At 38.9% G+C, this 71,664-nt stretch overlaps 3 protein-coding genes and 2 long non-coding RNA genes across 13 annotated transcripts; 3 read left to right on the forward strand and 2 right to left on the reverse strand.

The window, feature by feature from the left end:
- Positions 1–19,840: 19,840 nt before the first annotated feature.
- On the reverse strand, positions 19,841–21,276 carry LOC138880284 (uncharacterized). Its single transcript, XR_011402788.1, has 2 exons — positions 20,824–21,276; positions 19,841–20,069 (listed from the first exon to the last, which is right to left on the reverse strand). It is a non-coding gene; the product is annotated as an uncharacterized lncRNA (long non-coding RNA).
- A 4,793-nt stretch (positions 21,277–26,069) lies between these two features.
- LOC104232488 (uncharacterized) lies at positions 26,070–27,997 on the forward strand. Of its 2 annotated transcripts, none has more exons than XM_009785711.2 (3): positions 26,070–26,161; positions 26,257–27,423; positions 27,512–27,997. In XM_009785711.2, exons 2-3 carry the CDS (start codon positions 26,398–26,400, stop codon positions 27,725–27,727), a joined length of 1,242 nt encoding a protein of 413 aa, XP_009784013.1. In that variant the 5' UTR covers positions 26,070–26,161; positions 26,257–26,397; the 3' UTR covers positions 27,728–27,997. The 2 variants fall into 2 exon arrangements, with proteins under 2 accessions (XP_009784013.1, XP_009784014.1); XM_009785712.2 differs by having other exon boundaries at positions 27,507–27,639.
- A 285-nt stretch (positions 27,998–28,282) lies between these two features.
- Positions 28,283–29,187, reverse strand: LOC104232489 (uncharacterized). The gene is made up of 2 exons (XR_011402789.1): positions 28,655–29,187; positions 28,283–28,585 (listed from the first exon to the last, which is right to left on the reverse strand). It is a non-coding gene; the product is annotated as an uncharacterized lncRNA (long non-coding RNA).
- A 780-nt stretch (positions 29,188–29,967) lies between these two features.
- LOC104232491 (serine carboxypeptidase-like 16) lies at positions 29,968–32,475 on the forward strand. Of its 6 annotated transcripts, XM_070159973.1 has the most exons (8): positions 29,968–30,154; positions 30,646–30,732; positions 30,843–30,919; positions 31,145–31,267; positions 31,773–31,875; positions 32,110–32,189; positions 32,261–32,298; positions 32,378–32,423. In XM_070159973.1, exons 1-6 carry the CDS (start codon positions 30,016–30,018, stop codon positions 32,166–32,168), a joined length of 588 nt encoding a protein of 195 aa, XP_070016074.1. In that variant the 5' UTR covers positions 29,968–30,015; the 3' UTR covers positions 32,169–32,189; positions 32,261–32,298; positions 32,378–32,423. The 6 variants fall into 6 exon arrangements, with proteins under 6 accessions (XP_070016074.1, XP_070016075.1, XP_070016073.1 ...); XM_070159974.1 differs by adding an exon at positions 31,355–31,427 and having other exon boundaries at positions 31,773–32,298; positions 32,378–32,475; XM_070159972.1 differs by having other exon boundaries at positions 32,110–32,298; positions 32,378–32,475.
- A 99-nt stretch (positions 32,476–32,574) lies between these two features.
- LOC104232490 (serine carboxypeptidase-like 11) lies at positions 32,575–40,962 on the forward strand. Of its 3 annotated transcripts, XM_009785715.2 has the most exons (16): positions 32,575–32,661; positions 32,755–32,904; positions 33,163–33,234; positions 36,976–37,121; positions 37,678–37,754; positions 37,877–37,999; positions 38,296–38,398; positions 38,897–38,934; positions 39,024–39,122; positions 39,213–39,299; positions 39,404–39,559; positions 39,766–39,837; positions 39,937–40,067; positions 40,182–40,295; positions 40,394–40,439; positions 40,573–40,962. In XM_009785715.2, the coding sequence occupies exons 2-16, from the start codon at positions 32,879–32,881 to the stop codon at positions 40,654–40,656; spliced, it is 1,374 nt and encodes a 457-aa protein (XP_009784017.1). In that variant the 5' UTR covers positions 32,575–32,661; positions 32,755–32,878; the 3' UTR covers positions 40,657–40,962. The 3 variants fall into 3 exon arrangements, 2 of the variants coding, with proteins under 2 accessions (XP_009784017.1, XP_009784016.1); XM_009785714.2 differs by lacking the exons at positions 32,575–32,661; positions 32,755–32,904; positions 33,163–33,234 and adding an exon at positions 36,203–36,562; XR_712342.2 differs by lacking the exons at positions 32,575–32,661; positions 32,755–32,904; positions 33,163–33,234 and adding an exon at positions 36,204–36,562 and having other exon boundaries at positions 39,937–39,982; positions 40,573–40,734.
- Positions 40,963–71,664: the final 30,702 nt, after the last annotated feature.

The following is a 71,664-nucleotide window of genomic DNA, read 5'->3' on the forward strand; positions in this document are numbered from 1 at the left end:
CTCATTGCTTTGCGACTCGCACGATATCATTCTTTTATGCGTTAATATAATTTTATTTATTATAAGAATTGTCTCTCTAAGCTTAATTCCATATATCTATCTCAACTGAGAATAAGTTATGCCAGCATGCCGTCTTGCTTTTGTTGTATCCTTTCCTTCTTGCTATTTTTAGTTTTTTTTTATTGCTATGCGCATAATAATTAATAATGGTTGTATTTGGGTTATGAGGGCTAGGGTTTTATTGGGGTTTTTTATTTATTATTATGGGTATTTTTCTTTGTATAGTTATGTGGTGCTTTTTGAGCGGGGCAATAAAGGGCTAATTTGTTGGGATTATGGGTGAAAATTTCATGTTCCACGCTTGATTCAATTATAATATCTTTGCTATATTTTTTTGTTGTACGGTTTAATTATAGGTTTTCATCAACTACTGCCGCATGCACGAAACATCAATCCTTCTTGAGGTAATTTAATTTTCTTGTTCACATAAATTCTCTTTTAAAGATTAATTTCACGTATGCATCTTAATGGAGAAAAAAAAAAGCGAGTTGTGTAGTATTCTTATTCTTTTAAAGATAACTAATTTTTATATATGAAAAAATTAATGTGTCCCTGCACTAAATACTGATAAGAAAATATCGAACAATACTCAAGATTTGGGAAAGATACCAATAGTGGTAGTCAAATTTATGTTTCTTTTATTTATTCTTTTGCTTTTTCACTTAATATTTTTTTTAGCATCACCATCATATTTAGTAAACAAAAGATACTTGGTGAAATAAAAATAAATTAAGTTGGAGAGAGTTTAAAGATGAAACACCTATAATAATTACAATTTTGTACAATTTATTTGTAAAACCTGTCACACCCCTTTTCTACCCCTCAAAATAATAATAATATGTGTATGGGCCAAAGAGTTTTTTCAATTAAAGTGACAAAATTTGAATAGGGATTATTTTATTGTTCAGAGTCGCCACTTAGAATTGATTTTTTCGGTGTTCCAAGTCACCATTTATTTGGATCCCTAGTCAAAGGAAGGTTTGACTCTATTTTAATCGGTCCGCGAAAACAAAGTTCGGGTAAGGAATTCTGTTGACCGGGGAGAAGGTATAAGGCATTCCCCGAGTCCCGTGGTTCTAGCACGGTCGCTTTATTCATTTAAACTTGGCTTGAATTAATTTTGGACAAACTGTGATTTATATTATTTTCATGTTTTACCTATCCTCTTTTATCTCTTGATTATTAGAAAAAATTAAAGAATATTTTTTAATAATAAGATGTCATAACCACACTACGCAAGTGAATGCGTGATCGGCGAAATTTATTATTTAGTCATAACGGCGCTACGCAAGCGAATCCGCAGTCATGACAGACGATTGTTAGCACGTTATTTACTTTTGAAAAATTGTTGCAATTGTGTTGGAAGAAACATTAACCCTCTTTTTCAGAAAATTTATTAAATGTCACTGCCACGCTACGCAAGCGAATCCGTGATTATGACAAAAGATTTATAAATTAATTAAAACTATTGAATATGACATGAAATTGATGAATTAACTTATTAAAAGTTAAGCGTCACGCTACACAAGTGAGTCCGTGAAGTTAAAGCGCACCTACTATTTGCCTAACGTTTAAATTAATTAAAGGGAAACTAGTTAATTAAAATAGTAGAAAAATTTGATATTACTATTATTTTTTCGAGCTTTATAGTTGGGAAAAATTATGCAAATAAATGTAGGACCAACTTTATCTATTTCAAAAGAAATGAGCCAACTTCTTGTTAAAAAAAATGGGCCAACTTGTATGGAGTTTTTGGGCTGCTGGAATTTATTATTAAAATGGGCCAAGAAATGAATTTCAATTGGCCCAATGCTATATAGAAGAAAAGGGGTAATTTTGTTGTTTAAAGGTAAATGGGCCAACTTTTATCTTTGATTCAATAAGGCCCAAAGTTGATACAATCTTAGCTCTTTACTTAGTTTGAGTTCATGACCATTAACTACATAGTCACAATTGTATAAACGCCCACTTTACAAAAATAGGCATTTTTGCAAATCCGGCAAAATGGCCAGATTCACAAAGATATTATCACAGCATTCCTAGAAGCATATGTTGGCAGTGAAATTTTAGCAACTAAAACGAACTCATGCTATGTGTTATACACCTAAAGTCATTCATGGCATACTTAGCATTGTTACTCGGATATAATAGCTTGAAAACATGCTTAAAAAAATCCATAAACGACTTACATATCTCATTCAAAAACTTACAACTCAATATTCAAGTATTATGAAGGACTATATTCACATTATCACGTGCTTGATACATAACAATAACATACAAGCTCTTTTGTTGTCAAACTATTCATCACATCAAACACATTTAAATGGTGCAGCATGTTCAAGTTGTTCTCATTGCTGAAAATACGTACATTACGAGTCTTAAAGGATTACCTGGTAGCAAAAGAATAAACAGTAGTTCAGCAACTAAAGCAGCATAAAAATAGCAGCAAAACAGCAGCAAAACTAGCAGCAAATCCGTGTTAAAACAACCCGAAAACTTAGAGAGGGAACCCATAAATGAACTCTAAAGAGGACTTATACTTTTTTAAAAGTTTGCACTCTAAGATTCACTCCCAAAACTCACCATTTCAGCTTACTTTTCATGTGTTCAACTGCTGAATTTTTTTTTTATTTTTGTGACAAAGCAATTAAAAAAAAATAACCCATGGAAGTGTGATGGAGTCCCCTCTATATATCAAAACAACCAGCTATTTCAAAAAATTAAAAATAATCTGTTTGACATATTTTTCTACAAAATTTGTGCTTAAATTCAAAAAACAAGACTTTCTAGTTCAAATCTTGTCAAGGATTTCAAACAAAATCTGCTCTCCACTATTCAAAGATAGACTTTATTCAAATAATGTCCAAAGGTCTACATTTTCTTACCAAACAATTTGACTTTTGAGTGTTGTACTCAAAGAGTCTTGAAGCAGTAAACAAACAACCAAACAAGTACCATATACTCTTAAGTATTTTTCATTACCTCACTTTTATCAATACAAAACTATTTTACTACTTCAACAAGTGCAAAAACAGAAAATTTAACATTTCAAACTTCAAAAACTAATGCTAAAATAATTAATAATAGACAAAAATAAAATCTGAAAAATAAAAATAAAAATAAAAAAATCAGCCATGAAAAAGAATAGTATTTTACCATTTTACACATCAAAAGGCCGAAAAATGGTGGTATGCCAAAGAGGGTGTTCCGGGAGGTCGCTGGAATTAGGCCGGATTTTGGTCGCCGGATTTTTGGGGTAGAATTGACATAAATAGCTAGGTCTTGAGGAGCTCTATCCATTGATGTAGGTATTTTGGGGTGGTAGTGGTTGGAGCTTCAAGAATTTGGGCAAAAAAGTGACGGGAAAGTTTCCTAGATCTAAGATTCAAGGAGTTTGAGGGATTTTTTTAGGATTCGGTTTGGAGATATGGAAAGAGAAAGTTGTGGAGATTACGTGGTGTGAATTTGGAGGTGTTTGGAGGTGGTCCGCCGGCGGCGGCGATTTCCGGCAGGCGGCGGTGGGCGGAGTTGGGGCGGCGTAGAGAGAGTAAAGAGAGAGAGAAGAGAGAAGAAGGAGAGGGAAAGAAGAGAGAGGAAATAAGGGGGAAATGGGGAAAATTTTTGGGGATTTTAGGCTTTAAATACCTAGGATGAAGATCAAACTAGGACCGTTGGATTAAATCAAGATGGGTGGATGAGATTGAATCTTGTCACTTAACCAAAACGACGTATTTTCAAGAAAAACTACATCGTTTTAAGCTCTTCTTGGAAGCCCCCTTTTGGACCGGGTTTGGGCTCTTTGGGCTCAAATTTTGGGCCAATTTTGGCACAATTTTAATTAAATTACACTAGCCCAAACCCCACCCCATTTACCAAACCATTACTCAACTCTTAAAACCTATACATACACAAATAAGAACAAACACACACACACACACATATTATATATATAAGGCGAAAATTAGGCATTTATAGCTGTCCCTCTTTGCTCGAGAACATGAAGAGTTTTCGTGCAAAGACAAATAAATGCCATGGATAATTTTTTGCTCACATTCACTCTATTGGAAGCATTTTGAAAAAGGTGGTGACCGAACCTTGCTTCTGAGGTTGCCTACATATCCTTGGTTATAAAGGAATCATGTCAGTGTAGTTCTGGGAAAATTTGGTAGGTGGGACTACCAGACACTGGAGTTAAGACTGTTGTTGCTGCTGCAGTTGCTGTTACTCTTACCGTTACTGCTTCTTACATTAAAAGAAAAAGAGAAGAGCACTACATTTGTCTGCAAACTAAGAGCACAAAAATTCCTATCCACCTGTCTTCTAGAGTCAAATCTTGATTCTTGACCTTCTCGCTTGTGTTGACCTTAGATTGGATCTTAATTCTTTTGAAGAAAAGATTATGACTCAATCTCGATGGCTTTCTTTCTGGATCAGAATTTGAGAAGATGAATCTTGAGAAGCTGGGCTGCTGACACATTATCAAAGCTAAACTCCGACTATCTTTTGATCGAAGGATTTCTTTCTTCTGATGAGAAACTGAAACTGCAAGCTTTAATCGTCACTTGTGCTATACGGCAGAGCCTGCAAAGCTACCAAAGACAAACAAAAACGAACAAAATTTTTCTGCCCCAGTCTGGCACTAAGAAAATTCTGTGAGTTATTAGAGAAATCTGTAAATTATCTAATTTATTGAAAAGGCATATAGAAACAGTAGTATAAACTAGCTTAAAGAGATAAAATTTGGTAACGAAGGATAGTTTAACCAGGGATCGGTACCTTGTGCAACTGAAAGGAAATGTAATCATAGGTTGGTACCCTCTCTTACTGGAAGGAAATAGAATCGGGTGTTAGCACCATGTATTATCGATAAAGTGTTGAATCCCTATAAGCGAAACGGTTCGATCTGAGTTAAACTGTATTTAAACAACCTGAGCGAAGATTACTTCTACCCGGAACTACGAACTAGATCCCCTTAGGCAAAACGGTTCTACCTGGGTTAAGCTACGTAAAACACCCTGAGCGAAGAGTACTTCTTCCTGGAAACTATGAGCTGAATCCCCATAGGAGAAATGGTTCTATCTGGGTTAAGCTACGTAACACACCCTGAGTGAAGAGTACTTTTACCCGAAAACTATGAGTTGGATCCCCCTAGGCGAAACGGTTCTACCTGAGTTAAGCTTCAGAAAACACCCTGAGCGAAGAGTACTTCTACCCGAAAACTATGAGCTGAATCCCATAGGAGAAATGGTTCTACCTAGGTTAAGCTACGTAAAACACCCTGAGTGAAGAGTACTTCTACCCGGAAACTATGAGCTGGATCCCCCTAGGCGAAACGATTCTACCTGAGTTAAGCTTCAGAAAACACCCTGAGTGAAGAGTACTTCTACCCGGAAACTATGAGCTGAATCCCCATAGGAGAAATGGTTCTACCTGGGTTAAGCTACGTAAAACACCCTGAGTGAAGAGTACTTCTACCCGGAAACTATGAGGTGGATCCCCCTAGGCGAAACGGTTCTACCTGAGTTAAGCTTCAGAAAACACCCTGAGTGAAGAGTACTTCTACCCGGAAACTATGAGCTGGATCCCCTTAGGCGAAATGGTTCTACCTGAGTTAAGCTTCAGAAATAGGAGGTGTGAACAATAGTGATGCATGCTGAAAATAAAAGAAAAATGGAGATTTTAAGGATCTTACGTTTGGTGACATTCGTTCACTTAGGACCGACATTTTGCACTCCTTTGTTCCTGCTTTAAACAAAGAAAAACTTGTGAGTTTTTAAAGTGGTGGTTGGTTTGTGGCCTTGATGCCCTGAGTAGCTTGATTCACGACCACTATTGTCGAAGAACCGATTCTGTCAGCGTGGTACCGAGATGTTATGCCACTCTGTATCATTTTCTAGAGGCCTTGGCTTCACAATATTGCCCCCAACTATTTCATACCCAGATGTGCATGGTACCGCTACCCTTGTCTCTAAGGCAATGCATTTTTCTCTAAAATCAAACTCAGTTGTCTTACCCCAGTATTAGTTTGTGTCCGTAGTGCTCATCAACTTTTCTCATAAAGCAGGTCTTGCTTAGGCGACCTTTTTAGATCTTTTTTAGACACTTTGTTTGTCTTATCGAATGAGATCAGAGATGGATTCGTGCCTTCGTCAATGCCATATATGCCCCAAATTGTGCTCGACATTATGGGGAAGCTGTAGCCAGTTTTGTAGCCCTTTCTTTACTTCGATTTTGATGCAGGATTAGACCGAAGGGGACTCAAAGAAAAATTATGGGTAAAAATAGAATAATAATTGGAAGCGAAAAAGAACTGTGCTTAAACAAAAGGTGTCCCTTTCGAGAAAAGGAATAAGGAGACTTATCTGGAGGTATGTGACGACTTTAATGAATCATGACATGCATTTTCAACTGGATGCCTGATCTGTCTGAGCTGTCTAATTCTCAAAATCCGCCGCAAATGTTCATCTTGAATTTGTCTTGGTTGTGCTCATGCCGGAGAATCAAAGACCCTTATTCGGCTAGTAGCGCCCATTGCAGGTTTTCGCTAACTAACCTCTCTCATTTATCTACTAATTGTCACCTTATGGTGCCCATCTGGGTTTTCACCAATAAGACTCTCTCATTTCTCTGCTCACTATCGCCTTACAGTGCCCGTACGGGTTTTCACTGATAAGACTCTCTCATTTCTTTTTTTTGACTAAGATACTGTGTGAGGGAGGTTATCCAATGCCTTTGGCATGGGGACTTCAATCATTCTTAAAAAACATCGAACAGAAGTTCTTGAAAGATAAAAAGGCAAAATGAACCTTGAACTGAATTACAACTTTTGGAATCATTTTTACAGAAAAAAACGTGAAATAAAACAAACTTTTGCCCCAGTTTTGGAGTATTGGGAATATGGATTTTCTGTTCTGATGGGACCGAACCCAGGGTAAGGCTGCCTACGTATCCTTTCGGAATCAGGTCGGACGTAGTTCAATGACTCAGAGATTTGTTGTTGTTGATTTTTTTTTACAAGTACACAATTTCCAAGAAGTGAGAAACAAGGAAGACAAATACGGCTCAAAAGGATTAACAAAAAGGGTGACACCTATTTGGAATAGCGAGCAAATGATAGCCTTCGCCACTTCAATCTGAGAAAATCAATGCGTGAAAATTCTACAATGGGTATATATCAGACATAATATCTTTTGACTGCATCTGCGTTAATAGTCATGTCTGGTACCCGTCCTTCTTCATCTACCAAGTGCAAGGCCCCTTTTGGTAACACTTTCTTGATGATGTAGGGTCCTTGCCAAATTGGGGCGAACTTTCCTTTAGCTTCTACCTGGTGCGGAAGGATGCGTTTCAAAATCAGTTGGCCTACCTCAAACTGCCTTGGGCGCACTTTCTTATTGTAAGCGCGTGCCATTCTTTGTTGGTATAACTGGCCGAAACACATTGTTGCTAGCCGTTTTTCATCGATCAACATCAGTTGTTCTAATCGGGTCTGGACCCACTCAGTGTCTTCAATCTCTGATTCCACAATAATTCGGAGAGAGGGAATTTCGACTTCAGCGGGTATTACAGCTTTAGTTCCGTATACAAGCAGATACGGAGTTGCGCCAACAGATATGCGAACAGTCGTACGGTATCCCAAAAGAGCAAAAGGCAACTTTTTATGTCATTGCCTGGAACCTTGGATCATCTTCCTAAGAATCTTTTTGATGTTCTTATTTACCGTTTCGACTGCTCCATTGGCTTTTGGTCGGTAAGGGGTAGAATGGCGATGCATGATTTTAAATTGTTCGCATACCTCCTTCATCAAATGACTATTTAGATTGGCTGCATTGTCAGTGATAATGGTCTTTGGGATACCAAAGCGACAAATGATGTTGGAGTGAACAAAGTCTACCACTGCTTTCTTGGTGACTGCTTTGAAAGTGATGGCTTCCACCCACTTGGTGAAGTAATCAATTGCAACCAAAATGAATCTATGCCCATTTGAAGCCTTTGGCTCGACCGACCCAATAACATCCATTCCCCAAGCAACGAAAGGCCAAGGAGAGGACATGGGATGCAACTCCAAAAGAGGCGAGTGAATCAGGTCACCATGAATCTGGCACTGGTGACATTTGCGAACAAATCTGAAGCAATCTCGCTCCATGGTAAGCCAGTAATACCCTGCCCGTAGAATCTTCTTCGCCAAAACATATCCATTCATGTGAGGTCCGCATACCCCTGAATGCACTTCACTCATGATCAGCTCTGCTCCTGTAGCATCTATGCATCTCAACAAGTTTAAATCTGGGGTCCTCTTGTACAGAATTTCCCCATTCAGGAAGAAACCACTAGCGAGTCGCCTTATAGTTCTTTTTTGATCTCCTTTGGTATGCTCTAGATATTCTCTTATTTTCAGGAATCGTTTTATGTCATGATACCATGGTTCACCATCTAGTTCTGTCTCGATTGTATTATAGTAACCGTGTTGATTCCGAACTTGGATTTCTAGTGGATCAATATGAGTGTTGCCTGGATAAGGGAGCATCAAGGCTAGAGTAGCCAAAGCATCGGCTAGCTAGTTGTGAAACCGGGGAATGTACCTGAACTCGATAGATTTGAATCTTTTGCTCAAGTCTCGCACACATTGTCTGTATGGAATAAGTTTGATGTCTCGAGTCTCCCATTTGCCTTGGGCTTGCCTGATAAGCAAGTCAGAATCTCCCATAACTAATAGTTCACGCACATCCAGATCGATGGTCATTTTCAAACCCATGATACAAGCTTCATATTCTGTCGTATTATTAGTACAGAATAACCGAAGTCGGTCCATCGCAGGGTAATGGTGTCCAATAGGTGAGATAAGGATTGCCCCGATCCCAACTCCTTTGATATTGACAGCCCCATCAAAATACATTTTCCATACAGGGTGATCGTTTGGAACCACTTCCTCTATCGAATTGACCTCTTCGTTTGGGAAGTATGTGCTAAGTGGCATGTACTCATTATCAACTAGATTCTCTGCCAAATGATCTGCCAAAGCCTGTGCTTTCATCGCGGTGCGAGTGACATAGACGATGTCAAACTCTGTGAGCAGGATTTGCCATTTTGCGAGCCTGCCAGTGGGCATTGGCTTTTGGAAGATGTACTTCAAGGGATCCATTCTGGATATGAGGTAAGTAGTGTAGGCCAAAAGATAATGTCTCAACTTTTGAGCGACCCAAGTCAAGGCACAACATGTCCTTTCTAAAAGGGTATACTTAATCTCATAATCGGTGAACTTCTTGCTCAAATAATATATTGCATGTTCCTTTCTTCCTGTTGCGTCATGTTGCCCCAGAACGCATCCAAAGGAATTATCCTTCACTGATAGATATAAAAACAAAGGCCTACCAAGTTCAGGTGGGACTAGTACAGGGGGTTTTGATAGATAATCTTTGATCCTGTCAAAAGCCTTTTGGCAATCATCTGTCCATCTGACAGCAGCATCCTTTTTCAACAACTTAAAGATGGGCTCGCACGTGGTTGTGAGCTGAGCAATGAACCTACTGATGTAGTTCAACCTCCCGAGCAAACTCATGACCTCTTTTTTGTTCTTCGGGGGTGGCATATCTCGAATGGACTTTATCTTAGATGGATCCAATTCGATGCCTCTCTGGCTGACTATAAAACCGAGGAGTTTCCCAGATGGGACCCCAAATGCACACTTGGCTGGATTAAGCTTAAGGTCATACCTACGAAGCCGTTCGAAGAACTTTTTCAAATCACACACGTGATCGGCTTATGTCTTTGATTTTATGATGACATCATCAACATATACTTCAATCTCTTTGTGCATCATGTCGTGAAAAATGGTGGTCATGGCCCTCATGTAAGTTGCCCCTGCATTCTTTAAATCGAATGGCATGACCCTGTAACAATAAGTACCCCATGGCGTGGTGAAAGCGGTCTTTTCTGCATCATCCCCATCCATTAGAATTTGGTGGTACCCAGCATAGCAATCCACAAATGATTGGATCTCATGCTTTGCGCAATTATCTACAAGAATGTGGATGTTTGGCAAAGGAAAATTATCCTTTGGACTTGCTTTGTTCAGGTCCCTATAGTCGACACAAACTCTAGTTTTTCCATCCTTTTTTAGCATGGGCACAACATTTGCCACCCAGGTGGTGTATCGGACAGCTCTGACCACATTGGCGCTTAGTTGCTTCATTATTTCTTCTTTGATTTTGTCGCTCATGTCTGTTTTAAATTTTCGTTGCTTTTGTTGGACTGGTGGAAAACTAGGATATGTAGGAAGCTTATGAACCACTAGATCAGCACTTAAACCCGGCATATCATCGTAAGACCAAGCAAACACATCTCTGTATTCAAATAAAAGTTGAATCAAGATATCTCTGGTTTTTTGTTCAGTGTGAATGCTTATCTTCGTTTCTCTAACTTCTTCAGGACTTCCGATATTAATCGTCTCAGTTTCATTGAGGTTTGTCTTAGGCTTGTTTTCAAATTGTTCCAACTCTCTTTTTATTTCCTCAACAATCTCATCTTCCTCATATTCAACCTCTTGATGCGTTATTTCGATATTAGACAGCTTTCAAGATCTGGGCATGAATTCCGTATGCATGTCATGTTATTAAAGCCGGCACTAACAAAACTAAAATGAAAATAAAATGACAGGAATTAGGAAAAGGAAAAGATAGGAAACTCAATAGGAAACTGAACTGCATTTTATTGAATTCGAAAGGATAGAAGGGTTAACATCAAAACAAAACAATCATCCTGAGATATTTGGATTACAACCCTGAAAGTAACCCAAAATACAAAAAAGAAGCTGCAAAAGCAGACTATCAAGACTCCTTCCTTGTGGGGAGAGGAGTTTCTTCCCAGTTGGTGAGCATGGTGTCTGGGTCAATTAGTTGCACATCGGCACAACTAGTGCCTTCACCAGCCTGGATCATATTCACTTCAGAAAACATCTCGCTGAGGCCATGGCAAATTTCATCAATGTTTGCATGCGCCGAGGAATTTTGACCCTCTCAGAGTCATGGCTTGACAAAAGTGTAGAAAATATGAGGGATAGGTTGTTGCCAGACCCATCCACTCTTTTTGCGGTGTTTGGATTTTTTTTGTCTGCTTGTGTTGGGCTGAAACCTAAGCCAAAAGTAACTCGGTTGCCTAACGGAGCAATAAGCTCTGAAATTCCTTGCAATGATGCCCCCAAACCTTTTCCTGGCTCATCATAACCGTAGCCACCATTATAGATATGGCGGAAAGACGAGGATGCAGAATGGGCTTTTCTTCCTCGACATGGTCCACATCAACCACTTCAAAAGCCTGATAGACAATGGACTCAGACCCTTCCTTGGCCTCAATACAGGGGATTAATGGGTCTTTATAAATGGAAGACTCGTCTTCTCCGTGAACAATAATTTCTTGCCCGTCATGTTCGAATTTGAGCATCTGGTGCAAGGTGGATAGCATAGCTCGGGTTGTATGGATCCATGGCCTTCCAAGAAGAAAGTTATAAGAAGTGACCATGTCCACTACTTGGAAAACAATCTCAAAGTCCACCGGCCCAATCGTCATGGTGAGGTTGATTTCCCCCATGGTATCTCTCACTGAGCCGTCGAAAGCCCGGATGCGAACATTGATGGGTCGGATTCTGTCTGTATTGATCTTCATGCTTTGCAAAGTAGAGAGAGGGCATACATCTACACTTGAGCCTCCATCAACCATGACTCTCTTTATATAATGCCCCTCACATTTGACCATCAAGTTCAAAGCCCTATTGTGCCCGGCTCCTTCCTCGGGAAGTTCATCATCGGTAAATGAGATTTTGTTTACCTCAAAAAATCTATTGGTCATCTTCTCTAACTGATTCACTGTGGTCTCCTCTGAGATATGTGCCTCGTTCAGGACCTTGATTAGTCCACGGGCATGCTCTTTGGAATGTATGAGCAGAGATAGTAGAGAGATTTGGGAAGGAGTCTTTCTTAGCTGGTCAATGATTGAGTAATCCTAAGCTTTCATTTTCTTCAAAAACTCTTCTGCCTCTACTTCAGTGACTGGCTTCTTTATTGGCAATTGGCCTCCTCTGATTTGCTTGGCCTTCATCAACTCTTCTGGAGAATAACACCTCCCCGATCGAGTCAAACCTCCAGTTTCCCCCACTTCCTCTATGATTTCCTTGCCTTTGTAGGTCATCACAGTTTTGTTGTAGTTCCAAGGAACAGTTTTTGTGTTTGTCACATGGGGTTGCACGGCAGGTTTGATTATGATCGGCTTTGTTATGCCATTTGTACCGCCCCGATTCTGCCTTGTGACGGGGTGGCCTCCAAGGACATACAACCTTGGGCTTGGAACATTGGAGCGAACCTCTAACCTAGAGACCTTGGGCACAAATAAAGTTACCTTTTCTGAGTTCGGGGCGCCTTTCACAATCAACGGCACATCTCGGCTTGGTCTTACTTCCAGACTTGTTCCTTCTTAAATTTCTCCCACTGTCATTTCTGTTTGGTCGACCGGCTTGTATTCCTGATCTTGGTCAATCATTCATACGAAATGAACATTGTTGTGTTCCGGCAACGGGTTGTTTGTCACATTAGAAGGGTCTTCGCCATTCGTTACTACAATTAATTTTTCAGAAATAAGTCTTTCTATGGCTCCTTTCAGAGTCCAATAGTCATCGGTACTATGCCCCGGGGCACCTGAATGATATTCACATCTAGCATTTGCTTGAAATCCATGTGAATTCGGATGCATGTGGTGGGGAGCGATGGGTCCAATCACGCCCATTTGCTTCAGCTTCTGGAATAGACTAGAGTATGATTTAGCCAATGGAGTAAATTTTTCTGCCGGCCTCTGCTCTCGACCATAATCTTGCCTGGGATGAGCATTGTAGGGTGCCCGAAAATTTTATTGCTAAGGTCGGGGGCCCCTTGGAGCTGGTGCCCGTACCTGCTGATTGGGAGGCCGAGCATATGATTGAGCATTGAACACTGTATATTGTGGTGGGCCCATAGAGTATTGAGGAATTGGTGGGGATAGTAATGTTGAGGGTAGCTTGATCGCCCTTGCTGAACTTGCACATAAGGGTGCGATGCCCCTCTTTGAACTTCCCTAGATCCCGAGGTCATCATAGAACCTTCATCTCTCTTTTTCCTATTTGCAAAACTTCCCGACCTATTTTGGATCGCTTGGGTGGTGGCTTTGAGAGCAGCCTGACTTACAATTCTGCCAGTCTTTAGGCCATTTTCGACCATTTCCCCTATCTTGATTGCTTCAGCAAAAGGCCTACCCATTGCAGACATCATGTTTTGGAAATAATCAGGCTCTTGAGCCTCCAAAAAGACAGTGATCAACTCATGATTATCCATGGGCGGCTTAACTCTGGCCGTTTTCTCCCTCCACTTGATGGCGTACTCCCTAAAGCTTTCCGTCGGCTTTTTCCTCATATTGGATAGGGAATTGCGATTTGGTGCAATATCAATGTTGTATTGGAATTGCTTGATGAAGGCCTGGGCCATGTCATCCCAAACATGCCAGTGACAGATATCTTGGTTAATGAACCATTCGGAAGCTACACCCACAAGGCTTTCCCCAAAGTAAGCCATCAGCAGCTCTTCCTTTCCTCATGCACCCCTCAGCTGGTTGCAGTACCTTTTCAAGTGGGTGATAGGGTCGCCGTGTCCATCATATTTCTCAAATTTTGGGGTTTTGAACCCTCGTGGCAAATGGATATGAGGGAACATGCATAGATCACTGAATGAAACACTTTTGTGACCACCTAGTCCCTGTATGTTCTTTATATTCTGTTCAAGACTTTTCATTTTCCTGGCCATCTCATTTGGCTCAATCGTCGTGGCAGGCATTTCATTTTCCACTGGTAATTCGTATCGAGGAGTTTGATTGTATAGAGCGAGACCCCAAAAGCCATATTCGGAGAATAGTATTGTCCATCATAAGCATGAGATGGTGGCTCATTATTTGGCCTCGTCACAGAAGGTGGTGGCGGGATTGTATATACTGGAGCGCCAGACACGACGAGAGGGGTGTTCCTGACCGGTGCGACTGGAGGTCGCATATTAGAGGTACTGGGGGTAGCATGGAGGTTGTAGTTCGGCACATACCCTGGTGGTAGAATGGGGTCGCTCGTTGCATGGAGTGGTGGTTGAGTAGCCTGGGGTATGGTGTAAGTTCCCTCTGAGGGACCCTGGGGTGGAGGTCGACCGGAAAGCTAAGCTTGATATACATCTGACAGTTGTTGTCTCAATTTTCTTATCTCCTCAGACTCTTGCTCAACTGACTGACCCTGCGGATTGTCGCTGACCAACTCGATTTCATCAATGTTATCCATTACTACTGGTCCATTAGATCTTGTGAAGTAATGATGTGCTGCCAGATTTACCACAAACCAACCACCTTAAACTTACTGGTTTAAGAGACAACAAACGTGTTAGGGTTAGGCATTTTATAGATATGAATTACACATAATATGTCATGCTCCTAACATCGCCACCATTTCTAAAATGCTTTTGAAAGGCTTCAATGTTTCATTCCGGCCTATCAGCTTGTTGCTTATTGACACTGTTATTTCCTTCTTCTTCTTTTTTCTTTTTTTTTATTATTTTTTTTTTCACTCGCCTTATTTGATCCCTTACTTTAGAGCCATTTTAAAATGAATACTTGATTGAGCCTTTTGTGGGTTGCCTACGTATCATGTCGCCGCATGAATCAGATCATTACGTAGTTCAGATATGCAAGACACTTGATTTTTTTTTTTACAAAACAAACATCAAAAACTTTTTAATTGATTTTCGATATAATATTTTGATACAAGACTCAAAAATCAAGAGTTACATAAAGATAAACGAGACCAAACCTGACTCAAATAGTCTTTTAGAATAAAAGTCAAAACAACACCAAAAGACTCTTATAGACTTAGAAACAACAAAAGCAAAATGAAAAGGACTGATAACTAAAAGAAGACTTTGATCTCTGTAGTAGAATCCACCAGCATTACTGTAATCAAGGCTCTTGTTCCTGCGGCTGACCCCCAACATTGTGGTATATCCTCTCCAAGTCTGCAGATATATGACGAGCAACGTTCAATGATACTTCTGCAAACCGCTCGGGCGTCATGCCCTGGCAACTCCTACATGCTCTTGAGGTATATGTGGCTACCTCGAGGATCTTTCCCTTAATGTATTCCTGAGCCACGTGCAACTCTTGATTATGCCGACCATGGGTCTCAGCTAGATCCAGCGCATCACGCTCGCGGTCCAAGGCCATATCTTTCTGGCGCCGAACTTCTAGCGACTCCGCTTCTAATTGATTGATCACCTTTTGGTAGTGGTGTCTTTCTATTTCAAACTCCGCGATCTGGCTCTCTTTGCTTGACTCAACTCTCCCTATCTGATCCCTCAGACCTTGGATTAATGGAGCGAAACCTCTACGTTCATGATCACGGACTACCCTGAACTGGGCTTCTTTCTCTTCTTGCTGCTGAGCGGTTGTGACTATGTTCTTCTTTCGAATTTGGGCTTTGAGTGCTTGCTTCTCTCATGCCCACTGAGCCTTTTCTCGCTCAAAATCAGCTTGTTGTACGTCAATGACTGTGTCCAGAATGCCCTTATCTTCTTGTAAAGTGTCAATACGAGATTGGAACTCTTGCTCCACTTCCCTTCTGGTTTCTTTAACTCTGACCTCGATCTCTCTCTCCCAATCAACTACGTGTCGTATGGATCTCTTTGTCCTTTGCTCGGGGATAGCCTGGATGTGAAACCACTCAAGGTATGCGAGGCTTACCTCCCCATGTTCACGATCAGCTACCATCTCGTTTAAATCAGAAAATCGACTACCAATCTTCTGTGCATATGACTCCCTTGGAGGTTCCTCTCCCTTGAATTCCCACATGAACGGGCGCATATCCTCAATCGGGGGCCTCTTTTGCTCTTTCCCTAACTGGCGCATGACGCGTAAAGGCGCGTAGGGTTGGAAACCCGTAAAACCCATGAGTATGAAGAATGGGCGATACGTCGACATATGCATGACCCTAGCAGAAGGGAACCAGTAATAGTTCCAAGTGATTCTATCAGCACTCAATGAACCAAGTAATGTCCGCCAAGCCCTCACCCCCTCTGGAAGATTACAACTCGCAGCTTTGTCTGGTGACATCCAATGTAATTCAGCCAATCATCATTGAAATTTACTACTATTGGATGATGATAAAGGTGCTCTATGAACCACATCTGCAGCAGAATGTTGCATCCCTCAAAGTAATCTTCACCTTCTTGACAACGGGTCAAAGCCCGAAAAATATCTCCCAAAATCATGGGAAGAATGGTATGATCCTCGCTACTTTGCAAATACGAGACTACTGCAACCAATCGAATTCTGATGCGCCCACCACGCTCCGGAAAGACCATGATCCCTAGAAATTATATCATGAACGCGAAGATTCTCAACTCCCTCCAAGCGTCGTAACTCAACTGGTTGACGAATTCTGTGCCCGAGAAGTTCTCAAACCCTTTCTCGTCCCCAAATCTGTCATAAAAATATTCCGACGGAACCCAACCTTCGTTTAAGCAAACCATTGGAATTCGACGAAGGTATAACTTCTTTAAAAAGTTGTTCACACAAACTTTTCTCGGAGCAGCAGGCCTTTTCCCACGAAGGTCTCTCCCCAATCCAGTGAACCCACCTAATTCTTCCAATGTGGGTGTCATTTCACAATCTTTGAACCTGAAGACATTGTTCGCGGGGTCCCAAAAACCTACTTGAGCCTCAATTAAATCTCTGTTAGGCTTAATTCCCATGAGGTTGGTGAGGAACTTGAGGTGCTTAAATACTCGATTCTGTTCCCATGTAGCAAAACTAGCCCACCAATTACAGAGACTACTCGGGGTCTTATCTCTAATCAAGAACATAGGAGGTGTCTCGTCCCTTACCTTTTTCTGACTGCTTCTTTGTGGAGAACTCATGGTGATCCTAAGAATAAGATAAAAAAGGGTTAGGACTTACCTAAACTATATGCAAATTATGATCATTCATTATTTTATTTTATTTTCTGGTCAATTTAGGACTCGATCTATTTTTTTTAATTACAATATATATTTTGAAATTACCGGACACAAAAGTTGAGATGATAAAAGCGAAAAAAATGGCTATTATTACAAAAACGGCACTTTAATACTTTCATAGAAGGCATAAAGGATGTCTCGGCAAAAACAGCCAAACATAGGAACAAAACAATAAAAATAGACAAAATAATAAATAAATAAAAACTATTTTTACGAAAATGACCCTTTGCAATATGAGTATAACCAGATAAAAATAGCTACTTTTTGCAAAAACAATCTTTCTGGAAAGGTTTAAAGTTGCTTCGACAAAAATGGCCAGACATAAGGGTAAAATGGTAAAAGGTAAATAAATATGGATAAAGTAACTATTTTTACAAAAATGACCCTTCAGCACTTCCCAGGAATATTTTAAGGCTGTCTTGGCAAAACAGCTGGAACATGAGGGCCAAACAGTAAAAGGTGACCAAAATAGGCCTTTTTTTTTTGAAAATTTTATGCTCCCTTTTTTTTTAAAACATGTGGGCTGAACCCGATGGAGGTTGCCTACGTATCTCACAAACGGTGAGAATCAAACCCGCGTAGTTCAGTAAAACAGGGTACTCTCCCCTTTTGTTTTTTTTTTAATAAAAATTAATCTTTACAACTCACACCAGACTACTATATATATATATATATATATATAAAAGGTTTATTTGCACTAAACTAGGAGAATTATTCTCTTTTTTTTTCATTTTTAATAATTACACTAATTTTTTTTTTAAAAACGGTCGACAATGCAAGTAAGCCTTCCAAATGATGTATCAAGTAGCACATACGTGAACATGATGGTCTCAAAGAGGATACATGTCTTATACGGACCCGGCCCCTGTGCCGAGTTTCGCTAAGTCAAATGCACGTGATGCAAATAAAGCGAACCTACTAGGGATATCCGGCATGAGGCTTGTTCTTCTAGGTTTAGATCCTATTGGAGAAGGTAGACTGGCTTACTCGAGCGGACAACTCGAGCCGAGGAGGGTCAGTGTACCGGTAGCATTGCTTTTCGGCTTAACTGGTGGTGCTCCCCGCCTAAAACAGGTGTGACTAAAATCCTTCACCGGGTGACAAACACCTCGGCTATCTCAAAGAAAACGGGCTATTTCAAACAAATGCCCAATTTTAATTCAAGAAGACTCGGAGGGGGTACGTGAGAAGACAGTTTATATGTACCATTCAAAAATATCAAAGCGGTAAAAGGCAAACAAGTGGCACACTATACCCAAATAAATCACAGTATATACAAAATTAATACAAGCCAAATAAAAGTCAACATGTACAAGCTCGAATTCTGGCTCTCCCCAGCAGAGTCGCCAGAGCTGTCACAACCCTTTTCTACCCCTCAAAATAATAATAATATGTGTATGGGCCAAAGTGTTTTTCCAATTAAAGTGACAAAATTTGAATAGGGATTATTTTATTGTTCAGAGTCGCCACTTAGAATTGATTTTTTCGATGTTCCAAGTCACCATTTATTTGGATCCCTAGTCAAAGGAAGGTTTGACTCTATTTTAATCGGTCTGCGAAAACAAAGTTCGGGTAAGGAATTCTGTTGACCGGAAAAAAGGTATAAGTCATTCCCCGAGTCCCGTGGTTCTAGCACGGTCGCTTTATTGATTTAAACTTGGCTTGAATTAATTTTGGACAAACTGTGATTTATATTATTTTCATGTTTTACCTATCCTCTTTTATCTCTTGATTATTAGAAAAAATTAAAGAATATTTTTGAATAATAAGATGTCATAACCACACTACGCAAGTGAATGCGTGATCGACGAAATTTATTATTTAGTCATAACGGCGCTACGCAAGCGAATTCGCAGTCATGACAGACGATTGTTAGCACGTTATTTACTTTTGAAAAATTGCTGCTATTGTGTTGGAGGAAACATTAACCCTCTTTTTTCAGAAAATTTATTAAATGTCACTACCACGCTACACAAGCGAATCCGTGATTATGACAAAAGATTTATAAATTAATTAAAACTATTGAATATGACATGAAATTGATGAATTAACTTATTAAAAGTTAAGCGTCACGCTACACAAGTGAGTCCGTGAAGTTAAAGCGCACCTACTATTTGCCTAACGTTTAAATTAATTAAAGGGAAACTAGTTAATTAAAATAGTAGAAAAATCTGATATTATTATTATTTTTTCGAGCTTTACAGTTGGGAAAAATTATGCAAATAAATGTTGGACCAACTTTATCTATTTCAAAATAAATGAGCCAACTTCTTGTTAAAAAAAATGGGCCAGCTTGTATGGAGCTTTTGGGCTGCTGAATTTATTATTAAAATGGGCCAAGAAATGAATTTCAATTAGTCCAATGCTATATAGAAGAAAAGGGATAATTTTGTTGTTTAAAGGTAAATGGGCCAACTTTTATCTTTGATTCAATAAGGCCCAAAGTTGATACAATCTTAGCTCTTTACTTAGTTTGAGTTCATGACCATTAACTACATAGTCACAATTGTATAAACGCCCACTTTACAAAAATAGCCATTTTTGCAAATCCGGCAAAATGGCCAGATTCACAAAGATATTATCACAGCATTCCTAGAAGCATATGTTGGCAGTGAAATTTCAGCAACTAAAACGAACTCATGCTATGTGTTATACACCTAAAGTCATTCATGGCATACTTAGCATTGTTACTCGGATATAATAGCTTGAAAACATGCTTAAAAAAAATCCATAAACGACTTACATATCCCATTCAAAAACTTACAACTCAATATTCAAGATTATGAAGGACTATATTCACATTATCACATGCTTGATACATAACAATAACATACAATCTCTTTTGTTGTCAAACTATTCATCACATCAAACACATTTAAATGGTGCAACATGTTCAAGTTGTTCCCATTGCTGAAAATATGTACATTACGAGTCTTAAAGGATTACCTGGTAGCAAAAGAATAAACAGTAGTTCAGCAACTAAAGCAGCATAAAAATAGCAGCAAAACCAGCAGCAAATCTGTGTTAAAACAACCCGAAAACTTAGAGAGGGAACCTAGAAACGAACTCTAAAGAGGACTTATACTTTTTTAAAAGTTTGCACTCTAAGATTCACTCCCAAAACTCACCATTTCAGCTTACTTTTCATGTGTTCAACTGCTGAATTTTTTTTTTGTTTTTGTGACAAAGCAATTAAAAAAAATAACCCCTGGAAGTGTGATGGAGTCCCCACTATATATCAAAATAACCAGCTATTTCAAAAAATTAAAAATCAATCTTTTTGACAGATTTTTCTACAAAATTTGCTCTTAAATTCAAAAAGCAAGACTTTCTAGTTCAAATCTTGTCAAGGATTTCAAACAAAATCTGCTCTCCACTATTCAAAGATAGACTTTATTCAAATAATGTCCAAAGGTCTACATTTTCTTACCAAACAATTTGACTTTTGAGTGTTGTACTCAAAGAGTCTTGAAGCAGTAAACAAACAACCAAACAAGTACCATATACTCTTAAGTATTTTTCATTACCTCACTTTTATCAATACAAAACTATTTTACTACTTCAACAAGTGCAAAAACAGAAAATTTAACATTTCAAACTTCAAAAACTAATGCTAAAATAATTAATAATAGACAAAAATAAAATCTAAAAATTAAAAATAAAAATAAAAAATCAGCCATGAAAAAGAATAGTATTTTACCATTTTACACATCAAAAAGCCGAAAAAATGGTGGTATGCCAAAGAGGGTGTTCCGGGAGGTCGCCAGAATTAGGCCAGATTTTGGTCGCCGGATTTTTGGGGTAGAATTAACATCAATAGCTAGGTCTTGAGGAGCTCTATCCATTGATGTAGGTATTTTGGGGTGGTAGTGGTTGGAGCTTCAAGAATTTGGGCCAAAAAGTGACGGAAAAGTTTCCTAGATCTAAGATTCAAGGAGTTTGAGGGATTTTTTTAGGATTTAGTTTGGAGATATGGAAAGAGGAAGTTGTGGAGATTACGTGGTGTGAATTTGGAGGTGTTTGGAGGTGTTCCGCCGCCGGCGGCGATTTTCAGCAGGCGGCGGTGGGCGGAGTTGGGGCGGCGTAGAGAGAGTGAAGAGAGAGAAGAGAGAAGAAGGAGAGGGAAAGAAGAGAGAGGAAATAAGGGGGAAATGGGGAAAAATTTGGGGGATTTTAGGCTTTAAATACCTAGGATGAAGATCAAACTAGGACCGTTGGATTAAATCAAAATGGGTGGATGAGATTGAATCTTGTCACTTAACCAAAACGACGTAGTTTCAAGACAAAACTATGTCGTTTTAAGCTCTTTTTGGCAGCCCCCTTTTGGACCGGGTTTGGGCTCAAATTTTGGGCCAATTTTGGCACAATTTTAATTAAATTACACTAGCCCAAACCCCACCCCATTTATCAAACCATTATTCAACTCTTAAAACCTATACATACACAAATAAGAACAAACACACACACATAAATATTATATATATATATATATATATAAGCCGAAAATTAGGCATTTACAACACGTCTTCCCTCATATCCCACATTGGTACTTATCGACCATGTGCTTGAACAACTTAAGTGTTTAATCATATGTTATCTACCCAAAAACTTATGAGCATTAGTTTTAGACATTTGGTCCTTTGTCAATGGACAATTGATGATACTAGGGAAACGAGGAAAGTAGAAGTATTATTTACTTGGTTAATTTGTCGACTTTTTGTCTATCTTGAGATGGCTCTGCTACATTGGATAGTAATATTGTCTTTTCTTTTTTTTTCTTTTTTCTTTTTTTCTTTTTATTAAATGACAACTTACCGAATAGATTGTGATTTTATCCAGCTGAAGCAAAGGATTTTGTGGAGCTTTTATAAAGGGATTATGAGACCTATCAATATTTGGAGCGAATGCTTTCAGCTAAACATTAGTTAAACCAGTTATCTGTCATACTTTCAGACCTACAAATAGAGTTTTGTTTAAGGAGAAAAATATCACCTCATATTTATTTCTGTATGCATTGATTATTTTTGTCCTTTTCACCACATATATGGAAGAAATGTGTTTATAGTATGTTGAGATGCTTCCATACTCAAGAGATCCATAAGAGTACGCATATTGCCGTAATGTCCAATAGAAGCTTTCAAATTATCAAGAGGGACATAAATGTCATACAAATATACAGTAATGTTTAATAAAATTTTCAACCTTAACAAACTATTCAGTCATTTTGAATTCAAGCGCTAAGTCATAAAGAAATAGGATTAATGTTCATCATTTTCAAGAATTTATATTTTTATATATGGTTATTTATATTTGTGATTCCACATACAGTTTTAAAGCATGTATAAAATGTTGTGTTTTTTCTAACACATGATATACCATAATATCATATATAAAAATTAGGCATGAATGTTAAAACGCCATAGTGATTGACAAAAATAACCTCAAATCTTGACCGGCTAATATTGTTGACATATTCAAAGAACCAAAAGCTTCTTCTCCTCTCTATAATTAACAATCACAACAGGCAAGTTTTTATGGTTTATTATGCCCGATTATTTTATTATCTCAGGGAAGTTTTCCTTAACTAATTTGTTCATACAAGTGACGAAGAATTAAAAATCATAATGAAATACTCATGGTATGAATTAGCTAAAAAAAAAAAACGTCTTTGATATCTTCATAAGCTGCATGAAATCAACTCTTTTTTAAAACAAGAATTAGTCACATTTATTGTTGTAGACTTCTAATATCTACTGATCTCTTACAATGTTTTTTTATTTTTTGATCTTTCTTTTCCTAAGTCCTAAGAACTCACGTGTCTCGCACGTACATAGAGACTAATTTTCAAAAGTATACAAATATGTACGTTAGAAAATTTTAATCCTATTGTAAGTTCTCCTTCTTTCTTTAACAATATTTCATCCTTTAATTGTGATAAAACTTTATTAGTGAGTGATTTGAATATTATATATATTATATTTTTTATTCTAAGAAACTAATTAGTGAACTTCGTACAATCGTACATATTTACTAACAAGCAGTTTATGGAGTTAAAAGTTTATTACTTTTCATACGTGCTTAATGTTTGCTAAGATATTTCGTGCATCGCACGAACATAGATAGCACGAATAATTTATGCTAAATGTTGAACGACTAAAATATCACTGAAACATTGATCGACTTTTATGCCCTTAAATAGTTATAATTTAAGGATCTAATGGTAAATTACCTAATGATAGAATTCTTTTTCGATTTAAACTATACATATACCCGACCCTACAACATTGATCCTACTTGAATTAGAAAAGTATTGTTCCTAATTACAATTCTTTTATAGCAATGCACGTAATAAAAGAAAGATACGTACTAAAAGAAGATTTTAGTACTACGTTATAGAAAACATTTTAAACATTTTAAACAAAGTTGAAATTCTTACTATTCTTTAAAGCCTTAATTTGTATTTGGTACATATAAAGCTACAACTAAATTAAGTTAGTATCTTTTACCTAAATATTAGGAGTTACTACATATTTCAAAAAAATTGAGTTAATTTTTAAGATATTAAATAATAAGAAAATAATTAATTGATAATTTTTTAAAATATAAAATCTAATTTTAAAGTGTTAAAATAATAGGGAAAATTTTAGATGAATATTTTTATTTTACATGATAATAAAGTGGTGAGATTGTGCTCTTTAATTTATTTATTTTTACTTCAGTATGAGTAATTAATTTCTATACAAATTTCTCAAAAAAAAAAATGGATTGATGTTAGTCTAGATTAGGTTTCCTAAAAGAAGTTCGTCCAAGTCTCCTATATATCGAAGTTTAGCAAATTTTTTCTTTGATTGGTTTATTTTCATTAGATGCTCATGTGCCATAACTTGGTAAAATATGTATATTTCTCCTAAAAATTATGTAAAATATGTATACTATATATAATACACATATATACAGAAAAAGATTATCTGCTATTATTTTTTGTAACAGTTAAAAATATATATTTCTCTAAATTCTTGACTAATCATGGAGTTGATTTATCAAAACACGTGTATGGTTAATATTTTATTGCTTTGAATGTGATAAAGTAGTAATAATTTTACTCGGGTTATATCCAACATAATTTAAATTTAACATAATTTTTTAAATAACTGAGACAATCCTCACAAATATGTCAAAGTACAATAGTGTTCAAAGATAGGACAAATATATGTTTTACTTTTGAGATGGAGAAGCCAAAGTTATAGAAGGAAACATACACCAAAAACTTCTTCTAGAAAGAAGTATTAGGTATGATACTACCACACAGAATATTTATACACTATAAATAGAATATCATTTAACTTAACTAAATTGATCATATTTGTAGGTTAAGGCAATATAATTTTGAATTCAAGTATTATATTAATGTAATAATATTAATTTTTAGCATTTAAATGATTGTTGTATTTTTATCACGTTAATTACTTTAAAATAATTATATCTTGTAAATAATTTCTTACTAAAGTTATTTACCCGTTTTTTCACATAAAGGTTCTGACTAAATTTTACGTGCAACGCACATGCATAGATATATATATATATATATATATATATATATATATATATATATATATATATATATATATATATATATAACACAAAGTAATGCAAATATAAATCGATATTGGTCGCAAAAAATCTTGAAAACGCTGCTGCTTGAACCAAAAATATTCAAAAATGAGATAAAAAGAAGTGAGAAATTCTTCAAGAAAGGAGAAAAGCTGAGCTTTCTTTTTGGATAGGTCCACTTATGCTTGATATCTATGTTTGCGCACACGGCTTGATCCAAAAAAAATTGGCTTAATACATAGTTTACCACCGAACCTTTGGCCCAAATCCCCCTTACACACTTTCTGTGGACGATAATAACTTTACACAAGAAACTTTTCTAAAGTATATCTAGTACCCACCTCCTTTGATCAGATCTTGTTAATAAGACATCTGTATATGTCACGCATTTGACTTTACTTAATTTTAACCCATTACCTTATAATAACTAACCCGACCCTACCCGATCCTAATTGACCCTACCCGACCCACAAGGTAAAAAGCGTTAAAACCAAACTTACCCAAGTCAGTACTCAAAATCCGATGCATCTAGAAGGAGCTATTGTAAAGGCGATTCCGGCGACCATCTCAAGCTACGCTTTCATCGTGAATTTCCGGTGGATTTATGCAGTTAATAGGTTAGTAATTTTCTTCTCCTTGCATTACCCGTTTATTTTAGTAGTGGGTGGGTTGAACCTAGGATTTTTTTGAAATTTCTTCTATTTTGCTTAGGGTTATCGGACTTTTTAAAAGGGGAATCTTTTGTCATTGTCGATATCACTGTGAAGTTGTCGTCTTGTTGCCTTTACGGATAGTTTTTTTTATAAAAAAAAAATTGTCTTGTGTTTGCAAACCGTGTGTAAAGTTAGGGTTTAACTGATTATTGTAATAGCATTGCTTTGAACAATGTGATATGCTCTTGTCTTTGTCTCCACTTTTATAGTTCATCTGTAGTTCTTTATTTTCAATTGTTGCATGTGAAAAGTCCATTTATTTGTCCCTTATTTGTTTGCAGATAATGTCTTTTAAATCATTACCCTCAGGTGGTACCATGATGGGGTATTAGTTCCTGGTAACTTTGCTTGTTATGTGGGTGGTAGTCAAACATTGATTTTAGATGTAGATGTGGATTTATTGTCTCTTATTGAACTGATGAACTACACTAGGATCTATGACTTTCAAAATGTGGCTGAGTTGTATATTTGTCCAATGGATAGGACAGATAAATTGGTAAATATTCTCACAGACAAGGATATTTTAGACATTTGTAATGAATTGGAAGATGGGGATAACTTAGATATTTATGTGACTCATGCTGCCCCTTTATGTGTTGTTGACATAAATGAGGCTAGTACAGGGGTTGGTGGGTCTAATAGTGGAGCTTTTAATAGCACAACTGTCTTAGAAGAAGAGGAAGGGATCTTACTATCGTGTCTGATATGTAAAAGGTGAATATATTCTTCTGTTTTTGTTTTTTGTCAATATTTATTTTTTCTAATTTCTGTTTCTGTTGGAAACTAATTCAATTCTTTTTATGTTTAAGGGATTGCTTAAAGTTGTATCAGAAATGTTGCCTGAAAGTGAACATAGGTGGTGTGCCAGACATATATTAGCAAACTGATCCAAAGATTGGAGAGGATTAGAGAGGAGAAACAACTTCTGGAGGTGTGCTAGAGCATCATGTATGGCAGAACTAAATTTTCACCTGGACAGTTTGAATATGCTTGGGAATGGGATATGTGAGAACCTCCTGAGGTATAACAAGGAAACCTGGTGCAGAGCATACTTCAACTGTGACAGGAAATGTGATATAATTGACAACAATATGTGCGAGACATTTAATGCTTGGATACTTGTTGCTCGGCACAAGACAATTATCACAATGTTGGAGGAAATTAGAGTGAAGATGATGGAGAGAATAGGAAAGTTGAGGGAGTTTGCAGATACATGGATATGTGATATATCCCCAATTGCTATGAAGGTGTATCAGGATAACATGGCCCAATCTATGAAGTGTACAATCAAGTGGAATGGTGAATATGGCTATGAGGTTGAGGATACCTCATTAAGAGTGGTGTTGAAGCATTGTGTGAATATGCAAGCTCAAGCTTGTACATGCAGGTCATGGATGCTGAAGGGTATCCCTTGTGCTCATGCCATTACTGCTATGCATTTCAAGAACCTTGACCCAATTAACTACATATCTCACTGGTACCACAAATCCACCTATCTGAAGGCATATTCAACATTCATCCAGCTTGTGCCAGACATGCAGATGTGGCCAACATCTACCAATCCAACAATTGAACCCCCACCAATTAAAAAGATGCATGGCAGACCAAAGAAGAAGAGAAAAAGAGAAGAAACTGAACATCCTACTTCTGGAAAGCTTTCAAGAAGGAGTATGGAGATGACATGTTCAAACTGTGGTGGATATGGACACAACAAAAGGAGTTGCCCTAAGAAAGCAAGGCCTGCAGATTCTACTCCAGCAAATGCTTCATATATACAAAGATGTGGAGGAAGAGGAAGAGGCAGAGCAAGAGGAACAAGAACTGTTGGCAGAGCTTCAACTCCAACTACTTCTGCCCCTACTGCTGCTGGTAGAGGAAGAGGAACTGCTGCTAGTAGAGGAAGAGGAACTGGTAGTGGTCGGGGAAGTTCTGGGTTTGGACTATTTCAATCAAGCAGTGTGTTCACAAGTTTTTCTGTAAGTAGTTCAAAGTTAATTTTATATCTTGTTTGCTTTAACAACTTTACTGAATATTTTCTGTTTTTGGCAATCTGGTGGAGGTAAGCCAAGAGTGGTCTCTCATGGTGGTGAAAAGAGGTCTTCGACAGATATTCTAGAGTGTGCATACAAGCCAAGAAGTGGTGTAAAATGGAATGGTAGACCAGCCATTACTAGAAGACAACTTGAAAGAACTACTGCAACTCGTTCCAGAACTGTCGCATCTCAATCCAATTTAAGTCAAGCAAGTTCATCATCCCAGCCATCCAAGAACAACCACTGAATTCTGTTATTGTCACTGTTAATTTATTTTGGAACTGTTGTAATTTCCCTTTGGAACTGTAATTTATTTTGGAACTGTTGTTAGGTTAATTTGGAACTGCTATTAGGTTTGCTGTTAGTGTTATTATTTTGTGAAGGCAACCTGCTATTATTTTGGTATGCTGTAAAACTGGGCAGCGTATATTTTTGTTAAGGCAAGTTGCTGCTATTAGGTGACTGTAATGAACACTTTTACTCTATGATGAAATATAGTTTTAGTGTTGTTTGATAATTTCTGGGCAGATGTGTCTTTAGTATTGTATGAATGCTGTTATTTTGGTATGTTGTTAAGCATTTGTGCTGTCATTTTTGTATGTTGTTATTTCTGGAAAATTTTAGCATTTGAGCTGTATATCAACCACTATTTGACTGTATTTCAGTGTTTTATCAGTCACAATTTGAGGTGTGTTTTAACTGCACTATCAACTCACACAACAACAAAGTCAAACGAAACAACATTAACAATTGCCAAAAAAATCATTCAACTCACACAGCAACAAACTCAAACAAAACAACCTTAACAATTGCCAAAAGATTTCATTCATTTCTAACAAAAGGATACAAAATCTACCAAAAAACTTCATTCATTTTCTTACATTATATAACAATCTTTAGAACTACCTAACACAATCAACTTCAACACAATTGCAATTAAAATCAGCACACACAATCTCCTCCAATTTCTTTGGTTTCTATTTTCCTTCAACAATGCATCAAATGCCCTCTTCTTCTTCAGCAGCCCCAAAATCACTATTTCCAAGTGCTCTGGAGTTGGGGGGTCAAACCACATAAAGAAATTACATGCCGATCGACTGTCCCTCTGAAAGATTAAAGAGAAAAAATTATTACGGAATATAAAATCGATTAGAAAAGTACAATTGATATTTACCTCATAAAATGGACATCCGTAAAATCGACGACCCGAATTATCAACACTCCATGACTGTATCACCACAGCTTCTTCACCACAATAGCAAAATTTTCTCAGATTATACATTTTCTCAAACCTTAAAATTAAGCCCCCGAAATTTAACCCTTATGTCAAAAAAGAGAAGGAAGAAATAGAAGAAGATTGTAATATTGGCTTCGAGCTTCAAGAAAATGAATAAATTTTGGCTTCAAGAAGATAAAATTTTCTTCAACTTAGAGCTTTCAAGGAGGAAGAAGAAGATGAAAATCGGGTCCTAGTATAGATAGAAATGGGTTAAGACCCTTTAAATCTTTTAAAAAGGGTCGTTGGAATGTGTTTTTGACCGTTTATTAAAGCAGAAATTGTCTTGAAATACTGTCCACGCGCTTGGTCCAGTTTGTAGTACACACGCTTAGACCTGGTTAAAGAAGGTGTGTACTAGGCACACTTTAGAAAGATTACGTGTGTAAGGTTATTATGGTCCACATAAAATGTGTAAGCGAGATTTGGGCCATAGGTCAGTGGCAACTTATGTAATTTTCCAAAAAAAATCAATGAAATAAATAGAAGTGAGAAATTTTTCAAGAAATGAGAGAAGCAGAGCTATATTTGCGGGCACATTGACAAATATATATACCTAGAAAAGAAGGCCGAACTGATGGGGATGTGGGATTTGGTATCCTCGTTGTGACAGAAACAGAACAAACGTTAGAGTAATCGAATTAGACACAACGTAACTGGCGTGTTCGGTCATCTTTTAGTACAATACTTTTTTTTGAGCGGATGTGAGTGTTAGAATAAAGGAATTCAAAGAGAAAGTCTGACACATTATATTTAGGTAACACAAGTTAAAAGTGGAAAAATAAGAGAGAATTTGAGTTATAAATGAATTAATCAAATTCGATTTAACTTTAAAATTTGGTCAAATTAACTCATCATGACAAACACATTGGAAGGTAATGAAGTGGAGGACTGCCAACAAGGGTTTGCAGTGAAGTGATAAATTCTCTTTTATCATTAATACCGTATAAAAAATTATATTCAAGTTTTAGATAAATTGTAGATTTTGATCGAATTTGTATATATTTTGTAAAAAGCTTTAGTTACTTTCTTTAAATAAAAAAATTTAGATAAACCGAGTAAAGAATTTTAAATTTTCGTATATATATATTTACCCAAGTTTACTTAAAAGACTTTTAAGTAACTACGTTTACTAGGTAGTCCCCGATTAAGTTTAACAGTTACCTATATATATGGGCAGACAATTCAACAGATAAATCCATTAGCATCACTAACCTCTGATCAGGCCTTACCTATAGTATTCTATTTGTTGAAACGCCATGTGTTGTTTTCGACTGCCCCTATTATTTCATCTTCTTCTCTGTTTCTACAATATGTACAATGTCTTCATCAAAATAGCTCAACTGTTGAGTTTCTTCCTGGTTTTGACGACCCTCTTCCTTTTTATCTTGAGACTGGGTAAGTTAAATTTCTTCTCTTTAATTTCTCTATAATATCTATCTTTTCTGTGCATGTCCATCTTCATTTCGCTTTTTCTCAAACTTGTCAAGTTTTTTAACCCCCCCCCCCCCCACCCCCAAAAAAAAAGAAAAAAAAACAATGCAAGACCTTAGTATTTCTCTTAACTTTTTATCGTAGTTAGTAGAGGTCAGCCTGTCTGATGTTTTCCTCGCGCAAAGGACTATGCAAATATCATAGACAAATTATCCTTTCTTTGACCACTTCTTTTCTAACTATTTTTGGTATAGTGCCTAAATTTTTTTCCCCAAATTATGAAGAAAACCATATTGTCTCCGAGTTACTTTCTTTAGTATTGTCAGAACATACTGATCGACTATATAGTAGCTAGGCAAACAAATTTGTTGAGGTGAAGTGCTTTGAAAATGTTAGATACATTGGAGTAGGGAAATCAGAGGAAGTGTAACTATTCTATTACTTGGTTAAATCAGAATCGGACCCCAGAAAAGATCCCCTCTTGCTATGGCTATCGGGAGGGCCTGGTTGCTCATCCTTCTATGGCCTGGCGTATGAAGTAGGTAATATTAAAGTGAGTTAGGTTATAATATATTGACAGCGTAAAGATTTTTTGGTTTGTGTGAAACTCAAATTAGGAGAAACTTTTTACCTTATGAATTCTCTTTTGTAGGCCCTTTGGCTTTTGGCCAAAAAGCATTCAACGGAAGCCTACCAATTCTCATTTCAACTCCATATTCATGGACAAAGGTGACACAAAATAGCTTCTTTTTTCTTCACCAAAATGCATATATTGATAAAATTGTATAAACGTTGTTCTCACCCTAAATAGGGTGAGGACTTTTTATTTATAAATATGTACATCTGTATAAGCATATTGTACAACTCCCTAATGCACATACATAATTACAAGCATCCTCTTCTAACATATATATATATTCTCATGCAAGACTTCATGTAATCTTTGAATGATAGTTTGCGAGCATACTTTTCTTGGAGCAACCTGTAAATACTGGGTTCTCATATGCAACTACTTCAGCAGCATCTGAGTGTACTGATCTACAAGCCTGCGACCACGTCTATGAATTTCTGCTAAAGGTATTTGATAATTTCTCCAAGTTCATGAACTGATACGTATGAATTATAGTAAAGAGAGTTGACTCTGGATTTTCATGTGTTCCTCAGTTTACTCCTCACTTCGCATTGTTCGTGGAGGGAAGATCCAGCATTTAAACTTGATGGCAAAGCCATATCCAATGTAAAGGCTATAGGTTCATCTAAAGCCATAGTTTTCGCTTATACCCTGTATTCTTGCCCAAAAAATTTCTTAACTATGTAGAAATAATAAATTGTGAACCCATTAAATTAGATGGAATGCGGTAAGATTGCGAATCTGAACCCATAAAGTTCAAATCCTGGATCCACCTCTACTTGATGGCCTTAACATTTATGATTCCTAGCGCAGATATGGACATAATTATTAGGCTATGCATAGTTCTCCTAACTGATTAATAGTGTAAATTGAAAGGATAATGAGAAAATGAAGACAACAACCAAATATAACAGAGATGTATTGCGAACTAAGTTGTGATTTATTTTGCAGTGGTTCATTAATCATCCAGATTTCATTTTAAACCCTTTGTATGTTTCTGGGGACTCATATTCAGGCATCACAGTTCCAGTTATTGCTCAACTAATATCAGATGGTAAGTGCCATTTACTATTATCATATAATCGAGGCTTAGATCATTCTTATCACCCTATTATTCTTTAGTGTATGCTTTGTTATTATTGTCTTTTTCTTTTTATCCATCCGGTAAACGAAGCATGCTGGCCTAATTAATCCGAACTCGTGCTTTGGTAGGTCATTAAAAGGTTCTTCATTCTTATGATTCGATACCAAGTTTATACTTCGTTACTATTGATTATTACTTCCACAGATATTATAATATATGGAGAACTACATTCCTTTGTTGTACCTCCAAGTCTGAATGTGTAGCATCATTTGGTTGAACAAAAGGTGCTTAAAATATTCCTAGCCCAAAGGTATTTTCTGTTGACATTTAAAGAGTGATATGAGAATTAATGCAGGAATTGAAGCAGGCAAAGAGCCATTGATCAACTTTAAGGTTTTCTATTCCTTTCATTTCATGTAGCATATATCTCTTGCATGGAAAATTATTGTTTTTGATGGTAATATACTTTCAGGGCTATTCAATTGGCAATCCTCTAACATTTCCTGAAGAAAGCAATTACCAAATTCCTTTCTGTCACTCATGGTATGGGGCTAATATCTAATGAACTTTATGAGGTTGGCTCATCTCTTGCTTCAATTCATTTATAAACTCTGTATCATACCAACACAGTTTGGCACAAAAATGGTAATTTGGATCTTATTGTATCAGTCACTGAAGGAGACTTGCAAAGGCGATTACAGAAACATAGATCCTAGCAATAAACCATGTTCAAAACACTTCAAAATGTTCAAGAAGGTAAGATTATATTCCTTTTTTGTATATACTCTTATTGTAATATGATCTAGAGCTTATGTTAAACCTTAATATTCTTGTAATGCAACTTTGTAGCTTGTGAGTGGTATAAGTGATCAGCAAATACTAGAGCCTTTTTGCGAAACAGAATCACCAAACCCACGCCAATTGTCTGGTGAAAGAAGATCTCTTGAAGAGGATTTCATCTTTCTAAAACACGATGATTTCATTTGTCAAGAAAGTCGTGTAAGTCCCTCAAGTGTTACTTCTAGTGTTAATATTTGCACTCACTGACTATGCTAAGTTTGTAGCGAAGGAGTAATAAGCACAATGGTATTCAGTTTTCATTTACTTAAAATTTTGGAGCCACCTCTACGTCACAATTCATAGAAAGATCAAGTAAATAATTTCTAAGTGAAAAAGGAATATATGTCCTGTTCTCTTTCATGGAATTTCTCAGATAAATGCAGGGTAATTATATATACATATGTTTTCTAATTGTAGGTTGCCACACGCAAACTCTCTAATCATTGGGCAAATTACCCTAGTGTTCAAGAGGCTCTCCATGTTAGAAAGGTATTTCAAATTTTGTTATTTGTACATAGTAGAGGTTGCTTATCATTAAGCTGCAAGATATTAAAAGATTTTTTTCTTCTTATTTTTCTTGATAATGTTACCTCTGTAGACTTCAAAAGCTCCTAAAATATAGTAGGATGTTAGGAATATATTAAAGTGGACGTCTATTGAATATTCCGAGATATTCCTATTCCATGAACCATTTGAGGTTCATGTATTTCGTTAATTCATCTCTTAATATTTGTAATCTTTAGGTGTATTCTTGTAATCTTTCATGTATCTTATATCCTATAAATAGGGTATATCTTATGTGTTGGGAATAAATCCCCCACAGAAAATAATATTTACGGTAATAATAGCGAAATAATAACATAGTACCGAGATACGATAACCAACAAGAATAAAAGGAACAACAACGACACAACAATTTTAACGTGAAAAAACACTTTTGAGTAAGGAAAAAAACCACAGGCCTGAGAGGAGCAAAGTAATCCACTATAATGAGAAAGTTTACACTCCGTAGCCCCGAGTAAATACTCCAGTAACCACTATCCAGTCAAACCTCTCTATAACAACCTCGTTTGTTCCGAATATTTTTGGATGTTATAGTGAAGTGTTGTCATAGAGAACATATATTATAACATAACTTGAAAATTGTTTTCGGAAAAACTTGGCTTTTATAGTGAGGTGTTGTTATATATGGATGTTTTTATAGAGAGATTTGACTGTAATAATAAGTCGACACCTGCAGCTTGATTTATTCTCCCAAAAAATTTCAAAATTAAATAAAAAGTATTCCCTCTGGTCCATAATAAGTGTCATTTTGACCTTTTTATTTCGGTCTCAAATAAGTGTCTTTTTATATAATCAAGAAGGAATTAATTTTAATTTTTCAAAAATTACCCTTATATATTTATATATCACAATGTGTCAAAGTAACAATATGCAAAATTTAATTAAGGGCAATTAAGTTAAAATGCCTTTTTTTAGGAGTTAATATTTTCTTAAGGGATGTGGCAAAAGCAAAAAGTTCCTAAATCGGACGGAGCAGTGAGAAATTTTTCAAGGGAGGAAAAAAAATACTTTTTGACTCGGTCCACTAACATCTATTAGGGGTGTACAAAGGAAACCGACAAACCGCACCAAACTGATAATCCGAGTAAAACAAAGAAAAAAAACTCGACTATGATTTGGTTTGATTTGATTTGGTGTTAGAAAAAAAAATCCGCCCGTAATTGGTATGGTTTGATTTTAACTAAAAAAAAATCAAACCGAAAACCAACCCGACATTACATGTATACAAGTTTTAAAAATATTTTATACATAAAAATAATTATTGTAATATAATTTATAAATATAATTTTAACTTGTTAATAGTTCTTTCTTTTAATGAATTTTTTCAAGCTTGGACTTAGAACTTTTGAATGGTCAAATATGTTTTATAGCCCATAAAAGCTAGTAACTCAAATAAAGCTCAAAACAAAATCAAATCAATACTAATGCTAACAAAAAGAAAATCAATTCAATACTAGAAATCACAATAGTATTAGATATTTATTTTTTTAGTTTCGCATTGATTTCGATAAAAAATGCATATTTCACATTTAATATTATTTAGTCGTGAATTAATACTTAGTACTTATTAGTCGTACTTATTTTAACATGACTTAGTATTGTTAGATTATGTGTATTTTTATTATGGCTTATTAATTAGTAATATTTATCTTATGCGATTTGTTGAGTATTTTAGTATAATTATGACTCATCTCACATTATTTTGTTATTATTTTATTGGGTAACATTTTATATAGTTTTATTCTACTAGGACCTAAGAAACATAAGAGCACAAATTATAAATTTTATGCTATGAAGATTTTGTCGAATAAAATCTAAAAAACCCGAAAAACCCGAGAAAATTGGAAAAATCGTGATTGAAAAACCCGATTTATGTTGGTTTGATTTGGTTTATAAATATAAAAATCCGAGACAATTGATTTGATTTGATAATTGAAAAATTCGAACCAACCCAATCTACGTATATTCCTAACAACTATAATTGCGTGCATATTGACAAAACATATTAACTGGGAAAAACAAGGTAGAAGTGGTGTGTGTGTGGGGGGGGGGGAGGAATTGGTTGGTTCTTGTCAAGGAAACTGACAAACATTAGAGTAATCGATTTGCATACAAATGGATTGGCGTGTTTGGTTATCTTTCATAGACGGTGACCACAGATCTCTCTATAAATTTCTCCAGGTTACACTTCTACACAAAATAACTTGTTTGAAATTAAGGTGGAATTATTATTGTATTTCAATTTAAAAAAATTATAAAGTCCGACAAGGTATTTGTCACAAATTCTGGCGGAAGGGTAAATAATATTAATGAATATGTTACTATTGGTAAAAATTTATTAGTAATTTCCACTTAATTAATAGATGCATGATATATGTCTTATACATGGACGTCAAATGCTTAACCATGATTATATGCATTCTCATCTCACTAAATTAATTAACCATAAAGTATTAACATGATTTGATATAAACACATGGTACAAGTAAAAATTTACCGTTAGTGTTTGAAATTACCTTCAATTGATTCTCAATCCTACCTTCTAATATCAATCTCAATAACTCTCAATGGTTAGATTCTAACTCAAACCTATTAGTTTCATTCTTCAAAAGTTTTTTCCAAGCTCAACCAAACCCAACAGTAGTGTTATTTAGTTTTCTTCGATCTAACCAATTCAACCCATTAGGAATAAATAATACTTCATCCGTTTAAAAAAAACAATGAACCTATTATTATTTGGGGAGTCAGACAAGATTTTTCTTGATCATATATTTTACAAATAGTTTTTAAAATTTTAAATTGTTAATTATTGTGACTTATAGTACTTTTTACCTAATTTTTAAATATATAAATTTTATTTTAAATGATTTAAAAAGTATCTAAATTCACATAAAAATTGACTCTCACGCTCCGAAAAGGTTCAAACAAATTTGAAGGAAGGGAGCATAAGTTTAATTAATGAGATGATACCGACTCATTTTTAACCACTAAATATCTGGAACTGTTTCTATTAAGCAGAAATAATGTAATATATAAGGACGGACAATCCATTAGTATCACTAAGCTCCCTCACGCCTTAAACTATATCCATTTGTTGAAAAGTCATGTCTCGTTTTCGCCTGCCACTATTGTTTCATCTTCTTCTTCTTCTTACTCTGTTTCTACAATATGTACAAAGTCTTCCTCAGAATGGCTCAATTGTTGAGTTTCTTCCTGGTTTTGATGGCCCTCTTCCTTTTTATCTTGAGACCGGGTACGTTAATTATTTTATCGCCCTTTAAATTTTAATTTGTATTTTATCAAAGGATCAATTAGTATAAAGAGAATCTAGATTTTTTCTCAGGTAATTTACTTCTTTTAGTATGTTCAGAACATACTACCCACATATATAGTACTCCCTTCGTTTCAATTTCAATTTAGATGAGTAATTTTATTCGGCACGAAGTTTAATTAAAAAGATAAGTTTTTTGGGGCTATGATATTTACCTGGTTATTAAAGCTTCTAATTGAGGACAAAATGGGTAAAATGAAGAGGAATTATATTCAATTATAAAAATATGTCATTCTTTTTTAAACTAACTAATAAGTAAAGTGTGTCATCTAAATTGAAACAAAAATTAGTAAAACAAGCTTGTTGAAGTGTTGTATTTTGAATATAATTGTTAGATACATTGGAGTTGGCAAATCGGAGGAAGTGCAACTATTCTATTACTTTGTCAAATCAGAATCCGACCCTAGAAAAGATCCACTCTTGCTATGGCTAACGGGAGGGCCTGGTTGCTCATCCTTCACGGGCGTGGCGTATGAAGTAGGTAAATATATTTATTTATGTTGTACTGACAATATAACATTTTTATTAAATGTTATTTAAACCTATGATAGTGAGTTAGTGACTTCCCATTAACTCACCTTAGATATGTGTAATCATAGTCTAGAGTTAAGAGATTTGGAGTCATGTGAACCCATGCTTTTCTTTCTAAACCATATATAACAATGTTATATCTCTTTAAACTCAGTTAAATAAATGTGCGTGCACCCAAACTCAAAGACTCCTATGGACAAGTAAGTATTGGGTGACCTCTACAAGTAAAATTGGCAGTTCAAATCTCACTCTCTTGTTTTCAACACGGATCATAGATATATATATATATGTGAAAATCATGAAACATTTAAAAAAATATAATTTTGAACCTATATTTTCAAAAGTAGAATAGGTTCATGGTAAGAGCCTAAAGTTAAACCCGGTAAATGTAAATCTAGATCCTCCTCTTTACAATAGAGCATTCATCCTCTTGATGTGTACTAACACTGCTATAGGTGTGGAAAAGCTTGGTATTACGTGTAACTCATGGTTGGACTCTTTTTTAGGCCCATTGGCTTTTGGTCAGAAGGCATACAATGGAAGCCTACCAATTCTTGTTTCAACTCCATATTCCTGGACAAAGGTGACACTGAAGAGCATCTTATTTTTCTAATGCACACTTCATTTCATGTAATCTTTGTTCTCTTTTCCCCTCTTATTGTTAACATTAGATCATCAAGTAAATATGTTCCTTAAACTTGGTAGTTTGCTAGCATACTTTTCTTGGAGCAACCTGTAAATACTGGGTTCTCATATGCAACAACTTCAGCGGCGTCCAAGTGTACTGATCTACAAGCCTGCGACCACGTCTATGAATTTCTGTGCAAGGTATTTGGTAATCGTTCCAATTTCATTTTGTTAGATACATATGAATTGGTAAACTGAGTTAACTCTGGGTTTTCATGTATTCCTCAATATACTCATCATTTTGCATTGTTCATCGGTAGAGGATCTAGGATTTAAACTTGTTAGGGTCAATATATATGTATTTGAACTCCCTCCCCCCTCCTAAATCCTAATATATATGTATCTTGGTGGATGGATGAAATGAACCGTGAAGAAACGAAGACAGTAATAATTATAACAAAAATGTATTGCGAACTAAGTTGTGATTTATTTTGCAGTGGTTCAATAATCATCAAGAATTCATTTCAAACCCTTTCTATGTTTCTGGTGACTCATATTCAGGCATTACAGTTCCAGTTATTGTTCAACTAATATCAGATGGTAAGTGCCATTTAGTATTTTCATATAATGTGAGGTTGAGCCGAGGGTCTTTCGGAAACAACCTCTCTACCGTCATAAGATAGAGGTAAGGTCTGCTTACACTTTACCCCACTTGTGGGATTTCACTGGGTTTGTTGTTGTTGTTGTTTGAATCATTCTCATCACCCCATTACTCTTTAGTGTTTGGTTTGTTATTATTTTTTCTTTTTTCTGTTTAACCATCTGTTATTCGAAGTCAGCTGGCGATTCATGCCAGATTGGTCCACTCGGGGGAGTACAGTGATTATTGAAAGGTTCTCCATTCCTAGGGCTCTAAGCCAAGTTTATTGCTTCCACAGATATTAATTAGATAAGATATATAGAACACTACATTACTTTGTTGTCTCTTCAAATCTGATTGTGTAGTATCACACTATCCCTTGCTGAAGAGATGATGCTCAAAATATTTCTAGCCAAAGTGTTCTCTGTTGACACTTAAAGAGTGATATGAAATTGCAGGAATTGAAGCAGGCAAAAAGCCATTGATCAACCTTAAGGTTTTCTATTCCTTTCCTTTTATTTAACATATATCTCATACATGAATAATTATAGTTTTTACTTTTTAATGGTCATTAATATCATTCAGGGCTATTCACTTGGCAATCCGCTAACATTTCCTGAAGAAAGCAATTACCAAATTCCTTACTGTCATGGCATGGGGCTAATATCTGATGAACTTTATGAGGTTGGTTCATTCGTTTATTTCATATTTAAACTCAGTATCATATCAACACAGCTTGGCACAAAATTGATAATTTGGATCTTGTTGTATCAGTCACTGAAGGAGACTTGCAAAGGCGATTACCAAAACATAGATCCTACCAATAAACTATGTTCAGAAAACTTTAAAATGTTCAAGAAGGTAGGGTTATATTCCTTCTTACATATTCTTGTTATAATGTATTGAATTGGTTCCAAGTTTATAATTAGGTAATACCATAATATTCATGTAATGCAACTTTGTAGCTTGTAAGCAGAATAAATGATCAGCAAATACTAGAGCCTTTTTGCGGAACAGACTCAGAATCACCAAAACCACACCAATTGTCTGGTGAAAGGAGATCTCTTGAAGACAATTTGATCTCTCTAAGACATGGTGACTTCATTTGTCGAGAAAGTCGTGTAAGTGCCTCAACTGTTACTAAATAAAGTTTGAGTATTGCGGCAGCTGATTACCTTTACATCAAATAATCTATATATCATTTACTAATTTTAAGATATATACCTATTTATGTTAAAAGAGGCATATATGCCCGGTTCTTTTCATGATTCTCAGGATAAATAGATAAATGCAGGTACTTAGATATACATATGCTTTCTTATTGTAGGTTGCGACACGCAAGCTCTCCAATCATTGGGCAAATGACCCTAGAGTTCAAGAGGCCCTCCATGTTAGAAAGGTATTTCAATTGTTTAACTTGTACATAGTAAAGGTTGCTTATAATTAAGGTGCATAATATTAAAAGATTTTTCTTTCTTTTTTGTTTTTCTTTGATTAGGGAACTATAAGAAGACCATGGGCAAGATGTAGGCAAAGTATTATGGGTACAACTTATACAATTACTTTCATGAATAGTATACCTTACCATGTAAACCTTAGTTCTAAAGGTTATCGATCACTTATATACAGGTTTGATACATTCACATTAAAACAATGTTTCTAGTTCTTTATTTTGTGCTTTAAGCACATAAAATTTAGCTGAAGTTACTATATACATAACAAAGTTTTCTTTTTTTGGATTAGTGGTGATCATGACATGGTTATTCCTTTCCAATCGACGCAAGCATGGATAAAGTATCTAAATTATTCTATCATTGATGATTGGCGTCCTTGGACAATTGATGGTCAAGTTGCAGGGTATGATTCTCCGTTTTAACTTCTCTGGATCTCTGTTCAAGTTGGATGAGACGATATAGTTGTTATGAAATTCTAAATTATATAGCTTTGCTTTGCAGTTACACAAGATCTTTCTCTAATCATATAACATATGCAACAGTAAAGGCAAGAATTTTGTACTCTATATTTTTTATAGATATCTTCAATCTCAAACTCAATAGTAAAATTGTCTGCGCTCGCATTCTCACAGTTCTCAGATGTTTTTGTTCTTCCTTCTTATTTTATTTTTGTTCATTAGGGAGGAGGGCACACAGCTCCTGAGTACAAACGTGAAGATAGCTTTCATATGTTTAAAAGATGGATAGCTCAGCTACCTTTGTGAACTTTTTAATTAACTTCCCGTTTACTTCTTTGAATTACTATGAAATATTATACATCTCTAGACTTCAGAACTTCTGAATCAGAAGAGCATAAAATCTGGGAAAAGTTGTTCAATTGTCTCATCACACACTCTATTGATAGGGAGAACACATTGTCAATTGTTCAGCTTCGTACTCATGTAAAATAGAATAATATCTCAAGTGGTAGTACAGATACACTGAAAAATGATATAGTATACTTGTATTGGTTACTTGATGTACTTAAATGAATGCTTGAGGTCATGATCCAACATAAACATTTAAATGGCGATCAAGAGTGATCAAGCAGAGCGAATGTTTTACCTGTATATAAGACCTTTAGTTGAATTCGCGCGAAAGAATTCCAGAAACTGGATATTCAATTCCAGCAATGTGGTAATGATACTCTGAAGCTACAGTTAAATGGAAAACGATTTCATCTTCTTGGGATCCAATTGAAGCCAAGAACCTCTATTATGAGGGGCGGATTTAGGCCCTTTGTACGGTGCACGTGAACTCGTAATTTTTTCGACAAATGAGGTATTTTATGTATATATTTCGAAAAATTAATCTGATATTTACAGACTATAAAACCAAATAGTATAGGGAACCAGGTTCTCTATTTGTTTCCGCAGTAAATCGGCAGTAAATAAACATGCAATATTTACGTGGAAAACTCCTTGCTCAAGGGATTAAAAACCACGACCCTCAACTCCACTAAACCGAGCAAACTTCATATTATAACTTATTGCAATCTAGGAATTAAACTCTTAATCCATCACCCCCTACAATAACTCTATTGAAAGCCCTTTGCAATAACTTTATTACAAAGCAACAAACATTGACTAACTCTAGTCAAGAAACTAAACCAAACAGTGGTTTAAATCTATCCTACAAAGACACTTCTTGAAAGTATTGTAGGACTACAAATGAAGAACAAAATAACAAAGACTCAACAAACTTAAGGGCTTAAGATATCTTCAATCTTTGGATCTGGTCTTTGAGGTTACAACAGCTTTGTCTTGAGAGAGGTGGTGGCTAGCACTTGAGAGAATATGATTTTTGGATTTGCAAGTGTTGGGGAAAATGAAATCCATTGCCTCATGTTGATAGTATGTATGTGTGAGGTCATCAAAGATGATGCAATAAAGTGTCTTTAATTTGGCCTTAGAAAGCTACAGTTGTGCTGCTATAGCAGCCAGACGGGACAGTGTAGTAGCTTTTACAACTGTAGAGTTGACTGTACGATGACCAGGGAAATGATCCCTATTTGTTCCCTCTGTTGTTCCCTTATCTGATTTCATTGAGAATTGAACCAGATATTTGACTAGTTACTTTGAACATAAGGGAACTAATTGTATCCGGTTTCTTACCTGGTTCTCTCATGAAGTTTGTCAAATCATCAAAACAAAAGACGCGTAACTTATCAATTTTACTCTTTTTGATGATGACAAACTTAGAATTAATATTCTCCCTGAGAACCAGATCTCCACATTGTTCCCCCTATGAATCGGCTATATTCCCCCTGAGAACATGTTTTCTCCCTTTCAATTTTCAAGTAATATATCTGCTGCCAGTCGATACAGTACAGTAGCTTTTGCAGCTGTAGAGTTGGTTGTACGACGACCAAGGGAACTGATCACATTTGGTCCCTGTCTGGTTCCTCGAGAACGTTTGGCAAATCATCAAAACACGAAATAGCATAACTTATCAATTTTCCTCTTTTTGATGATGACAAACCCAAAATTGATATTCCCCCTAAGAACCAGATTCCTTAGAAGTTCCCCCTACGAATCAGACCTATAAGCAACATGTTAAGAGCAATGTTCCCCCTACGAAGCAGACCTATCTTTCATGCACAACACAGCATATTAATTCAATTCTGTTCTTCCCCCATGTTGACACCTATGTAACTTCTCCCTTTTGGCATCATTGAAAAGAATAACAGAAGAGGCACAACCAAAAAGAAGTTCAGCAACATTAACGCATGCCAATGGGGTAACACAGCATAAATAGTAACAGGAACAACAAGTGAATATCTTTGCACAAAATAGAGTGATTGCCCATAGTATAGTAATTATAACAAAAACACATGAGTTTCAATCAATACAGAATATGACAATTTAAACAACTAAAGTACCAATATAATCAAGCATAGGGATTAAAAGAAGATAGGAATTCGAGGGAATTTGGAAGGAGTGAAAGACATGGATCACTGGGCAAGAAGAAAAGTAAGGGGCTAAGGCCTTGATGAGCTTGTCCTTTCGTTCATTTACAATCCTTTGATCAATAATCATCTGCTCTCTCAGGTCCTCCACATGTTTCCTCAATCTTTCATTCTCACCCTTCAACTCAGCATTCTATTCTGCCAAGGGTCCATGGGACCTGGTTCTCTACCTATCTGAGCAGGTTGAACCATCAATCAGATTACCAAGAATCTTCCCAAGATTCTCCTCATCAAGAACAAACTCAGTCACATGCACATATAGCATCAGAGTATCACATATAACATAGAAGTTTTTACTTCTATTCATCAATGTTAGGACTTAGAGGAATAAAGAGGTGATACTATTTTTGGAACTCAACAATGTCAAGAAGTTCCTCCATTTTTCAGCAATATCGTAGTCAAACACTCTACCTAATAGCACTTTTTGAGACTTCAAATTCTCCTTCTTTTCCAACTCTGATAACTCAGCCTTTTGCTTCTGTAAGGAACCATGTTCCTCACTCACACTCCCTTTTCTTTTCCTGAGCGGTCAGGTCTTCCTCTTCTCTTTCTCAATCTGTTCACCCTTATCATTTGTTGCATCTTTCTCATCTGACTTTATTTTCTCCATTTTGCTCTTCTTTGAATTCTTTCTCACAAGTGGAGGGGAGGTTATCCGCTATGGGAGCTTGGATGAGTAGTGGAGACGCGAGCACTATGTGGTCGACGACGGCGAACTATGTGAGGGAGGCGGCGAGAGAGGTGCTAGGTGTATCGAAGGGCTTTTCTGGTAGGCACCAAGGAGACTGGTGGTAGAATGACATATTCCAAGGTAAAGTGGAGACGAAGAAGGTAGCATACGCGAAGTTAGCAGGGAGCACAAGCGCGAAGGAGAGGAGTGCGAATAGAGAGAGGTACAAAGTGGCTAGGAAGGAGGCAAAGCTGGCGGTTACGGAGGCGAAGAATGCAGCGTTTAGCCACCTATACGAGGAATTAGGGGAGAAAGGCGAGGAAAGGAAGTTGTTTCGGCTGGCTAAAGCGAGGGAGATGAAGGCTCGGGATCTGGACCAAGTAAGGTGCATCAAAGACGAGGGTGGTAGAGGATTGATGGGAGAGTCCCAGATTAAGCAGAGATGGCAGACGTACTTTTATGGTCTCCTGAATGAGGAGAGGGACTGGGAAATAGCGCTAGGGGACTTGGGGCATTTGGAAAGTCTACGAGAGTTTAGATATTGCAGGCGCTTTAAGGTGGAGGAGGTCATGGGGCCGTTGCGTAAGATGAGTAGGGGTAGAGCAACCGGTCCAGATGAAATTTCGGTTGAGTTTTGGAAGTGTGTGGGTAGAGCATGATTAGAATGGCTGACTTGGTTGTTCAATGTAATTTTTAGGATGAAGAAGATGTCGGAGGAATGGAGGTCGAGTACAGTGGTACCGTTGTACAAGAACAAAGGAGATATCCAGTGTTGTAACAATTATAGGGGTATCAAGTTACTTAGCCATACCATGAAAGTCTGGGAGAGGGTGGTGGAGGTGAGGGTGAGGAAGACGGCGTATATATCCGACAATCAGTTTGGGTTCATGCCGGGCCGCTCCACTACGGAAGCTATCCACCTTATTAAGAGGTTGGTGGAACGGTACAGGGATAAGAAGAAGGATTTGCACATATTGTTTATTGACTTGGAGAAAGCGTATTATAAGGTTCCGAGGGAGGTGCTCTGGAGATGTATTGAGGCGAAGGGTGTGCCGGTAGCCTACATACGAGCGATCAAGGACATGTACAATGGAGCAAGGACTAAGGTTAGGATGGTAGGAGGCGACTCAGAGCATTTCCCGGTTGTTATGGGATTACACCAAGGCTCATCGCTTAGCCCGTTCTTATTTGCCTTGGTGATGGATGCTTTGACATACCATATTCAAGGGAAGGTGCCATGGTGCATGTTATTTGCCGATGACATAGTTCTAATTGACGAGATGAGGGTCGGTGTTAACGAGAGATTGGAGGTTTGAAGAGAGATTCTCGAGTCTAAGGGTTTCAAATTGAGCAGGTCTAAAACAGAGTACCTGGAATGTAAGTTTAGCGCTGAGTCGAGAGATATAGGCGGGGACGTGAGGCTTGGGTCACAGGTCATCCCCAAGAGAGATAGCTTTAAGTACCTTGGGTCGATGATTCAGGGGGACGGAGAAATCGACGAGGACGTCACTCACCGCATAGGGATGGGCTGGATGAAATGGAGGCTTGCATCTGGAGTCTTGTGTGACAAGAAAATGCCACCGATACTCAAAGGTAAGTTTTATAAAGCTGTAGTTAGACCGGCCATGTTGTATGGGGCAGAGTGTTGTCCGGTTAAGAACTCCCATATCCATAGGATAAGAGTAGCAGAGATGTGGATGCTAAGGTGGATGTGCGGGCACACTAGGATAAACAAGATTAGGAATGAAGATATTCGAAAGAAGGTGGGCGTCGCTCCTCTGGATGACAAGATGCGGGAAGTGAGGCTCAGATGGTTTGGACACGTGCAGAGGAGAAGCCTTGAGGCACCGGTGAGGAGGTGTGAGAGGTTGGCCGTGGCGGGTTCGAGAAGAGGTAGAAGGAGACCTAAGAAGTATTGGGGAGAGGTGATCAGGCAAGACATGACACGATTTCACATTTCCGAGGACATGGCCCTTGATAGGAAGGCCTGGAGGTCAAGCATTAGGGTTATAGGATATGGGTAGTAAAGCTTTCCTTACTTCATTCCGGGGGTGAGGCGGGGTTGGATTAGGGTTGGTCTTAGATGGATTGCAGCTTATATTGGTCCCACACTATTCTTGTTGTTTGTCTTAGACCCGGGCCGTAGATTATGGTTACTGTTATTGCATGTCATTCATCTTTTGGTTTTTATGTTTCTGTTACTATTTCGATTTCTACTGGATTTACTAATGAATTCTCTCCTTTTTTTTACTCTGTTTTCGTCTTATCGAGCCGAGGGTCTATCGGAAACAGCCTCTCTGTCCCGATCGGGGCAGGGGTAAGGTCTGCGTACACATTATCCTCCCCAGACCCCACTATGTGGGATTTTACTGGGTAGTTGTTGTTGTTGTTGTTGTATTCTCCTCATCCTCCACATACACCACATCAGCAAGTGATGCCACTTCATCATTAACCAGCTTACTTTTCACCAATCCTTTTTACTGGATTAGAAGTTCGTTTAAACACAGAGCTCAAAAAGAATTCATCATCAAAGTTAATATCCTGAGACGGATTAGAGGGATTAGGTCCCTTATTCAGTTCCCCTTTTTCCAGCACATTCACCAATTCTTCCATCCTTCAAGGCTTCTACAAACCCAACAATAATTTCAATCTCACTCTCTAGAATATTAGATCTACCCATTTTCCTTTCAGTTAAAGTCCCATCAAAATCTACCAAAGACTTCTTGGGGTTTTGATTCAGATGGGGTTAGGATTTTTGAAGATGACAGAGTTAGACTCACTTCTGGAGTATTTGGAGAGAAGGACTCTTTTTGAGACAAGGTTGATTTTGGTTTTGAAGAAAATAACCAGTTTTGGTTATCTGTGAGGAAGGAAATGATTTTTTGGGGCAATAGGTTAGTTCAGAAAAGGATTAACATTTTGAACTTTAAAATTAGAAGAGAGGCAAGAATAAATTAATGACATGACACTTCAGTAGTTTAAAAAGGCATATAAGTATTGAAGAGACTACTAACCCGAGTCACATGAACTAGGTCCCTTAACGGTTTTTGAAAATCTGAGCAAAAACTTCTAGAAGTGTAATGTCACTCTTAATTGTTTTGTCCTGAAACTTCCATGTGTGTATACCTGTAACAATATAGATTTGAGTTAGATGTCACTAAAAATACTTTTTAGCATGGTACCTTTCCTTCTTAATACAACCAATTATTGAGGGACCAGGTCTTTAGTTGAGCTTGATCAACCCAACTCCAGACGATTTCTTTCAAAATGTTCCTACTCGGCGCCTTGGTAAAGATGTCTGCTACCTGGTCCTCCGTCTTCTAGAACTTCATACAAATCAAACCTTTTTCAACATTATCCCACAAAAAGTGATGTTGCACATCAATGTGCTTTGTCCTCTTATGTTGTACCAGGTTCAAGTTGTAAATACACCAAAGTCTTCAAGTTGTTTCTTGATCTATAGTAGTTGAGCACAACAAGAAGCAACAACCACGTATTCAGCTTTAGCAATAGAAAGAGCCACAAAGTTTATTTCTTTGTGCCCCATGAGATCAAGCATGTCCCCAGAAAATATGCCATTCGATATGTGCTTTCTCTATCTACCAGATATCCAACATATTTAGCATCAGCATATCCAACCAAGTCAAAATTATCTCCTAAAAAAATAGACGATGACTAGGTCCTGCGTTCCCTTAGGATACCTCAAAATTCTTTTGGCAGCCTTCAAGTGAGATTCTTTTAGGCCTTGTTCCAATCATTGTTCTGTCTGAAGGCCTGGGGACCAGGTGCCACACTTTGTTCCTCTCAAAATGATAAAGTTCTTTTTGCATAGTAGCTATCTAGTTAGCATTTTCAATGCTTCTTTGATGTTCTTAGTTTCGATTTGAGACAAGAAGGCTGAGAGGGCAAACATGTTCCTTGCCTTAGATCTAGGTTGAATACCAAAGTCTACAAGTGTGATTACATTTTGAAAGGGATGTGAACTCTTTTGCTTCCAGTTGGATACTTGAACTTCAGAATTTGAAAGGACCAAGTTCCTCTATATTTGAAGCATCATTGACATCAATAGAATTATGACTTCCACTTATTTGTTCTGCATCAAGAGTACCTAAACAACATCAGCAACCTTATGTTCAACTTCAGTCGAGGTGATAGAGGGACTAGGTTCCTCTATGCATTTTGGAGATTCTACTGCATCTTATTTATCGCTCTGCTTGACTAGACTCATCAAATCAGTCTTTCCATTGGTAATATCTATGGCTTCTCTAGGAACCATTGAGAAATCTCTATCTTCATCTTCTTTGTTATGTGACCCGTTGCCACCATTGTTAAGAAGAAGACATTTCCATCTAAAGGCTCTCAAGTAAGTCAGCTTGGGCTTTCTCCCATTGAGTAGTTCATAGAGAGTCTTCTCGATAAGGGACTTGATCATGCACCTATTAATCAAGTAACAGGCAGTGTTAACTACATCAACCCACGAACCAGGTCCTCCATTCTGTAAAGAAAGACTCGCATGCCCCAATCGTCAGTGCCATAACTCAGTATCATTATTAATGGCACTTAGGCATGTTAGATCACCACCATTTAGTGAGTCAAGGTCTGCAACATAGATGTTCTTGAACCTTTTGGCTATCAACACTACTTCACCAGTTTTGAGATTGGTGATTGTGCATTGGACAAGAACTTCACTTTATTTTCCCTTATCACAGATTTAAGACACACTCAAAAAGCTATATTTCAAGCCGTTCACATGGTACACATTTTCAATTGCATGGGAGAGTGTTTTGCCAATTTTTTCGATACCAAGAATATAGTCCTTTTGTCGTTTCCAAAGAATATGCTCCCACCTTAGAAGGCCTCGAGTGAGAGGAAATCATCCATTCTTCCAGTCATATACTTAGAGCAACCGCTATCTATTTACCAGTTTTTGACTACTACCTCTCGCTTCAGCATGCACACGAAATCACGAATTAGACTTAGGAACCCAAGCTAGCTTGGGTCCCTTATAATGATAGAACAGGCGATTCAACCTTCTTTTTGCCCATGCAGGCATCACATATTTTCTTTTTCAAGGAACCAGGTTCCTCAATAGTGTCACGACCCAAATTCTCCCTCCGTGAACTATCGTGACGACACCTAGTCTCTACAACTAGGTAAGCCTAACACATTGCGGAAATGAAACAAAAGCATGAACATTAACTACTAGCAGTAATAATTTATCTAATAAGCAAATGAATGTCACTTGGCATATACAATTATCACTTTGGAAATGTACTGAACAATACCCAAAACCTAAAAACTCGCAAGTCACAAGCTACTAAGAAGTTTTAACTGTTTTATACATCATATCTACAACAAGAAAGAGAAATGAACATAGGGGGATAGAGGGGGATCTCCGAGGATCTGCGCGCGCAGGCAGATATACCTTGAAGTCTCCAACAAGCAGCAGCGAATACAACTAGTGATGAGGCTGGTACGATGAACATGGATCTGCATACAAAAAATATGTGCAGGAAAGGGCAAGAGTACACCACAACGGTACCTAGTAAATGCCAAGCCTAACTTATGTTGAGTAGTGACGAGATCAGGTCAGGGCCCTACTAGTATAAATATAATTAAATAAGACAGAATGAAGTATCACAGTAAAAGTAAATACGAAAATCTAACAAGAATAGAATCAATGAAAGACAACAACTCAAAACACTGTGATAACAACAGGGGATCTCCTAGGATACCGTCCCATAGCCCCAAACATAAATGTGCAGGGGGATCTCCTGAAATACCGTTCCGTAGTCCCAAAGTAAATATGTAGTGTTGGGGGATCTCCTGGAATATCGTTCTGTAGTCCCAAAGTAAATATGCAATACATGTGATCTCCAGAAATACCGTTCCTTAGTCCCAAAGTAAATCTTAACCAATATAAACTACAATCACAGCAAGAAAACCTATAGTTTAGACTAGGTTCAAATAAAAGAAAGCAGGTAATTTCACTAAACATGCTGCACAGAGTTCAAATATGCAATTAAAACACGTAGGCATGCTTTTCTAATCTAAACAAGATAGTACATATGCTAATGTAGTTCAAACAATGAGAAAAACAGGTTACGACTTAGTGAAAAATGGAGTTAACAACAAATAGGTCGTGTACGTACTCGTCACCTCACGTACACGGCGCTCATATAACAAACAGTACCAAATCCTAAGGGGAGTTCTCCCACACAAGGTTAGGCAAGCCACTTACCTCGAACCAAACTCAATCAATCTGAAACAATGTCTTTCTATGAATATCCGACTCTGAATGGCTCAAATCTAGCCAAAACCAATTACATAATGTAAATATAGCTACAAGAAACTAATCTAGCTTACAAAATCATAGCGAAGGCAAGAAATTAGAAAAATGCCCAAAAAGCCTCCCGGGCCCACATCTCGAAATCGGGTAAAAGTCACAAATTATGAACACCCATTCACTCACGAGTTCACTTATACCAAAATTATCCAAACCGATGTCAAAATCCCACTCAAAACTCAGAAATTTGATTGGGGAACTTTTCCCCTATTTTCCCAACTCTCTCCCAAATTCCTTGATTAAATGAAGAAAACAACAATAGATTAATGAAATGTAACCAAAATTGAGTAAGGAATTGTTACCCCAACGCTCTCTCTGAAATCCGTCAAAGAATTGCCAAATCTCGAGCTCCCAAGTCCAAAAATGGTGAAGTGAATCAAACCCTCGATTTGCCCTTTTTTTCTACCAGTCAAACCGCATTTGCGGATCTTTCTTCGTACTTGCGGTGCCACACCTGCGGAAATACCATCGCAGGTGCGAAAATCACTTAAGTCCTCAAGTCCCGCTTCTACGAGCAATGGGTCGTACATGCGCGCCCGCTTCTGCGGAAACTCTTTCGCTCATGCGGTCCTTCACCGCATCTGCGGTTTCTCCATCACATCTGCGAGCATTGCAGATGCGGAACTAACCTCGCACCTGCGATCCCAGCCTGGGCTGCCCAAATCTGCTTCTGCTCTCCAAGTCTCAGGTCTGTGGGCTCGCACCTGCAGTGACCACTTTGTAGGTGCGATTACACCAGCACCAGAAATCTTCAGCAAGTTGCATAAGTCCAAATTTCAACCTGTTAAGCATCCAAAACACCCCCGAGGTCCCCGGGACCTCAACCAAACATACCAACCAATCCTAAAACACCATACAAACTTATTCAAGCCCTCAAACCACATCAAACAACGCTAAAAACACAAATCACCCTCCAATCCAAACTTAATGAACTTAAAACTTCGAATTTCCACAACTGATACTGAAACCTATCAAACCACATCCGATTGACCTCAAATTTTGCACACAAGTCATACTCAACACTACGAATCTACTCTAACTTCCAGAATTGGATTCCAACCTGATATAAAAAATTCCACTACCAACCCAAAACTCCAAAAATTCGACTTTCACCATTTTCAAGCCTAAATGAGCTACGGACCTCAAAAACACAATCCGGACACGTCCCTAAGCCCAAAATCACCAAACGGATCTAACAGAATTGATGGAATTCTATTTCAGAGCCGTCTTGTGACGACCCAAAAGGTCATCACCGGTTTTCTCCCTTTTCCGTGCTTCTGAGGCCTTGAAAACCCCACCTTTAGTTGCCTCGATTTGCATGCGCAGTCGGGGTGCATAGCCGGAAAAGCTTATGTGTTAAACTATGTGAAATTTGGTAAATTGCGGCTTAAAATGGTTAAAGTTGACTTTGGTCAACATTTTGCATAAACGGACCCGGACCCGTGATTTGACGGTCCCGGAGGATCCGTAGAAAAATATAGGACTCGAGCGTATGCCCGAAATCAAAATCCGAGGTCCCGAGCCCGAGAAATGAATTTTTAAAAGAAATTGTCTTTCTGAAATTTATTTGGAATTTTGAAATGAAAATGGATTAAAAGCGTTAGTATCGGGCCCGTATTTTAGTTCTGGCACCGGGTACAGGTCTTGTATGTGGTTTAAGTGCTTTCTGTGAAATTTGGTTGAAATCGGACGTCATTTGATGTGATTCGGACCTAAAACTCTAAGTTTGAAAGTTTATGAAATTTGATGAAAAAGTGATGATTTTGAGGTTTGATTCCTCGTTTATGATGTTATTTTGGCTATTTAATCGCATGGTTAAGTTCGTAGGATATTGTTGAGTTAGTGTGTGTGTTTGTTTAGGAGCCCCGAGGGATCGGGAGGTTTTCGGAAGTGTTTTGGAGTGGTTTTACCCTTAGAGATGTTGTAGAATCTGCTGTCTGCTGTTGCCCAGTTCTTTGTTCTATGAGATCGCATAGCTATATCTGCGATCGCATAGTGTAAATTTTCAGGGGTTCAGTTTGTTCTATGCGATCGCATAGTGCCTCCCGCGATCGCATAGTGTGTTAGCCCAGCCTTCACTATTCTACTCTATGCGATCGGATTGCCTTGTCTGCAATCGCATATCCCAGCCCCATTTACTCTATGAGATCGCATTCCCTTGTCCGCGATCGCATGGGCCAAATTCTCCCAGTTAAATTTTTTAACTCCAGAACAGTGTAATTACGAGATTTTCATTAAAAAAAACACGAACTCTTTCTTCTCCAAGGTCCTTAGGCGTCCATTGAAGCTCTCTTTCACCAATACTTCTTGAGTTAGAAAATTTCAACTCGTTTTCTTCATTTTCCATCAATATCTATTGAATTTCTAAGCCTAAAACATGTAATTTAGGGTAGAAATTGGGGGAGTTGGGTAGAGTTAGGGTTTTTTAGTTTTTCTTGATTTAGACCTCGTTTTGGGGTCGAATATGAAAACAAATTATATATTCGGGCTCGTGGGTGAATGGGTGATTTGATTTTGGTCTGAACCTCGTGTTTTGACCGAGCGGACCCGGGGTCGATTTTTGGGATTTTGGGAAGAAAGCTTGGGAATCTATATTTAGGCATTGAGTTTGATTTGTTTAGCTTATATTGATATTATAAAGTCGTTATTGCATAGATTTGATTGAGTTGGAGCCGAATTCGAGAGGGAAAGCGGTTGTTGTGGATTGATTTGGCCGTGGAAGTTTGAGGTAAGTGTTTGTTCTAACTTTGGCTTGAGGGAATAAGATTAGAGTGTTGTTTCCTATTTGCTAATTGTTGAGTACGGTGTATAGGCATGGTGACGAGTATCTATACACCGGAGTCTAGCATGACTGTGAGTCTTATTTGTGTTTCTTCGGATTTTGTGATATCTCTTCCTTGTTAAATTGATAAATTTCATATAATGTGAAGAGTTTGAGGAAGAATTATGATTTGTACATTCATGGAGCATTGGCTCGAGTATATTATAAAGCGTGAAAGTATATGAAATGATTGAACTCCTTTGGAGCGTTGGCTCAGGTGGTAAAGTGAGATAAGATGCAAAAGTGAAAGAAAAAGAGAAAGAATTATCTAATTGTTCCCTTGCCGGGATGTTTGCCATTTTGTTGACTATCTCCCTTGCCGGGATGCTGAGATTATTGATATTGTTCCCTTGCCGGGCTTTAATTGTTTAATTGTGCTCCCTTGCCGGGATTTCCTATCATTATTTGTTCACTCCCTTTCCCCCTTTGTTTGCGATTGTTGTTGGGTGAGGAAAAGCGATAAAGCACGAAGGGTGATGTCGTGCATTGTTTGTTATTGTGAGGAAAGAGTGTAAAAGCACGAAAGGTCATTCCGTGCCATGTTTTGAATAATTATGCATGAAGGGTCATTTCGTGCCATGTTTTGAATAATTATGCACGAAGGGTCATTCCGTGCCATGTTTTGAATAATTATGCACGAAGGGTCATTCCGTGCCATGTTTTGAATAATTATGCACGAAGGGTCATTCCGTTCCATGTTTTGAATAATTATGCACGAAGGGTCTTTCTGTTCCATATTTTGAATAATTATGCACGAAGGGTCATTCCGTTCCATGTTTTGAATAATTATGCACGAAGGGTCATTCCGTGCCATGTTTTGAATGATTATGCGCGAAGGGTCATTCCGTGCCATGTTTTGAATAATTATGTACGAAGAATCATTCCGTGCCATGTTTTGAATGATTATGCGTGAAGGGTCATTCCGTGCCATGTTTTGAATATTATGCACGAAGGGTCATTTCGTGCCATGTTTTGAACATATATACACGAAGGGTCATTCTGTACCTTGATATGAGAGTTTATGTGAGGAAGAGCACGAAGGTTAATGTCGTGTACCTTATATGATTGTTTTGGTGAGAATGAGAGTAAAAGCACAAAGGTTGATGCCGTGCAACTGTCGATTAACATGTTCTCCTTGACTGTTGCTATTGTACAGTTTCACTCATCTATCTGTTGACTTTATATCTGAACTGCTACACCCCCATAGCATGTTCCCCCCCTCCCTCTTAGCTATTTAAATCCTGTGTATTCCCTTTTATTGCATATGTCTGCACAGGTTGTTTTTGGTAGGCTTCGTCTAGCCTCGTCACTACTTCGCCGGGGTTAGGCCGGGCACTTACCAGCATATGGGGTCGGTTGTGCTGATGCTACACTCTATACATCTTTTTGCACAGATCCAGGAGCAACTTTTGGACCTCAGCAGTAGGATTTGATTGGGAGCTCACTTCAGTCCAGGGACTTTCGAGGTAGCCTAGCTGACGTCCGCAGGCCGGAGTCCCTTCCTATTTTACTTAGATTGTTTCCTTTTTGTATCGAAGCAAAGCATTGTATCTTTTATTCAAACCTTGTTTGTAGTACTCTCTAGTAGTTCGTGAGTTAGTGACACCAGACTCTGGGTAGAGATGTATTTAGACTTCCGCATTTGATTTCCGTTATCTAAGTTTAAAGACTTCCGCTTTTATTTAATTGTCTCGTTTTATTTATATTGTTGCGAATGTTATCAGCAATGTATTAATACTTGGCTGGCCTAGCTCCAACAGTAGGCACCATTATGACTCCCGATGGTAGAAAATCCGGGTCTTGACAAGTTGGTATTATAGCCCTAGGTTACTTAGGTCTCACAACTCACGGACAAGCACGGTAGAGTCTGAGGGATCGGTACGGAGACGTCTGTACTTATCCCCCAGAGGCTACAGAATTCGGAAAACTTCACATTTGTTCTTTCTTGTGGGGCAGTTCTGTTTCCCCAATACTGATTGTCTTTCTACTCTATTCTTTCGCAGATGGCGAGAACACGTGCTTCCTCTTCTACCACGCAGCAGCCCGAGCCCCCAGCAGTAGCTCCTATTAGGGGCATAGGGCGAGGCCGATGCCGTATCAGAGGCTGAGGCAGGGGCAAAGCTCAGCCCCGAGCAGCAGTTCCAGAGGTGGAGCCTCATGTTGATTATGATGATGAGGTTCCAGCTCCACTAGCTCTGGTGGGCCCAGCTCAGGTCCCAGAGGGTTTCATAGCCACTCTAGTGCTTCAGGACGCTTTGGTCCGATTGGTAGGCTTCATAGAGAGCGTCTGTCAAACAGGTTTGCTTCCAGTAGCACCAGCCACTTCTCTGGTTGGGGGAGAAGTTCAGACTCCTGCTACACGTACTCCGGAGCAGGTAGCTCCCCAGGTTTAGGTTCCGGTGGTTCAGCCAGCAGTGGCAGTTCAGCCGAGTACAGTGGATCAGACCGGCGATAGTGCGGCTATGTCCGCCGATGCTCTATGGAGATTGGATTGATTCACCAAGCTATTCACTACCACATTCAGCGGTGCTTCTACTGAGTATCCCCAGAATTATCTAGACAGCTGCCACGAGGTTCTCAGAAACATGGGTATTGTTGAGATCAATGGGGTTGATTTTGCTACATTTCGCTTGTCTGGATCCGCCAAGACTTGGTGGAGGGATTATTGCTTAGCGAGACCAGCCGGATCGCCATCTTTGACTTGGGAGCAGTTTACAGTGTTGTTTCTAGAGAAGTTTCTCCCTGTTACTCAGAGAAAGGCCTATCGGAGGCAGTTTGAGCGCCTCCAGCAGGGTTCCATGACTGTTACCCAGTATGAGACCAGGTTCATCGACTTAGCTCGTTATGCTCTTGTCATACTTCCTACCGAGAGGGAGAGGGTGAGGAGGTTTATTAATGGTCTGATTCAGTCGATTCGTCTTCAGATGGCTAGGGAGACTGGGAGTGAGATCACTTTTCAGGAGGCGGCCAATGTGGCCCGCAGAGTTGAGATGGTTCTGTCACAGGGAGGTGGTCATGGGTCAGATAAGAGGCCCCGTCATTCAGGCAGATTCAGTGGTACCTCGTCTGGAGGTAGAGATTCGTATGGTAGAGGCCATCCTCCTAGGCCCTTTCAGTCAGCTTCCAGGTCTCTCATGGTACTCCAGGTGGTAGTGGTTCTCAGCCATATTATTCTGAGCAGCAGTCCATCAGTGCACCACCACTTCAGAGCTTCAGGGGAGGACATTCAGGTCGACAGGTTCAGCAGTCTCCGCAGCCGAGGGCTTGTTATAGTTGTGGTGACCCGAGTCACATTGTTAGATTTTGCCCTCGAGCTTCGGGTAGTTCTCAATAGTAGGGTCCTCGTCCTATGATTCAGGCACCAGTTGCTCCACAACCTGCCCAGCCAGCTAGAGGCGGGGGTAGAGGATGTAGAGGAGGATGTAGAGGTGGAGGTAGAGTTCATAGAGGTGGAGCTCAGACCGCTAGAGGTAGGGGTCAGCCAGCAGCCGATCGTCCTAGGGATTTGATTCAGTAAGGTGGGGCCCAGCCCCGATGTTATGCTTTGCCGACCAGGCCAGAGGCTGAGTCATCCGATGTTATTATTAGAGGTACTATTTTGGTCTGTAATAGAGATATTTCAGTGCTATTTGACCCTGGATCTACGTATTCATATGTGTCGTCCTATTTTGCACCCTACATGGTTATGCCTAATGAGGCCTTGAGTATTCATGTGTATGTATCTACACCAGTGGGTGATTCTATAGTGGTTGATCGGGTTCATCGTTCCTGTGTTGTGGTGTTTAGGGGACTTGAGACCCGTGTTGATTTGTTGCTCTTAGATATGATGGATTTCGACGTTATATTAGGGATGGATTGGTTGTCCCCATATCATGCGACCTTGGATTGTCATGCCAAGACGGTGACTTTAGCCTTACCGGATTTGCCCCGTTTAGAGTGGAGAGGGACTCCTGGTCATTCTACCCGCAGTGTTATTTCGTTTGTAAAGGCTCGGCATATGGTCGAGAAGGGGTGTTTGGCCTACTTGGCTTATGTTTGTGATTCCAGTGCTGAGATTCCCTCTATTGATTCTGTGCCCGTGGTTCATGAGTTTCCTGAGGTTTTCCCATCAGACTTGCCAGGGATGCCACTCGATAGGGATATTGATTTTTGCATCAATTTGGCTCCGGGAACTCAGCCCATTTCTATTCCGCCATATCGCATGGCCCCGCTAGAGTTGAAAGAGCAGTTGCAAGACTTGCTTGAGAAGGGTTTCATTAGACCCAGCGTATCGCCTTGGGGTGCGCCAGTTCTATTTGTAAAGAAAAAGGATGGCTCGATGAGAATGTGCATTGATTACCGGCAATTGAACAAGGCTACAATTAAGAATAAGTATCCAATCCCGAGGATTGATGATTTGTTCGATCAGCTTCAGGGTGAAAAGGTATTTTCAAAGATTGACTTGAGATCTGGCTACCATCAGTTGAGGATTAGGGCATCCGATGTCCCTAAGACAGCATTCCACACTCGGTACGGGCATTATGAGTTCTTGGTTATGTCATTTGGGTTGACCAATGCCCCAGCAGCCTTCATGGATTTGATGAACCGAGTGTTCAGCCCTTATTTGGACTCGTTTATGATAGTATTCATTGATGATATTTTGATATATTCTCGCAGCCGGGAGAAGCATGAGCAATATCTTAGAGTGGTTCTTCAGACCTTGAGAGATAGTCAGTTATACGCTAAGTTCTCGAAGCGTGAGTTCTGGTTGAGCTCGATTGCATTTCTGGGTCATGTTGTATCAGCAGAGGGTATTTAGGTTGATCTAAAGAAGATTGAGGCAGTCAAGAACTAGCCTCAACCAGCTTCAGCCACAGAGATTCGGAGTTTCTTGGGGTTAGCAGGTTACTATCGTCGGTTCGTGGAGGGGTTTTCATCCATTGCAGCCCCGATGACCAGGTTGACCTAGAAGGGAGCCCAGTTCAGATGGTCGGACGAGTGTGACGCGAGCTTTCAGAAGCTCAAGACAACTCTGACTACGGCACCGGTATTGGTTTTACCCACAGGTTCAGGGCCTTATATAGCCTATTGTGATGCATCTCGTATTGGACTTGGTGCAGTGTTGATGCAGGATGGCAAGGTCATTGCCTATGCTTCGAGGCAGTTGAAGGTTCATGAGAAGAACTATCCAGTGCATGATTTGGAGTTGGCAGCCATTGTTCACGCATTGAAGATTTGGAGGCACTATCTGTATGGTGTGGCGTGTGAGGTGTTCACGGATCATAAGAGTCTTCAGTATTTGTTCAAGCAAAAGGAGTTGAATTTGAGGCAGAGGAGGTGGTTGGAGTTGTTGAAAGATTATGACATCACTATCCTATATCACCCGGGAAAGGCCAATGTGGTGGCCGATGCCTTGAGTAGGAAGTCAGCCAGTATAGGCAGTCTTGATTATATTCCGGTCGGTGAGAGGCCGCTTGCTTTGGACGTTCAAGCTTTGGCCAACCAATTGGTGAGGTTGGATATTTCTGAACCTAGTAGAGTATTAGCTTGCACGGTCGCCCGTTCTTCGTTATTAGAGCGTATTCGTGATCGGCAGTTTGATGATCCCCATTTGTGTGTCCTTAGGGACACGGTACAACGTGGAGGTGCAAAGTAGGTTACCTTAGATGCTGATAGAGTTTTGAGATTACTGGGGCGAGTTTGTGTGCCCAATGTTGATGGGATTCGAGAGTTGATCTTAGTGGAGGCCCATAGTTCTCGGTATTCTATTCACCCGGGCGTCGCGAAGATGTATCAGGACTTGCGACAGTATTATTGGTGGCGTAGAATGAAGAAGGATATCGTTGCCTATGTGGCTCAGTGTTTAAATTGTCAGCAGGTTAAGTATGAGCATCAGAGGCCTGGTGGCTTATTTTAGAGGATTGAGCTTCCTGAGTGGAAGTGGGAGCGGATTACTATGGACTTTGTTGTTGGGCTCCCGTAGACTCGGAGGAAGTTCGATGCAATTTGGGTCATTGTTGATAGGCTAACCAAGTCAGCGCATTTCATTCTTGTGGTAGTCTCCTATTAATCCGAGAGGTTAGCTGAGATCTATATCCGGGAGATTGTTCGCCTTCATGGTGTGCCGATATCTATCATCTCGGACCGAGGTACGCAGTTTACCTCGCGTTTCTGGAAAGCAGTCTAGCGAGAGTTAGGCACCCAGGTTGAGTTGAGTACAACATTTCATCCTCAGACGGACGGGCAGTCCGAGCGGACTATTCAGATATTGGAGGATATGCTCCGAGCTTGTGTCATTGACTTTGGAGGTTCGTGGGATTAGTTCTTGCCTTTAGCAGAGTTTGCCTACAACAACAGCTACTAGTCGAGTATCCAGATGGCTCCTTATGAGGCTTTGTATGGTAGACGATGTCGATCTCCGGTTGGATGGTTTGAGCCGGGAAAGGCTCGGTTGTTGGGTACAGATTTGGTTCAGGAGGCTTTGGACAAGGTCAGGATCATTCAGGATAGACTTCATATAGCTCAGTCCAGGCAAAAGAGCTATGTAGATTGAAAGATTCGAGATGTGGCTTTCATGGTTGGTGAGCGGGTATTGCTCCGAGTGTCGCCTATGAAGGGCGTGATGAGATTTGGGAAGAAGGGCAAGCTTAGCCCTAGGTTCATCTATCCATTTGAGATTCTTGATCGAGTGGGAGAGGTGGCTTATAGACTTGCATTGCCACCGAGCTTATCAACCGTACATCCAGTGTTTCATGTGTCCATGCTTCGGAGATATCACGGCGATCCATCCCACGTGTTAGATTTCAGCACTGTCCAGTTGGACAAGGACTTATCTTATGAGGAGGAGCCAGTAGCTATTCTAGACCGGCAGGTTCTCCAGTTGAGGTCGAAGAGTTTTCCTTCGGTTCGTGTTTAGTGGAGAGGTCAGCCTCCTGAGGCATCGACCTGGGAGTTCGAGTCCGATATGCGGAGCCGTTATCCTCATCTTTTCCCCGACTCAGGTACTTCCTTCTTTTGTCCGTTCGAGGATGAACGATTGTTTTAGAGGTGGAGAATGTGATGACCCAAAGGGCCATCACCGGTTTTCTCCCTTTTCCGTGCTTCCGAGGCCTTGAAAACCCCACCTTTAGATGCCTCGATTTGCGTGCACAGTCCGGGCGCATAGCCGGAAAAGCTTATGTGTTAAATTATGTGAATTTTGGTAAATTGTGACTTTAAAATGGTTAAAGTTGACTTTGGTCAATATTTTGGTTAAACGGACTAGGACCCGTGATTTGACGGTCCTAGAGGGTCCGTAGAAAAATATGGGACTCGGGCGTATGCCCGAAATCGAAATCCGAGGTCCCGAGCCCGAGAAATGAAATTTTAAAAGAAATTGTCTTTCTGAAATTTATTTGGAAATTTAAAATGAAAATGGATTAGAAAGCGTTGGTATCGGGCCCGTATTTTGGTTCCGGCACCCGGTACAGGTCTTATATGTGGTTTAAGCGCTTTCTGTGAAATTTGGTTGAAATCGGACGTCATTTGACGTGTTTTGGACCTAAAACTCTACTTTGAAAGTTTATGAAGTTTGATAAAAAAAGTGATGATTTTAAGGTTTGATTCCTCGTTTATGATGTTATTTTGGCGATTTAATCGCATGGTTAAGTTCGTAGGATATTGTTGAGTTAGTGTGTGTGTTTGGTTAGGAGCCCCGAGGGCTCGGGAGTCTTTCGGAAGTGTTTCGGATTGGTTTTAGCCTTAGAGATGTTGTAGAATCTGATGTCTGCTGTTGCCCAGTTCTTTGTTCTATGCGATCGCATAACTATATCCGCGATCGCATAGTATAAATTTTCAGGGGCTCAATTTGTTCTATGTGATCGCGTAGTGCCTCCCGTGATCGCATAGTGTGTAAGCACAACCTTCACTATTTTACTCTATGTGATCGCATTGCCTTGTCTGCGATCGCATATCCCAGCCCCATTTACTCTATGCGATCGCATTCCCTTGTCCGCGATCGCAAAGGCCAAATTCACCCAGTTAAATTTTTTAACTCCAAAACAGTGTAGTTACGGGATTTTCATTAAAAAAAACACGAACTCTTTCTTCTCCAAGGTCCTTAGGCGTCCATTGAAGCTCTCTTTCACCAATACTTCTTGGGTTAGTAAATTTCAACTCGTTTTCTTCATTTTTCATCAATATCTATTGAATTCCTAAGCCTAAAACATGTAATTTAGGGTAGAAATTGGGGGAGTTAGGTAGAGTTAGGGCTTTTTAGTTTTTCTTGATTTAGACCTCGTTTTGGGGTCGAATATGAAAATAAATTATATATTCGGGCTCGTGGGTGAATGGGTAATTTGATTTTGGTCCGAACCTCGTGTTTTGACCAAGTGGGCCCAGGGTCGATTTTTGGGATTTTGGGAAGAAAGCTTGGGAATCTATATTTAGGCATTGAGTTTGATTTGTTTAGCTTATATTGATATTATAAAGTCGTTATTGCATAGATTTGATTGAGTTGGAGCCGAATTCGAGAGGGAAAGCGGTTGTTGTGGATTGATTTGGCCGTGGAAGTTTGAGGTAAGTGTTTGTTCTAACTTTGGCTTGAGGGAATAGGATTAGAGTGTTGTTTGCTATTTGCTAATTGTTGAGTACGGTGTATAGGCATGGTGACGAGTATCTATACACCGGAGTCTAGCATGACCGTGAGTCTTATTTGTATTTCTTCGGATTTTGTGATATCTCTTCCTTGTTAAATTGATAAATTTCATATAATGTGAAGAGTTTGAGGAAGAATTATGATTTGTACATTCATGGAGCATTGGCTCGAGTATATTATAAAGCGTGAAAGTATATGAAATGATTGAACCCCTTTGGAGCGTTGGCTCAGGTGGTAAAGTGAGAAAAGATGCAAAAGTGAAAGAAAAAGAGAAAGAATTATCTAATTGTTCCCTTGCCGGGATGTTTGCCATTTTGTTGATTATCTCCCTTGCCAGGACGCTGAGATTATTGATATTGTTCCCTTGCCGGGCTTTAATTGTTTAATTGTGCTCCCTTGCCAGGATTTCCTATCATTATTTGTTCACTCCCTTGCCCCTTTGTTTGCGATTGTTGTTGGGTGAGGAAGAGCGATAAAGCACTAAGGGTGATGCCGTGCATTGTTTGTTATTGTGAGGAAAGAGTGTAAAAGTACGAATGGTCATTCCATGCCATGTTTTGAATAATTATGCAGGAGGGGTCATTCTGTGCCATGTTTTGAATAATTATGCACGACGGGTCATTCCGTGCCATGTTTTGAATAATTATGCACGAAGGGTTATTCCGTGCCATGTTTTGAATGATTATGCGTGAAGGATCATTCCGTGCCATGTTTTGAATAATTATGCACGAAGGGTCATTCCGTGCCATGTTTTGAATGATTATGCGTGAAGGGTCATTCCGTGCCATATTTTGAATATTATGCACGAAGGGTCATTCCGTGCCATGTTTCGAACATATATGCACGAAGGGTCATTCTGTGCCTTGATATGAGAGTTTATATGAGGAAGAGCACGAAGGTTAATGCCATGTACCTTATATGATTGTTTTGGTGAGAACGAGAGTAAAAGAACGAAGGTTGATGCCATGCAACTGTCGATTAACCTATTCTCCTTAACTGTTGCTATTGTACAGTTTCACTCCTCTATCTGTTGACTTTATATCTGAACTGCTACACCCCCATAACATGTTCCCCCTCCCTCTTAGCTGTTTAAATTCTATGTATTCCCTTTTATTGCATATATCTGCATTGGTTGTTTTTGGTAGGCTCCGTCTAGCCTCGTCACTACTTCGTCGGGGTTAGGCCGGGCACTTACCAGCACATGGGGTCGGTTGTGCTGATGCTACACTCTGTGCATCTTTTTGCACAGATCTAGGAGCAGCTTTTGGACCTCAGTAGTAGGATTTGATCGGGAGCTCACTTCAGTCCAGGGACTTTCGAGGTAGCGTAGCTGACGTCCGCAGGCCGGAGTCCCTTCCTATTTTACTTAGATTGTTTCCTTTTTGTATCGGAGCAAAGCATTGTATCTTTTATTCAAACCTTGTTTGTAGTACTCTCTAGTAGTTCGTGAGTTAGTGACACCAGACTCTGGGTAGAGATGTATTTAGACTTCCGCATTTGATTTCCGTTATCTAAGTTTAAAGACTTCCGCTTTTATTTAATTGTCTCGTTTTATTTATATTGTTACGAATGTTATCAGCAATGTATTAATACTTGGCTGGCCTAGCTCCAACAGTAGGCGCCATTACGACTCCCGATGGTGGGAAATCTGGGTCTTGACAAGTTGGTATCATAGCCCTAGGTTACTTAGGTCTCACAACTCACGGACAAGCTCGGTAGAGTCTGAGGGATCGGTACGGAGACGTCTGTACTTATCCCTTTGAGGTGTTGCGGCGAGTTGGGGAGGATGCTTATGAGCTTGCCTTACCTCCTAGCCTAGCAAGAGTTTATCCGGTATTTCATGTTTTGATGCTCCGGAGATACCACGGTGATCCGTCTCACGTGTCTCCCAAGTAGCCTCCTCCTAACCACTAGCTTCTTAATATAGGATAGATCCTTGTCCAACTAGACTGAGCTGAAATCCAACACGTGAGACGGATCACCGTGGTATCTCCGGAGCATCGAAACATGAAATACCGGATAAAGTCCTGCTAGGCTAGGAGGTAAGGCAAGCTCATAAGCATCCTCCCCAACTCGCCGCAACACCTCAAAGGGACCAATGAACCTTGGGCTCAACTTGCCCCTCTTTCCGAACCTCATAACGCCCTTCATAGGCGAAACCTGAAGCAAGACCTGCTCTCCAACCATAAATGAAATATCGTGAACCTTCCGGTCCGCATAACTTTTCTGTCTAGACTGTGTTGTGCGAAATCTATCCTGAATCACCTTCACCTTCTCCAAAGCATCCTGAATCAAGACTGTGCCCAATAATCTAGCATCGCCCGGCTCGAACCAACCCACTCGGGACCGACACCGCCTACCATACAGAGCCTCATATGGTGTCATCTGAATACTGGACTGATAACTATTGTTGTAGGCAAACTCCACAAGTGGCAATAACTGATCCCAAGAACCTCTAAACTCCACCACACACACGGAGCATATCCTCAAGAATTTGAATAGTTCACTCGGACTGCCTCTCCGTTTGAGGGTGAAATGATGTGTTCAACTCCACCCGAGTACCCAACTCATGCTATATGGCTCTCCGGAACCGTGTTGTAAACTACATACCCCAGTCAGAAATGATAGATACCGACATGCTGTAAAGTCTGACAATCTCACGGATATAAACTCGAGCCAACTGCTCGGAAGAATAGGTAGTCATTACAGGAAGGAAGTGAGCTGACATGGTTAGCCTATCCACAATCACCCAAACTGCATCAAACTTCCGTTGAGTCCGTGGGAGTCCAACAACGAAATCCATAGTGATCCGCTCCCATTTCCACTCTGAAATCTCTACTTTTGAAGCAACCCACCCGGTCGCTGATGCTCATATTTCACTTGCTGTCAATTTAGGCACCGAGCAACATACTCCACTATATCTTTCTTCATCCTCCTCCATTAGTAATATTGCCTCAAGTCCTTATATATCTTCGCGGCACCCAGATGAATAGAGTACCGCGAGCTGTGAGCCTCCTAAAGAATCAACTCATGCAATCCATCCATATTAGGCACACATAACCTGCCCTGCATCCTCAAAGCACCATCATCCCCAATACTAACCTCCTTAGCATCACCGTGCTGGACCGTGTCCATAAGGACAAATAGATTGGGGTTATTATACTGACGCTCCCTGATACAATCATAAAGAGAAGACCGGGAGACCACACAAGCCAATACTCGACTAGACTCAGAAATATCCAATATCACAAACTGGCTGACTAAGTCTTGAACATCCAACGTCATGGGCCTCTCTGTTGCTGGCAGATAAGTTAAACTCCCCAAACTCTCTACCCGTTGACTCAAAGCATCGGCCACCACATTGGCTTTCCCCGGGTGGTACAAAATGATGATATTATAATCCTTAAGTAGCTCTAACCACCTCATCTGATGCAAATTAAGATCCTTCTGCCTGAACAGATGCTGCAAACTCCAGTGATCAGTGTAGATCTCACAAGGGACACTATACAAATAGTTCCTCCAAATCTTTAAGGAATGAACAATAGCGGTTAACTCCAGGTCGTGGACATGATAGTTCTTTTCATGCACCTTCAGCTATCCGGACGCGTATGCAATCACCCTACGGTCCTGCATCAACACCGCACTGAGGCCAATTTACGGCGCATCATAATAAACTGTATAAGACCCCGAACCTAAAGGCAATACCAATACTGGGCTATAGTTAAAACTATCTTGAGCTTCTGAAAGCTCTCCTCACACTCTTCTGTCCACCTAAGCGGAGCACCCTTCTGGGTCAGCCTGGTCATGAGTGCTGCAATAGATGAGAATCCATCCCTCAATAAATCGATAGTAATACCCCGCCAAACCAAGGAAGCTCCGGATCTCTGTAGCTGAGGACGACCTGGGACAACTCTGCACTGCATCCACCTTCTTTGGATCCACCTTGATCCCTTCACTCAATACTACGTGATCCAAAAATGCCATTGAATCCAACCAGAACTCACATTTTGAGAACTTTGCATATAATTTCTTCTCTCTCAAAGTCTGAAACATTGTCCTCAGGTGCTGCTCATGATCCTCTCGACTCCGGGAGTATACCAGAATGTCATCAATAAAGATAATGACGAACAAGTCAAGATAAGGCTGAAATACATTGTACATCAAATGCATAAATGCTGCTGGGGCATTGATCAGCCCAAATGACATAACAAAGAACCCATAATGACCATGCCGAGTCCTGAAAGCAGTCTTTGGGGTATTTGGCTCCCGAATCTTCAACTGATGAACCTGAGCGCAAATCAATCTTGGAAAACTCGGGCACCCTGTAGATCAAATAGGTCATCAATATGAGGCAAAGGATACCAGTTCTTCACTGTAACTCTGTTCAACTGGCGATAATCAATGCACATATGCATAGACCATCCTTTTTCTTCACAAACAATATAGGAGCACCCCAAAGTGACATATTGGGCCGAATGAAGCCCTTATCAAGCAATTCCTGCAACTGTTCCTTCAACTTAGGAGGGTCCATACGATAAGGAGGAATAGAGATGGGCTGAGTGCCCGGCAACAAAGCAATGCCAAAATCAATGTCTCTATCAGGTGACATGTCGGGAAGATCAACTGGAAACACATCAAGGAAATCCCTCACTACTGGGAATGACTCAACTATAGGGGTATCAATATTGACATCTCTCACATAGGCTAGATACGCATCACACCCCTTCTCAACCAATTGTTAGGCTTTAAGAAATGAAATAACTCTGCGGGGAGTGTAATCTAAGGTACCCCTCCACTCTAATCGTAGTACACTTGGAATAGCCAGCGTTAGGTCTTAGCGTGACAATCAAGAATAGCATAATGGGGCAACAGCCAGTCCATGCCCAAGATAACAACAAAATCTACCATGTTGAGCAATAATAAATCGGATCTAGTCTCAAAACCACTAAGAGTAATCAAACACGACCAATAATCATTGTCCACAACAAGAGAATCTCCCACAGGAGTAGACACATAAATAGGGGAACTCAAGGAATACCGAGATACGCCCAAATATGGGGCAAAATAAAATGACACGTAAGAGTAAGTGGAGCCTAGATCAAATAGAATCGATGCATATCTATGACAGACCGGAACAATACCTGTAATGACAAAATCGGAAGTAACAACCTCTGTACTAGTAGGAAATCCATAGTATCTGGCATGGTCTCCCCCTCTAGGGCGACCTCTACCTCCTCAACCTCCACCTCGAGCTAGCTGAGCAGGTGGAGTGGCAGAGCCGTAATCATAGCCTGGGAGCCCTGTAGAGCACTTTGTGGCTGAGAAGTCTGTGGAGGTTCACCCCTCCCCAGTCTGGGGCAATCCCTCACCATATGACGAGTGTCACCATACTCAAAATAGGCTTTAGGAGGACACAACGGATGTGGCTAGGGCCAGGTTTGCTAGACTGACCACTGAAAGCACCCCATGTATGAGGCACACTAGATACTAGAGGTGCATAATAAGGCTCTTGAGGTTTAGGAGGAGGTAGAATACCATTGGCGGCTGAAAGAGCTGAATGAACAGGGCGACTCACATAACCCTTATAATGACGAACTGCAGCTGGGGTACGAGCACTAGAATAATGGCCCAACTTTTGAGACCTCTTGGCCTCTCTCTCCTCCCTATCCCGAGCAAGCATGCCCTCCACTCTCCTAGTAATACTCACCACCTGCTGATACGCGATATCCATCTCTAACTCCCGGGCCATGCTAGTCCTGATGCTGGGAATGAGTCCTTCAATTAACCGACATACCCTCTCTTGAACTGTAGAACCCAAGGCCTGTGCATGTCTAGCCAAGTCACTGAAACAGACTGAATATTCTGAAACTATCATAGCACCCTGGCGCAACTGCTCAAACTCCCCGCGCCATGAGTTCCTGAGACTCTGAGGGACATACTCTCTCAAAAACATGTTCGAAAATTGAGTCCATGTAAGGGAAGATGCCTCAGCCAGATTGTCCAACTCATAAGTACGCCACCACTAATAGGTTGCTCCTCGAAGCTGGAAGGCAATTAAAGAAACCCCACTCGACTCTGCTATGTCCATAGTGCGGAGGATACGGTGGCACTCCTCCAGAAATCCCTGAGCATCCTCTGATGCTAGACCACTAAATGTAGGAGGGTCGTACTTCTTGTACCTCTCGAGCCTATGTTACTCCTCCTCTAAAGTTGTTGACCTACCCTCAGGCTGAACTAGGGCTACATGTGGTACCGATATAACCTCTAGAATCTGATCAAACTGAACCCGCTGCTCTGGCCTCTGGGTGCAGGGGGCGGGAGTCTGTGTTCCTCCCCCGGCCTGAGATGTGGCTGCAGCAAGGGGAATCAACCCTGCCTGAGCTAGAGTGTTATACATGCTCATGAACTGTGTAAGGATCTCCTGAAGAACTGGATTAGTAGTAGGCGTATTAGGTGCTTGTGCTCCGACTGAAGCTGCTGGTGGATCCTCTGTAGCAGCTCGCTTGGGTGCTCTGGCTGCACCATGTTCGCGTCCTCAGCCTCGGACAGCTCTAGTAGGGGCGCGGGTGCCTGGTCATCTCTAGTAGCACGTGTCCTCACCATCTGTGAGAGAATAAAAGACAGAAGGCTAGAATTTTGAACTCAATAATCTCGCACGACAAGGAATCAAATGAAGTGAAATTTTCCTAACACTTCCATAGCCTCCCAAAGATAAGTACATACGTCTCCATACCGATCCACGAGACTCTAATAAATCGGCTTGTGACTCACGACTCCTATGAACCTAGAGCTCTGATACAAACTTGTCACAACCCAATTTCTCCCTCCGTAAGCTGTCGTGATGACACCTAGTCTCTACGACTAGGTAAGCCTAACACATTGCGAAAATGAAACAAAAGCATTAACATTAACTACTAGTAGTAACAATTTATCTAATAAGCAACTGAATGCCACTCATCATATACAATTATCACTTCGGAAATGTACCGAACAATACCCAAAACTCGAAAACTCACAAGTCACAAGCTACTAAGAAGTTTTAACTATTCAATACATCATCTCTACAGAAAGAAAGAGAAACGAACATAGGGGGATAAAAGGGGGACTCCGAGGATCTGTAGGCACGGACAAATGTACCTTAAAGTCTCCAACAAGTAGCACCGACTGCAACTAGTGATGAGGCTAGTACGATGAACCTGGATCTGCACACGAAAAACATGTACAGAAAAGGGCATGAGTATAGCACAACGGTACAGAGTAAGTGCCAAGCCTAACCTTGATTGAGTAGTGACGAGATCAGGTCAGGGCCCTATTGGTATAAATATAATGAAATAAGACAGAATGAAGTATCACAGTAAAAGCAAATATGAAAATCTAACAGGAATAGAATCAATAAAATACAACGGCTCAAAACACTGTGATAATTACAACAGGGGATCTCCCTGGATACCGTCCCGTAGTCCCAAACGTAAATGCGCAGGGGGATCTACCGGAATACTGTTCCGTAGTCCCAAAGTAAATATGCAGTATAGGGGGGTCTCCCCGAATACCGTTTCGTAGTCCTAAAGTAAATATGCAGCTCACCAATATAAACTACAATCACAGCAAGAAAACCCACAATTTATACTAGGTTCAAATCAAAGAAAGCAGGTATTTCACTAAACATGCTTCACAGAGTCCAAATAGACAGCTAAAACACGTAGGCATGCTTTTTTAATCTAAACATGATAGTACATATGCTAGTGTAGTTCAAACAATGAGAAAAACAGGTTACGACTTAGTGAAAAATGGAGTTTAACAACAAATAGGCCATGTACGTACTCGTCACCTCACGTACACGACACTCATATAATAAACATTGTCACACCTCCTTTTTCTGCGCCCGCGAGGGGCGTAGGGAGTTTTCTCCAATTAAAGGACAGTCGAAACAGGATTTGTTTGTTTGTTTCAGAGTCGCCACCTGGGAATTTTAAGGCGTCCCAAGTCACCAATTTTAATCCCTGAATCGAGGAGAATATGACTCTATTTATTATTCTGCGAACCAGAAATCCGGATAAGGAATTCTGTTAACCCGGGAGAAGGTGTTAGGCATTCCCGAGTTCCGTGGTTCTAGCACGGTCACTCAACTGTTATATTTGGCTTGATTATTTTGATTTATTAAATACATTTTTATTGCATGATTTTATTGTTACCGCTTCTATTTAGATTGTTTATAATTAAAGACCCTTCTTCGAATCGAATCACGCGTACGTGTATTCGTTTTATATATTAATATTTTTTAACGTGAAAATCGTGTCACGCGTACGTATACACAATATAATAATTATTATTTATTTTTTTTCGAAATTTTTTATTATATATTATAAAAAAAAGACTTAAGTTCGAAATTGTGCTAAAAATAAAATTAAGAACGTTCGTCGCTCTTGTATAATTAAATATTGAACCGCACATCTCGAGTTATATGAAATTAATATTGATATTCTCCGAAGAGCCCCCTTTTTATTAAATGTTCGTTCGAAGTTGCGCGAACGCATAATCCGAATTGCTTTTAGAAATATAATCAGGTTACGCGAACGCATCCCTAATCACGCAAAAGATTCTTAATAGTAGTATAGATTTTCCATAAATGTTTATTGCATCCATCTATTTTTAAATGTAAGAATCATGGAGAATTACCGATTGGGATGCCACCAAATTTCTTGACAAAGAATTCAAAATTTATTAGGCGTTGCTACAAGTCTTATTTTACGCATATGAATTATATACCTCAAATTTTAAAGAATTAATGACGTGAAAAAGAAAACAGACAATACATATCTAAAACTAACATTTTTTCGTGGATACAACCTTTGGATGTCCATAAATCGAATCGTGTATAAAATTGGGAAAGAACTTAAAATGGTAAACAAATTAATAGTTTCCGCAGAATCTTCATTGTTTCATTTAAGGCGAACTCTTCTTCTATATATCTTTTACATAAAATGCCACAATTCGTTTATAAATCCTATGTCCTTCTCATGTATTTGTTTTAGTCCAAAGTTGCAATGGTTTGGTTAATGTTTGCAATAGAAGATAAGAGTCAAGTTGATAAGAAAGAGAACTATTATACAAATTGATTCAATAAAATTACATCACATGCAATATAGTTGTACGTTTGAACCATTCCTAATATTGTATCAACTCACCTTCCACATATGATTATATATATACTCATCATCATGCCATATATGAACATACAACTTATATTAATCTAAACAAAAATCAGATTTTTGATAAAATATACTAATAATGTAATTTATTGATACTTCCATTCTACTTTACATTTAGCTAACAATATTACGGGATGTAATTAATGGCCCATTTTATGTCATGTTCCCTACCTTGATATTTTAATCATGACTTCACTTAATGAAAATTCGGAAATAGATGATATTATTACAACACTTAAACGAATTTTAAGAGGTAACAATTATCTTATATTCATTACGCCAAACGTACTACTATATTAATCAACTGAAACAAAAACCAAATTTTTAACTTAATGAACTTGAACGAATGGAAAACAGAATTATAATTCCCGAACTTCATTAATTTGTCATGTTGAAGCTTTTCGTGACATGAATTTACGGATATGTACCTGATATTGGAAGCAAAAGAAAATGAAGATGAGAATCAGCAGCAGTAATAACAGTACAACAGCAACAACTGCCCAGCAACAGTAACAACCCAGTACAGACCGGTGGAGTAGTAATCCCAAAAACAAAAGTTTTAAGCTTTAAATGAAACAACAACCATTAATACTAATTTCAAACAAAGAAAGAAAGCAGTAGATTTTTAGTTTTTATTTTTATTTTGAAAGCTTAAATATTTTTCGGAATTTTTCTCTCTATCTGTGTGTGTATTTTTTTTCGTATCTCTCTCCCTATTTCTTGTTCTCTGTATTTCTTGTTCTTTTCATTTGTCTTCAAGACTTCCCATATATATAATCCCATCCCATAAATCTTTTAATCAATTAAATCAATACTTTTTCTCTACCCAACCCATTATCTTTCCACTCATCCCCATTACATTAAATAAACATATCACACCACCCCATTATATTTTGTCCCCCATGCTTTAATTAAAATAATGCAAGATTCCCCTTTAATTTAAATCTTGTCCCCCCTTTATATTAAATAATCATATCACAACCCACCCCATTTCATTTTGTCCCCCATGCTTCAAATAAACAATTTCAAAATGTACAATTCCTAAACTACCCCTTCCGACCTTACTGAAATTACCAAACTACCCCTGAACGTATTACAAATTTAC

The sequence above is a fragment of the Nicotiana sylvestris genome, chromosome 10 (assembly GCF_000393655.2).
Source record: "Nicotiana sylvestris chromosome 10, ASM39365v2, whole genome shotgun sequence".
NCBI classification, from domain to species: domain Eukaryota; kingdom Viridiplantae; phylum Streptophyta; class Magnoliopsida; order Solanales; family Solanaceae; genus Nicotiana; species Nicotiana sylvestris.

What these genes read in the sequence shown, in the direction of transcription:
- LOC104232488 (XM_009785711.2), top strand. Translation starts at nt 26,398, where the DNA reads ATGGCAGAACTAAATTTTCACCTGGACAGTTTGAATATGCTTGGGAAT. An exon ending in GTGTGTTCACAAGTTTTTCT is followed by an intron (nt 27,424 to 27,511) that starts GTAAGTAGTTCA and finishes GGTGGAGGTAAG; the next exon opens with CCAAGAGTGGTCTCTCATGG.
- LOC104232490 (XM_009785714.2), top strand. Translation starts at nt 36,414, where the DNA reads ATGTCTCGTTTTCGCCTGCCACTATTGTTTCATCTTCTTCTTCTTCTT. An exon ending in TCTATGAATTTCTGTGCAAG is followed by an intron (nt 38,000 to 38,295) that starts GTATTTGGTAAT and finishes TTTATTTTGCAG; the next exon opens with TGGTTCAATAATCATCAAGA. An exon ending in TCATTTGTCGAGAAAGTCGT is followed by an intron (nt 39,560 to 39,765) that starts GTAAGTGCCTCA and finishes TTCTTATTGTAG; the next exon opens with GTTGCGACACGCAAGCTCTC.
- LOC104232491 (XM_070159970.1), top strand. Translation starts at nt 30,016, where the DNA reads ATGTGTTGTTTTCGACTGCCCCTATTATTTCATCTTCTTCTCTGTTTC. An exon ending in CCTTTTTATCTTGAGACTGG is followed by an intron (nt 30,155 to 30,645) that starts GTAAGTTAAATT and finishes TGGTTAAATCAG; the next exon opens with AATCGGACCCCAGAAAAGAT. An exon ending in CTCCATATTCATGGACAAAG is followed by an intron (nt 30,920 to 31,144) that starts GTGACACAAAAT and finishes TTTGAATGATAG; the next exon opens with TTTGCGAGCATACTTTTCTT.